Here is a 72,089-nt window from a genome sequence, read left to right as displayed (position 1 = left end):
ATGAGCTCATTAGCTACCATTTATTCCTTAATAGAGTAGTAACTGATTTGTATTCATTGATTTATAATATAACGGAACTTGTATCTGATGAATACATACTTAAATGAAAAATGATAAATAAAATTCATGCACGGTTGAGTAGCAGAATAGCATCTCATCACCCTCTTGCTTGTTCTTAAAATGATGTAGTGGTATTCTAAAGAGTTTGCCTGTTGAATTTAAAATGCTATAGTTAACAAATAAATAAAAGTACGCTGCTATTTCTAGACAAGAAGTAAATGAAGTGATTGTTATCGAAAAATAGGTTGCTGTTTCAAATATCATGGTAGTACCAATTCTCTCGATAAAGAAAAAAAAAAAAGTAAGAAATGTTTATGTACTTTAACTCATTTATTTACTATATAGCATTCTGCTTCTTTGTCTGAGTTTCCATCCACGTCCTTTATCTCGTTATGGCTTGGTTTTAACAGATCTTCATGGAGCCCATCCAATCCCTATATTCAAAAGATTATACCAACAAATATATAAAAAAGGGTATTTTCCTAATTACAAAACTTGAGTTTCTGACTTTAGGATTGCATATGTGCTCTGTAATCAAACCAAAGCCTAAATCGAAAATCAATACTAGAAAAACTCAAAATACCTACAAAAATCACCTATGGAAATATTCCGTCGGAAAACGACGGAATACCGACCGAAAATGATGCCCTAAATTACTGACGAGAATGCGAAGGAATCAATGGCGGACCTTAGTGGTGCCCCAGGGTCTCGGGCCATTGCTCCGACGCCGGCACATAATGTAAAAAAATTTTTATTAATGTTTTTTCTATTGGGTGTACCGGCTTAAAACACGAGTGACACTACTAATATAAATTTATTTGGAAATTTTTTTTAGTGTCACCCTTACGAAAATGTTCTACGTCCGCCACCGGAAGGAATACCGATGGAAGCAGAATCCGTCGAAAATGCTACACAACTAAGATTAATTTATATAATTCCCATCACAAATCCGTAACTAAACATTAGAACTTGAAAATGAAAAACGTTGGGGGAGGGTTCAAACTTGCATCTACCATGTACAATGTCAGTATCTTTACCGTCGGGTATGCCACGTCCAGTTATATAGGATACTTAATACTTTTTATACATTACTTTTCTTTCTTTTATTATTATTATTATTATTATCGTCGTCGTTTATATTATTATTATTATTATTATTTACATTATTATCATTGTTTCCATTATTATTATTATTATTTATTATTATTATTATTATTTCATAGGTAAAAGCTACATAATTAGATGTCCAATCATACGCAAAAGCCACATAATCATGCAAATTGTAACATGAAAGAAACACATATGTAGATTTACACACCACAAATATATCAAGTTCTACCAAGTATCAGGTATAAGTTATGCAAAATATAGATAATCATGTATAATAGAAGTGCGAAAAAAACGAACTGAAAAATCGATGTTCGGTGACCGAAATGTCAAAAGGAAAATCCGTAGGTAATCCATAGGTAATTACCTACGGATTTTCTTTATTTTCGACATTTCGGTCAACAAACGTCATTTATTTTCACTTCATTTTTTTCATACATCTACTATACATGATTATCTATACTTTCATCAAGTTATACATGATATCTATGTGTGTATAGCCATGTGCACCTTTCGATCTATTACTCATTTCGCACCGTTACTACTTTCACATACATTGTACACATACGCACATATACATACATACATATTCTCATACATACATACACATACACATACATTCACACATACCCACAGAGACATACATACATATATACATTCACACATACACATATATTCACACATACACACACATTCACACATATATACATACATACACATACATTCACACAACTCGACCACGCTTCATGCATGCAATATACCCATCCGAGGTCAAAATAAAGGAAAATGAGGGAAAAACTCATGCTTGGAGTCCAAACCACCACCAATCCTCAAACCTAAGACATATGCTAATTAAAAGGTCTAAATGATCTATAAAGTTGCTAATTGTATGTATATGTGTATGTGTTTGTATGTCTATGTATTTATGTGTATGTGTATGAAATGAGTAATTAAAAGGCCTCAATGTTCCATAAGGTTGCTAACTATATGTATGTGTATGTATACGTATGTATGTGTATGTGTATGAAATGAGTAATCGATCTCGAAGGTGCACACAACTTTATGAACGTGGATAGTAGTTATAAGTTGGTGAAAGTATATAGATAATTATGCATAAATGAGTAATCGATCTATCTCTAGAGTGTCAATTCATGTTCATGAACAACATTCACTTCTTAGATGTCAACCATTAATTAGTCATCAATAGATTTCCTAAAATGCCATTTTGTCCAAATATTCAATAAATTTAGATAACATGAATGTATGTGTGTATGTGTGAATGTACATGAAAGGAGTAACAGATCGATAGGTGCACATGGCTATATATATATATATATATATATATATATATATATATATATATATATATATATATATATATATATATATATATATATATATATATATATATAGTAGGTGTTACCTGCGGATTACCGACGGAAGTAGTTATCCGTCGCTATTCTGTCGGTAATTTCTGATTGATTACCTAGGTATTTTCTTTATTTTCGACATTTCGGGCACTGAATGTCGTTTTTTTTCGCTTTGTTTTTTTTTTGTACATCTATTATACATGATTATCTACACTTTTACCAAGTTACACCTAATATATATGTGTATATAGCCATGTATATCTTTCAATCCGTTACTCCTTTCGCACCGTTACTCCTTTCACATACATTCATATATTCACACATACAAATAGACATACATTCACATACATACATATACATACATACACATTCTCATATATACATACACATATACATACATACATGTACATTCACACATACATACATACACAAACATTCACAGATACACACAAATTCACACATACACATACACACACACACACACACACACATATATATATATATATATATATATATATATATATATATATATATAGACACACACATACATACATTCACATAGATCGACCCATCTGAGGTAAAAATAAAGGAAATCAGAGCAAAACTATTGGAGTCCAAACCACTACCAATCCTTGGATATGAGACATATGCTAATTAAAATGCCTCAGTGATCCATAAATGTGCTAACTTTATGTGAATATATGTGTGAAGTTGAAATTAGTGATATTGAAATGTTAGATCATGAAATGAGTAACGGATCTAAAGGTACGCACCACTATACACGGGTACATATTAGGTATATGTTAGTGAAAATGTAGATAATCATTTTTTTCGACATTTCAAGGACCAAATTCATTTTTTGTGCTTCGTTTTTTTCTCACATTTATTATACATGATGATCTACACTTTCACCAACTTATACCTAATATATATGTGTGTACAACCTTGTGCACCTTTCGATCCGTTACTCATTTCATGCTTACCATTACAATCAATACTTTTACCGACACACGTACGCATACATACATATACATACATACACACATAGATATACATACATGCATACACACATACATATATACAAACATATATATATATATATATACACACACACACACACACACACATATATATATATATATATATATATATATATATATATATATATATATATATATAGACGTACATTCATACATACATTCATTAACACATAGACACATATACATATACACACATACACATAATGTCATGTGCACATCTGAGATGCATTACTCATTTCATTGTTTAACATTTGAATGCTTATTAATACATTCACATACTTACATAATCATACATAGGCATACATACATATACATTCAAATACATTTTCACATACACACACATAGACATACATAAATAGGGTGGTTGGTGGTGTTGAAGGATTGTAATGGTGGTTTGAGATAGGTGGTTGGTAGTGCTTAAAGGAATGAATGTCATGGGTAGGATTCGATGACTAAACATTACAACTTTGACAAAATGATTTCATTAATTTAGTATAGATTTGGGAAGATATATATAATCATGTATAGTAGCGGTGCGAAAAAAACGAAGTTTCGTGCCCAAAATCTCAAAAAGAATGGGCACCGAACGTTGTTTTTTTCACTTTGGTTTTTTCACACCTCTATTATACATGATTATGTAGTTTTCCAAACTTATACTTAATATCTAAATGTGTATACATACACATACATACATATTACCCGTATATATAATACCCAAATTACTATATATGTACCAAATTATAGCTAATTGATACATGTCTAAGATGGTATTTCAGACCACCCCCATGGCCTGACCCGTACAAATCTTGAAGCAGAAAACTTGAACATATGTTGCCTTAGGAACACCAAGCGAATTTTCCATTTGTCAGTAAAAGTAGTTTTCTCAAGTTAGGGCTCACCCATGTTTCAATTAAGCATGCATGTTTCCTTATTTCTAGTTAGCAAGTTATTTCCTTTCCTATAAATGTTAATCATCGTTTGCATGAATATTAAGCATCGTTCACTATTTTTCATTACACCCATGATCCATGTTTTCCTTATTATTATCTAGTGGTAGGATTTTCTTTAGTTATTTATATGAATGTATTTTCATTACGAATGGAATGAAAAAAGTTATGTTTTAAGTTTGATTTCTAATCTTGTTCTTAGGGACTAGTCATCCATAATCGGCTCTGTCATGTATCTTCTTCTATTATTCTTAGGAGATTGACCATCTTGAGTTGGCTTCTATCAATGGTGCTTTCATTCTCGTTCATCATGCCTCCCCGCAAAGATTTGTCAACCAATGACATACTGCCAACTATCCACGAGCAACTATCTACACTCATTGCTATTTCCGCTGCTAATATTCACCGTTTTGATGCAATTATCACACAAATGACCACCATCAACACCCTCATGATCGAAATTCAAGATAACATAACAAATTTTCAAGTTAGTGACCACCCACATTTCAATTCAGCATGCATGTTTCCTTATTTCTAGTTAGCAAGTTATTTCCTTTCCTATAAATGGTAATCATCATTGGCATGAATATTAAGCAGAAAAGTTAATGAAATTGTTATATTATTTTAGTCTATCTTTTTCATCTTAATTCTTTTACGGGTCAAGGCATGGGGGTGGTCTAGAATACCATCTTAGACATGTATCACTAATATACACATACGCGCACCCATATACACTGTCACACCCCAAACCAGAATGGCGGAAACGTTCGTGGGCGGAGTACTACATGTAAGTATCACAACACATGCAATATAGTAATCAAAGTACAAGCTACCATTGCATTAATAAGTATAAGTTTTACATGAGTGTTTAAAACATTACATATTCAAACACCAAAGTAGGTACAGTAGAAGACAAGAGTCGCAGTACGATACTAGGTAGTCTTCTCAAAAGCTTCGGGAGTGTACTTGTCTACTGGATTCGTGAGAATACAAGTTATTTGGAAAGATTAGATCAGCATTTAAGCTGGTGAGTTCATAAGTATTTTAGTTCTGTAAAGTATGCCCTAAGTTCTTTGAATAAGTTCACTAGTTTCTCCAGGAAATCCTATATCTCCTGAGGTGATTAACTGATAACCTCAATAGTTCCCCTATGTAATTACCTAGTTTATACTGATTATACATAACACAATATCGAATGGACAGTTAAATGGGTGTATCTGCCCTAAGCCCACAACCAAACAAGGAACATGAAGTAAGGTGGAAGTCACACATTTCACTGTCAATCAGACATTACTTATGTACATCTCTGATGTAATATCTAAGGAATTATAGCATTAACCACTAAAGGTCTTTTATGTTATACTAGTTTACAAATATTGAATGACTAAGTTTCATTTGATAAGTGGTTTAATCCCATAAACTGTTTCATTGGTAAAAGTGTTCTTAGTTATATATGTTCTATAGTAAAAACCTTAGTATTAATCTTGGAGAGAATTGTATTATCCATAATACTGACTTGTGGTTTTAAATGTTCCAAACCAGAAGTACAATACTTGGTTTCATGATATGTACCTTTTACTATAAGTAAAAACAACTGAAGGTATATCTGGTCGGAATGTAATTAACGTTTCTTACTGTTATAAGAGAAGTATATTACTTTGTAATTCACTCATTGTTTTATCCATGTGAGTTCTATTAACCATACTAATATGACTGATATGCCTGCGGCGACGTTATTCAGGCGTCAGAATGGAATGATATTTTACACCCTAGGCCTGCCGACCAACCTGTAGCGAACAGTAGAGGTGTGGGATTGTCAGTCCCTTCTTGTTAATAGGTCAGGACTTAAAGTCGTACTTAGATAAGTACATCGTGAAGGGTCTCACAAATTTATTGTTTCAACGAGATTTACAATGTATTATTACCCCGTGATTGCTAACCCTGGTACTCTGTATCGTACCTTTGTTAATGCAAACCCGGTATAATGTATTATTACCCCGTGATTGCTAATCCTGGTACTCTGTATCGTACCTTTGTTAATGCAAACCCGGTATGATGTATCTTTACTTCTTTAATATGTTATTCGTATATTAAAGGCATTATACATAACCTGGTATAGATAAATGAATTGTTGGTAATTTATTTGAAAAGTATACAATCGTGAATCATACTTGAATATTTAGTTTTGAATCATCAATTATACCAATGATAATTTATATGCTCTAATCTGATTAGCATGATTTTTCATGGATGAACACCTTTGCTCAGCATGATACAAAGGTAATGATACCGAATGGAGTAACCTTTTATATTCATATATGTATAATATATATATATATATATATATATATATATATATATATATATATATAAAATTAAGAAGGAAACGACCTTCGGACAAATAACATCACCTTAATTCCACATCCAGACAAGGAAAAGGAATAAGATAATTCATTAGTCCTAAGCCCTTCAAATCTTATTTATATATTTATACATATATAAACCTGATTTTTGGCAATCATAATTTGAAATAGTTTATTAAAAACCTTTAGCAAGGAATTTAACGGAGTTTACATGACTTTAAAGATTTGACGTGGCTTCAAGTCATTTTGGATGTATTTGGTGATTCTTAAAAGCATACATAAACTCTTTGTGTTATTATTATCACATAGAATTATTAACACAATTTAATATGGTATTATACTTGTATTCCCCCCCCCCCCCCCCCCCCAAAAAAAAAAAATAATAATAATTTAAAAACCATTAAAAGGGTAATTATAAGGGGATTAACTCACTTTGATAAGCGGTGATTCGGACAGCGTTTCGTTTCCCGTAAAGAGTTTATTTAACAAGAAACCGGCTCAAACTGGGCAGAGTTTCGACACGAGAGAGGTTACTTCTTGGGAATCTCGGGGCTTCGCGGCGTGTTTCGGGTGTTAGTAATGATCCCAGGGCTTTGCGGGTTATTTGTGAGGTTATGGGAGTGAGAGAGGTGAAAAGTGGTGAAAAATGGTGTAAAAATGGTCTAAAAACCGAGAAGTCTCGCAGCCATGATATAGGGTGCGAAGGTCGGCTAAGAGGGGAAAGTCAGCAGCTACGTGTTGATAATGCGAAGGGGCTCGGAGTCTGGACGCGTGCAAAGGCGTCTTACGAGCCGTCTTAGACGTCGCCTAGGACGCGAGGCGCGTCGCATGCACAGTGGACCTTGGATTCAGACCAATCAGTGACGTACACGAGGGGACACATTCGGATCTGCGAAATTGCTCGGTATTATCCTTAAAATCTTGGATTATGTGCCAAAAACTTCTGAAAATCATAACTTTCGCATACGAACTCCGTTTTTGACGTTCTTTACATGCACGCGTAGGTAAAATTATACTCTACTACTTTCGTTTAGACTTCGTCGGCTAATTTTGAATTTATTTTTAATATTATTATTTTTAATAGACCGGGACAGGAAAATTCGTTAAAACTTCATAACTTCTTCATCCGATGTCCGTTTTTGTCTGTCTTTTTACCGTTGTGCTACTAATGACGAGAACTTCGATTCTCCTTTAAGTTGCGTCAGCTACATATCGATCGATTTATATTTCGAATTTTTAGTCGTCTACTGCTAAACCGAAACTTCGAAAAATCATAACTTCCTCATATGAAGTCAGATTTTGACGTTCCTTTTATGAACGTTCTCGGTTTAATATATTCTACAATTTTCATTTAGATTGTTAAGGCTAAAAAGCCTTTTATCGAAAATTTGCTTTTTACACTGAATAGTGTTTTGCCGGTTTTATCCCGGATTTTCGATTGGTCATAACTTCTTCGTTATAACTCGGATTTCAGTGTTCTTTATATTTTTGGAAAACTTGTTACAATCTCTATCACTTGGTTCATCCCAATCATGATTATTGATCAATTTATTTTTGACCTAAATTTGACTGGTGTCACACTATCCCCCCGTTAAAGAGAATTTCGTCCCAAAATTAAGTCTAATGTGATACTCATGGACTAGGTCTAATCTTCCCTTTCCCAAGTGAATTCAGGTCCCGGTTTGTAATCCAACGAACCTTCATTAACGGGATAAGACTTTGCGTGGTTCTTTAGAATTCCCCATCCATGGTTTTTATTGGTTCTTCTACAGAGTGTAGACTTTTATTTAACTTGATTTCATCGAGTGAAATAACAAGTGTTTTATCGGATAGACACCTCTTTATATTAGATATGTGAAAGATGGGATGAATGTTATTAAGTTTTTGTGGTAGTCTAAGTTTAAAAGTACAAGACCGATTATGGTAATAACCTCAAATGGTCTTATGTACTTTGAGTTTTGTATTTCACGCTTTATCAAGTGCATCTTATCTTTCCTGAGTGAGACCTTCATATGACAAGGTCATCAATCCTGTAATACCAAGGGTTTTCATTTATCAAAGCTGTAGCTTTTCTAGTTAACTCTGGAAGCTTTATGGCGCTTCCCGATTCATATTTTGTTTTTGGTAGTTTCTCGGATGAATTCCAGATCAGCAAGGGTGCTGTGTGGAAATTGGATCTCTAACTAGTTGCGTATTACCTAATTTAGTCCAGTGCAGATAGGACACTTGTGACCACTGAAGGTTTTGAATGGAGCAACTTGAATGCTAGTGTGATAATGGTCTCAACTAATTGGTAAATGGGTATCCCATTCTTTACCATAATCGATCCCATACAATCATGACTACTTTGGTTCCTAGAGATTTTTGAGTGACGACCTGAACTGGGAGCTGATTCTATTATCTCAGTGGAGATAACAGATATTGGCATACCGTGCACTCACATGTTCAAGTTATTTTCTCTACCTACCACATTTTCAGGTTTCTAGGCTTCTTGTTAAGCCTCCTTACTTTGTGTGGAGAGATTTTAAAGGGTTATCATAGTTCGTGACTGGCACTATGACTTAGGGTATCAGCTACTATATTGGCTTTGTCGAGATGATAACGAATTTCAAATTCGTAGTCATTTAGTAGCTCGACCCATTGTCGTGGTCTCAAGTTGAATTCTACCTGGTAGAATACATGATGCTGGCTTTTGCTCCGAAAGTCATGATTAGACTCATACTTGGCTCATCCATCATCACCTCGTGTATACAAGTCGTATATAATTTAGATTTCACAAAACGTTCGAATGGGTGACTCTACCCCAGGTCCACAACCAAACAAGGAACAGGAGATAGGGTGGAATCACACATCCTTAATCTTATTAGGTCTAACTTATATACCACTCTCGTGTATACACTTAGCAGTGATAGATTAACTTAATGAGTTCTTAGTCTCTATTCTTGAACTTGACCTATGGTTCGAGGATTTACCTATGAGATTTATTGAGGTACTTCGGTAGTTACCGACTTCTAAGACTACTTCGGTGCTTTTCATTTGAAGCTTTCTGTCTACTGAGTAGGTTAGAATGGTGTGGTACTCTTCGCATGGGTACTTCTGAAGTTTTGAAAATAAGAGACAACCAAAGGGTTTTGTGTTATAGATTGAAGGAAATTTATCTTACGTCTGATTAAGGAACAAGTTCTCTTATACAGCATAAAAATGTTCACATGGTAAGAGCCATGCCAAACCATGTCGAACGAGGATGTCGAAATTTTCTCAACGAAATAGATATTAAGTTATTCTAGGAGGAATGATTACTATGATGATATCCTATGTACCTAAGTTTTATGCGCTTCTGGGTTTATTCTGTTATTATCACTACAAACCCCTTTTTGATTCAAAATTGGCGGGTACTACGAATACAAGGGTTCTGATAATTTGAAATTATGAACTTTCATGAAGTGATCCTTACTAGGTCTCTTTATAATCGCTTGGTGTATACAAGTCATGTATAATTAAGATTGGTAAGACTTTTGACTGAGCAACCCTGCCCTAAATCCACAACCAAACAAGGAACAGGAAATGAGGCCGGATTACTCACTCTCAGTCTACAAATCTTAATTATAAATGACCCTTATGTATACACTAAGTCATCATAGCTTACTTGTTAGGGTTTCAAATTTTATATAAGTGTTATGATTTAATTTGAAAGGAAGAGTAATCATAATTATAGATAGCTATCGGGGTTTGGAAGCATACCAAAATATAGTAGGGTTCTTTGATGCTTTCACATGTATTGGGATCAAAATCCTCCTGCTCCCCCGTCGTTCTTCTCTGTTGGACAGTCCCTCTTGTAATGTCCTATTTCACCACAAAGGTGACATATGGGAATGGTTCCAACATCGGTAGTTGAAGTGATGAACTCGACCGGAGTTCTATAGATGCGGGCGGTATACCCCTTCATGTTGCATCTATTGCAATCCAGCTCTTGGCAAACTAAATAATGATGGTAGTTGCACTTGTTGCAGTGTGGGAGGTTTCCTAAGTACGGCTTGGTTGGTGCTAGAAATAGGGCTGATGGGGGTATCGACTGCCCCCGTTCGTTGCCCTCTGTTAGGTTCTTGAGTTGAACAACTCCCTTTCATGTTCTCAAACTTTCGTTTAAGGATATTAGTCTTTAGGTTCGAGGTATCCTTACAAGTAGGTGCTCGTTTCTCTACTTGGCCATCACCATGATCGAGGTTACCGATAGAATTACTACTAACATTTGCATTGTTAGCATTAAGGTGGGCCATGACAGCTGTTACAGTTGCTGTGACCGCAGCTTGAAACGTAGCCGCATCTATATGAAGGATTGGTGTTTCGCTGGTGGGTTGGTTACACTTCTTTGGAGGCATGATTCTGTTACATGATAAGAAAATGAGCTTGTGAGCGATTATCGTGTCTCTAGATGTATTCTAACCATTTGTATCTATGTATAAATCTTTTTTTTTGTTATATTGTTCTCAATGATTCGACCTGCATCCCTATGATGCAGTCCTGGTAAGGAACATAATTAAGTTTCTAGAATGGTTAGGAACCGAGTATAATCCGAACTAAGCTACCTTGGTTTGGTGGATATCGTTTCCCAATTTTCGAAATATTCGAAAACAATTCATAATGGTGTCTACATAAAATAGACTTATGAATTTGAGAAGTAATCACTATCAATTAAGATCTCGTGATCTGATTTATTGTTATTAGCCGTGACAGGAAAAGAGGATAAGCTCCAAACCTAATGTGAGTAATGAAGTCACTAACTCACTAGGTTGAACCGATTTACTAGTTATTACTTAGATGAAAAGGTGCTCGGACACTTCACATGAACCATGCGTGGTTTTCCTTTTTTCTATTATGGGTGGTAATAATTTGTTCTCTCCTAGTATCTATAGGGTGTCCTTCTCCTCTGTAGGTATATTGAATTCCCGGGCTGTCTTACTTCCGATTATGACACTGATTCCCATTACTTTGTAATGAATATTTTGAATCTCGGAAGTTCATGTGAATATCTCATTGGTGTCCTTAATAGGGTAAAGGTACTAAATGATTTCTATCATTTATTTACTTCTCATCTGTTTCTCTCTCAGAATTCTCCCAATGAAATTTTGTTGGATCCTCCTTAACTCTATTATTGATTGCCGGAGTATCTATTTACGGGGTTTATACGAGAATGGGAATGTCTAAAGAATCTATGAGAAAATTTAAATTTTAACAAAGGTGATCCTTTCTGGTCCTTCTATAATCACATGGTGTGTACCGATTATATATAATCCAGATCAAATAGACCTTCGAATAAGTAATCTTACTCTAAAACCACATCCAAACAAGGAAAAGGAAATAGAGTGAAAATCACATATTCTAAATCTATAAAATATCAACTATATATAACCTTAACATATCCACTTAGTAATTATAGACGTACCAGAGAAGATCTTTTTAACATTTCCCAAAAATTTATTTAAAATACTTCCATGGTATGTGATTCTTGGACTTCTAGATATTAGAAGTTCATAAGTTTTCAGTTTTCTTGTTATAGCATCCTAAAATACTCTATAGTATTTTAACCTTTATGTTTGGTTCTAGAATTCATCTGGTACCTATGTAAGTTTTAGACTTGTTACAACACTACAATCACTTCCAAACACATGTTGGTCATATCTCCAATGAATATAGTTGATCAGGCTATATTGACCCCATATATTATTACATAACTGTCCAGGTTTAACTGTAATGTTCAACATCCAAATACTTTTGTTTTGTTCCTCTTGTGATACTCATTCTAGTACATATTTTCTGCATGTACTTATACTTTTATAAAATGTTGTTATATTTTTAAAGTATAACTCTTGGTCAGAGTGTTTTTATCCCAATGGGTTTATAGTTGTATATCCTTTTATGACTGATATATTGAGTTCACTATAAACAATGCTTTGATACCAATCCGTCACACCCCCAAACCAGAACGGCGGAAACGTTTGGGGGCGGAGGACTTCATGTAAGTATCACAACACATGCAATATAGTAATCAAAGTATAAAGAACCATTGCATTAATAAGTATAAGTTTTACATGAGTGTTTAAAACATTACATATTCAAACGCCAAAGTAGGTACAGTAGAAGACAAGAGTTGCAGTACGATACTAGGTAGTTTTCTAAAAAGCTTCGGGAGTGTAACTGTGTACCGGATTCCTGAGAATACAAGTTATTTGGAAAGAGTAGATTAGCATTTAAGCTGGTGAGTTCATAATTATTTTAGTTCTTTTAAGTATACCCTAAGTTCTTTGAATAAGTTCACTGGTTTCTCCAGGAAATCCTATATCTCATGAGGTGATTAACCGATAACCTCAATAGTTTCCATCTGTAATTACCTAGTTTATACTGATTATACATGACACAATATCGAATGGATAGTTAAATGGGTGTATCTGCCCTAAGCCCACAACCAAACAAGGAACAGGAAGTAAGGCGGAAGTCACACATTTCACTGTCAATCGGACATTACTTATGTACAAATCTGATGTAATAACTAAGGAATTATATCATTAACCACTAAAGGTCTATTATGTTATACTAGTTTACAAAGATTGAATGACTAAGTTTCATTTGATAAGTGGTTTAATCCCATAAACCGTTTTCATTGGTAAAAGTGTTCTTAGTTATATTTGTTCTATAGTAAAAACCTTAGTATTAATCCTGGAGAGTATTGTATTATCCATAATATTGCCTTGTGGTTTTAAATGTTCCAAACCAGAAGTACAATACTTGGTTTCATGATATGTAGCTTTTACTATAAGTAAAAACAACTGAAGGTATATCTGGTCGGAATGTAATTAACTTTTCTTACTATTATAAGAGAAGTATATTACTTTGTAATTCACTCGTTGTTTTATCCATGTGAGTTCTATTAACCATACTAATATGACTGATATGTCTGCGACGACGTTCTTCAGGCGTCAAAATGGAATGATATTTGACACCCTAGGCCTGCCGGCCAAACTGTAGCAAACAGTAGAGGTGTGGGATTGTCAGCCCCATATAGATCTATACACGAATTCACGCTCTCCCTACAAGAGATTATGGTTAATAGGTCAGGACTTAAAGTCGTACTTAGATAAGTACACTGTGAAGGGTCTCACAAATTTATTGTTTCAACGAGATTTACGATGTATTATTACCCCGTGATTGCTAACCCTGGTACTCTGTATCATACCTTTGTTAATGCAAACCCGATATGATGTATTATTACCCCGTGATTGCTAACCCTGGTACTCTGTATCGTATCTTTGTTAATGCAAACCCGGTATGATGTGTCTTTACTTCTTTAATATGTTATTCGTATATTAAAGGCATTATACATATCCTGGTATAGATAAATGAATTGTTGGTAATTTCCTTGGATAGTATACAATCGTGAATCATACTTGTATATTTAGTTTTGAATCATAAATTATACCAATTATAATTTATATGCTCTAATCTGATCAGCATGATTTCTCATGGATGAACACCTTTGCTCAGCATGATACAAAGGTAATGATACCGAATGGAGTAACCTTTTATATTCATATATGTATAAAAGAAGGAAACGACCTTCGGACAAATAACATCACCTTAATTCCACATCAAGACAAGGAAAAGGAATAAGATAATTCATTAGTCCTAAGCCCTTCAAATCTTATTTATATATTTATACATATATAAACCTGATTTTTGGCAATCAGAATTTGAAATAGTTTACTAAAAACCTTTAGCAAGGAATTTAACGGAGTTTACATGACTTTAAAGATTTAAAATGGGTTCAAGTCATTTTGGATGTATTTGGTAATTCTTAAAAGCATACGGAAACTCTTTGTGTGATTATTATCGCATACAATTATTAACACAATTTAATATGGTGTTAAACTAGTATTCCACCCCTAAAAAGCATTTATAACCCATTAAAAAGGTAAATTATAAGGGTATGAACTCACTTTGGTAAGCGGTGATTCGGGCAGCGTTTTGTTTCCCGTAAAGAGTTTATTTAATGAGAAACCGGCTCAAACGGGGCAGAGTTTCGACAGGAGAGAGGTTACTTCTCGGGGATCTCAGGGTTCAGGGCGTGTTTCGGGTGTTAGTAATGATCTCGGGGCTTTAGGGGTTATTTATGAGGTTATGGGAGTGAGAGAGGTGAAAAGTGGTGAAAATGGTGTAAAAATGGCCTAAAAACCGAGAAGTGTCGCAGCCATTATATAGGGTGCGAAGGTCGGCTAAGAGGGGGGAGTCAGCAGCCACATGTTGATCATGCGAAGGGGCTCGGAGTCTGGACGCGTGCAATGGAATCTTACGAGCCGTCTTAGACGTCGCCTAGGACGCGAGGCGCGTCGCATGCATAGTGGACCTTCGATTCGGACCAATCAGCAACGTACATGAGGGGACACGCGTCAGATCTGCGAAATTGCTTGGTATTATCCTTAATCTCGGATTTTATGCCAAAAATTTCCGAAAATCATAACTTTCGCATACGAACTCCATTTTTGACGTTACTTATATGCATGCGTAGGTAAAATTATACTCTACGACTTTCGTTTAGACTTCGTCGGCTAATTTTGAATTTATTTTTAATATTATTATTTTTAACAGACCGAGACAGGAAAATCCGTTAAAAATTCATAACTTCTTCTTCCGATGTCCGTTTTTGTCTGTCTTTTTACCGTTGTACTACTAATGACGAGACCTTCAATTCTCCTTTAAGTTGCGTCAGCTAAATATCGATCGATTTATATTTCAAATTTTTAGCTGTCTACTGCTAAACCGAAACTTCGAAAAATCATAACTTCCTCATACAAAGTCAGATTTTGACGTTCTTTTTATGAACGTTCTCAGTTTAACTTATTCTACAACTTTCATTTAGATTGTTAAGGTTAAAAAGTCTTTTATCGAAAATTCGATTTTTACACTGAACAGTGTTTTGCCGGTTTTATCGCGGATTTTCGATTGGTCATAACTTCTTCGTTATAACTTGGATTTCAGTGTTCTTTATATTTTTGGAAACCTTGTTACAATCTCTTCCACTTGGTTCATCCCAATCATGATTATTGATGAATTTATTTTTGACCTAATTTTGACTGGTGTCACATACACCATTAGAACCGACATTTGAATTCTAATTTTCACATTTGCAAGAACCAAAGGTCGATTTTTTCGCTTTATTTTTCTCAAACATTTTTTATACATTAATGAATATATATTGAACAAATTATATCTAATATAACACATACATAAATACTCATACAAATAGATTAAATTTAATTATTTTGGTTTCAAGTTCGGTTCTAACTTACCCCAAAATTTGTTGGTAAAACCATTAATTTTATTTTATGATAGATTGTTGCAAGTTTTTAGGTTAGTTTATTTATTTATTTATTTATTGTAAAATAAATACATAATTACAGATAATAAAATGTATTTTCCTATATATTATATTTACAAAAATAAAAAATAAAAATTTACGACCCAATTTTAATACCCAAAAGAAAAAAAAAACCGAGACAAACCTCACAATTCTTTTGAGTTCCCTCCTCTCTGTCCCTAAAATCTTTTAAGTTTCCCCATCCCTAAATTCTAAGATAGAGAAATTCATTCCCTCATCCCGCTTTCCAAATCAAAACTGGAAATCGACCATGTCGGAACCTTCTTCGTTACCCGAATCAACCACTGCGAACAACATCATCATACTCATGTGCCTTTTTCCACCATCTCATCCTGCTCCTGATTTCTATGATCTCCCTTTACCCGATTTGAACTCCACTACGTTTGTTGGAATCGACAATTTCTATCCCCACCACTGCTGGCGTAGGTAGCTGAGCGACCGGCGAAAATCCTTACATTTGTGTGTGTGTTGTGCTTAAACTGATATAGAAGGTAAGAAGCAGCAGGAATAGATACATAAGCAGTGACTATGGATGTAGGGTGAGTGGTCAGTGGCGACCTGGTAACCGACGGTGGCCCTGCGGAAGTGGTCGTCGGACCATCATAGTTACCTTCAAAGTAAGTAGGATTGGACTGAGTCTTCTTGGTAACGAGAAGATTTTGTTTTGTGTATTCTGTTGAAATATACAACCCCACCTCCTTTGTCATGCTATTATCCAGTTAGTGGTAAACATCTGGTGTTTACTTATGTGGAAGAAACGTTGTTGTTGATTGCAAGCGACATATTCTAGTGCTTTACACTTTTATAGACTTAATTTCTATTGACGTTCTTTTGGATGATTTGGTGTAGTTTAATTTAATTTAACGTGCAAGGTTTTGAAGAATCGTTTGATTGATGGTTAGAGTTGCTTTATAGAGAAACTGTGTTTATCTTGTTGTTGTTAACGATTAGCTCATATTTTTGAATGTGAGAACAAGGATCTGATTGCTCAGGGACAAGGCTTGAAAACTCAAACCTTGAGTTAATGCTTAAAATCAATGTCTGCTACTAACTAAATAGTTCCAGTTAAGTCTGGCAAGACCAGTTAGGACTAAGTATAAGAATCAACAAAGTAATTCAAGTATTAAATATAAGATAATGAATATGATCAAGTAAGTCAATAAATAAACACAAGGAATGTTTGAAAGAATGATTTGAGAGAAAGGTGCAAGTGAAGTAAATGTGAAAAATATCTATATTTGGAGAGGCAATCTATCACTATGATTTGTCATTGAATGCTCCTTAAGTAGGAGAATGTGTCACATCGTACTAACCCAAAAGCATACATAGAACTGGATAATAGAGTTACTCCTGACACTTTGATTATCTAAGTTGACAAAAGATACTATGTTCTATGATACATTACATCAAACAAAATGAAAAAAATAATTAATGTAGACGGACAAACTGATTTCGGAAAATCTTCACCATCTCAAACTTCATTCACTTCGTACCATAAGCTTTTACTTATGACGCGAAATCTTCTCCTCTATCTACTCTGGAACATCTTTTACTTCGGAACTAAGACTGATCTTGAAACATGTTGCGTGATTCCTAGAGGTTCATTTTCAGGTACTAACAATCTCCCCCTAAGTGAACGTAGCAATCAGATCAGCTCAGTTTGCTTCTTCCTTGATAAAGACATATACTCGATACAACCATTCTCTGACTTCAATGTACCATTGAAGCCGACTCACAAACTTTGCCTTAATATGTTCTGGAGCTTCGGACTGGTATGCACGACTGAAGAACTTTTGAAGGAATTTTGTGGGAACTAAGTGTTTGTCGAGGACTTGGAAGAAGTCCATTTTGTTCGACTTTTGTAGCTTGTAAACATACCCTAGTAGCGGTTCATCTATGGCTCCTTCAGCTAACAACTCAGCTTCTGGCAGAACAAAGTCGATTTTGGCTAAGTATTTTTCGGTTCCGAATAGGTATGCCAATTCATAGTCGCATCGCTAATTCCTGAGTTTAAGGAACATATTTTGCAGTCATTGTTACGAGGAAGCTACACTTTGTATTTGTTTTACCATCTTCGTGTAAAGTTGAGTAAATTTTTTATTATGGAGTACATATTTTGTCATATAAAGTAAGAGGTATACAAGTTACATAAAAGAGTATAGAACTGATGTATGTGGTGTGCATTTCAGGTCTTAATGATGTGAGCCTTATAAGTACGTTGCCCAAATTGACAGTGGGAGTAAAGTACGTTGCTATTCTTTATAATTTTCCGTTTTTTCCAAATTCTTTACTCTATAAATAATTGAAGTACTGAATCTGGGATTTTATTACCGGTCATTATCCAAAGGTTTTAGAGCTATAAAATACTAAACTTGCTTATAGATTTTATCATGTAAATGAACATTAGTTTTTCTAATTTTTGAGGTAAATTCAGTACAAGGAATATATCCTACAAAGTTGGATAAGACAATTAAAATGCATTGTATTTTTATGAGTTGTATTGGTAAGTATTTAAGCTACTTTTATGAAATACATTGAATATGAATAGTATTATCAGTTTTATATAGTCATTTTTTTTGCATTACTAGCATAAATAACTGGATTTAAAAAAAAATCATTTTAGTGACGGAATACTTACGGAAAATCTGTCGGTAATTTGGGCCGTTGGTATTCCGTAGGTAATAAAGTCAATGTCGGTCAACTTCGTTGGTAATCCATAGGAAATCTGTAGCTATTAATTTCCGTAGGTATTCCGTCGGTAAATTACCTACGGAAAAGTGTCGTCGGTATTCCGTAGGGATTCCATCACAATTGCTTCCCTAACATTTACCCACGAGCGATTATGCTACGGCTCATTTTCCGTCGCAATTCCGTAGGTAACACGCTATACCTACGGAATACCTATGGATTTTGATGTAGGTATTATCAGATTTTCTAGTAGAGAATTTTCCCTAAATCAAAATGAAAAACAAATCAAAAGTTAAAGTAGAAACCTTACTTGAAAAATATTCAGTCGGTGGTGTTGGTGGTGACGGTTGTACATAGTGGTGTCGTAGAGGTGCTTCGTCTCTACCCACGGTGGCAAAGATGGTGATAAAACAGATGATGGTGGGAAGACGTCTGCGGTGGCAAAGATGGTGGTAAATCCCTTAAATCTTGGAGAATCCCCTTAAATCACGTCTACCTTCATCCCATTAAAACACCGTCGACTTCATCTCAAGTTTCCCGATCACCTGCCTTGTTCACATTCTCTCATGTTTCAATTGGGGACATAAACAGATCACCGCGGAGAGACTCCGGCAATCGGATTTTTGGTTGTTAGCTTTTTTTTTCACCAATTACAAAAGCATGTAAGTATCTACAAATTGATTAATTTTTCGATACTAAAAAAAACTTGAATATAGTTGAATATGGTGTGAAATTATAACGCTTGTTAGGGCTTCTTCTTTTCTCATATCCACGCATATTGAAAATTTCATATAATATGATTGTTTGTAAATTGTACGTAATAGTTGGACTTTAGAGAAATCCATTTTAACTACGTGCGACTAGTTCATATAAGCTAATGGAAGCTTTTCAAAATGTCTTTGATTTCTATTATACTTGCATTTCATTGGCTTGTATGATGGGAATATGTAAGTGATGAAATGAATTCATGAAATGGTGATATATAGTTGTAATGCTTAATGATAGTCGGTGTGATGTCATAATTACCACGGTCTACGTAGCTGTGAGATCGTACTTACCAAAATTTGTCATTTTGTAGGCGTAGGCGTAGGTTGCCACATTTGATATGTTATTTTTTTTAATATACAAAATAAATAATTTAAATATAGCATTTTTTTTTAAAACATAAAATTCATTAAACTTAAAATAAAAATACAACACACCAAAACATAGAAATTCAAATTACAAAACAAGAAATTTAAAAAACATAGAAATACAAAAAAAATAAGACAGTAAAATTAAAAAAACTTAAAATAGATGTTATATTTTTTTTTTTGCAAACTCCTATTTGGCATTTAAAGTCATTTCTCGTTCACGTCCGGATAGCTTGTTTGTGGGTCTCGTTAAAATGGACATGGCACAACTTTTTTCTTTCTCTTGTGCAAAGTTCAAGTAGCGCTCCAAGGAAGACTCCAAACAATCTATTTATGTTGATAGTTTCTCAAAGTCTTCGAAAGTAGTTGCTTTCACTTTTCCCTTTCACTTGGTTTTGTCTCTTCTCATGGGACGAGTGACTCTTGGAACCTCAAAATGCTCCTCTTATTGAAATCAATCCCGATATGTGCATCGGACGATTGACTATATATCGTTTCAGACGTTTTGGTTCTTTTAGATGAATCACCCGTAAAAGTTGCAAAAGTTGCCACATCCCGCCATCTTTTTGAAAATTTTACAATGTTTTAAACATGTAAAAATTTGAATGGCGCCCCTTTTTGTTCCCGGTACATGTGAAGAGATTTTTGCAAAATGATTTTGTCATTTGCACCACTTTTCCGTTGTCGTTTCACACTCGAAAACAATCTGTTGAATCTCGTCACCACTTTGTTAAAGTTTCACCACTTAGAATAAATTTGGTCTCTTTTCCGATAATCAACAAGATTCATCTCGTTCAGAAACCGACGTGTGATTTTCTGAAACATCCACCCAAGCACGCGCTAACATATTTTCTTCGGCGGATGTCCATTTCTTCGGAGGTGCCTTTCCATTTTTTTTGGTTGTCGTGAATTCTCTTCTAACATAGATTTTGTTTTCGAGACGACTTTGGGTTCAACTTCAGTTTGAAATTAGGTTTGGTGGTTCATTGGGGAGTCGGGAAGATCATCAAATAGATTGAACTCATGCATCATTTGGGATGAGAAGTTTATTTGTGTTTGGTTTTGAAACAAAAGTTGTCTTGGAAATTGTAGTTGGTTTTGGAATTGAGGTTGATTTTGATATTGTGCTTGTTTTTGATATTGAGGTTGATTTTGGGCTTGAAATGCGTAGTAAACACCACCAAAATGTAGATTCGGTGGACAATAAATATGTCAATCGCATTGATTTTGAATGAAAGTTGGTGAAGAACGTGAGACGTTTGTGTTTTGAGTGTTTCCTAGAGGAGGAACCCATTTTTTTCAAAAAAAATGAATGGTTTGATTGATAATTTGAAGGTGGTTAATTGGGATAACATATGGAAAATAGTGGTATTTATTTAAGGTAAAAATGAAGGATTAATTTTTTTTTTTTGAAAAAACGTTCATATTGGACCATCTCCAAAGTTCACATTTTTATTCCAATACACTGTCTCTCCTCGGTGAAAGCTAGCCGAGTTACCAAGCCGAGGGGTCGACATGGTGTTTTCCGAATTTGCCGAGGTATCCGAACTCTACACCGTCTAGCCTGATAGGTGTTCAATGAAATGTCTTAGTGAAAATTTGAGTTTATGATTCCTTACCGGTGAACAAGGGAAAATTCCAATCGATTTTTATGAAGAACTAATTCATTATTCATTATGAATTATTGTGTGATGTCTCATGATCCTATTTTCGTAGAAATTAATCTAGTTTATGATAAACTTTGTTTCCTATTTTTACATAATACGTGCGATATCAACATCACTTTATGTTATACTCATATTCTCACAGAAAGAAGAGGTTCATTTTCATTAAGTTTTCTTATTATTCTCAATTATTCTTAATGCTTCTCTTTCTTGTTCCGAAATTATCAAGAATACTATACGTCGCCACCAATACGTCGTCCCTATCGCATCATAGCCATTGCTCAAAAATCGTCACTAATGTCAATGTCGCCTCTATTGGTGTCTCCCCTATTTCTCATTAGTTTTTTAATAAAAATTATTGACTACAAGATTACTCTATGACCAACTTGTTCATCTTTCATGGAGTTCTACATTTTTCTACATGTATTCCTTAAAAAGGTTATCATTTACATCCGTTTTTATATAAAAAAATCCACAAATTATTTACTTTAACATTACAAAAAAAAAGTCTATTACTTTAACTCTCTAAGAGTCTCTTTCTATATAGCTTTCTATCTCTCAATTTCGTAAATGTAAACCCAGTGAAGGCGGTGCTTGAAGGTGGCTAATCTCGGTTGACGGCAGAGATGTTTTTTGATGATGGTTGATAGAGGAGAATGGTGGAAGATGGGTGCAGTTGTAGGTATAAGGTGGTTCAAGAATAAGGTGGTTCTAGTGGTGCTAGATGGTGGCCAAAGGTTGGTGGTGGTGGCGGTTGTAGTTTAGTTTTAAGAGAGAGAGAGAGAGAGAGAGAGAGAGAGAGAGAGAGAGAGAGAGAGAGAGAGAGAGAGAGAGAGAGAGAGAAAGAAGGGGGTATGTATTCTGGTGGATGGTAACCAAGGGTGGCTTATAGATCACCAGAAAATAAGGTGGACCATTTGATTGTCTACAAGATGGAGGGTCTGAATTTCACAAGAAGAGAGCACATAGATGGTGAGCAATAATGGCGACACTATTAGTGATGACGGTATTAAAGGCGACACTTGCAAAACACTAGCGACGATATGAATATGTGGGGGGGAGGGGGGGGGGGGGGTGGGGGGAAATGAATACTGCGATTTTGTTTCGTAGGCATTAGTGACGACACCAATAGGGAAAGTACATGCGTCGTCCCTATTGGTGTCATCACTAATGCTCAGATTTTTTGTAGTGTAATATGCATTTTCTTAGAATTAATATGTAATATTATATGGTTCAAGAATGTAGTTATTTTTGTAGATGTTATTTGTTATTTTTCAAAATGTTAATCCCTTTTAGATTAAGAAAATTAATTATCCCATAAAATCCTTAAATTTCAATTTTTTTTTTAAATCTAGCTTAATAAATTAAAATACCCTTGACAATGACATTTATGCTATTATATGTTATTCTATTTTATTAACATATACCCTAGATCATAGTCTTTTATTCTTTTCATTCATTGCATTAATTGGTCCATAACGGTTGGTACTAGGAAGATGCTAATAAGCGTTATATAAAACAAGAAGATATAAAAATAGGGGAGCTACATCCATGATGCCAATTCAACGAGGCAAATGTGAATCTATGCTTAATCCAATTAAATAAAATAAGTTAAATTTCATCCACCTATCTTCCAAGGGTTAATATCTCACATTCTTGAAAATAAGGTTGTTCTGAGCTTTCCATATGGACCACAACACCAAGGTAAGCCAGAAGCTAAGAAAAGCTTGCATATGGATTTATCCAACTTCATGGACTTAACGGCCAAAAGAAACCCACTTAATCCAGTTGAACGTGTAGTGATTATCAATCAAATCGGCCTCCACCATGTTAAATCAAAATCAAATAGAAAAAAGAATAAAAGCTGCAAAGTGGGGGAAAAAAACTTAAAAAATGGAGCATCATAACAAAAAAATTATGAACCCCACACGGACCACTTTTCTAACATGGTTGACATGAAACGTACTGATCATTAATTGTTAAGTTTTTAACACTTGCTGTATTTTAATAATTTAAAATTAATTTATCACAAGAGCAGTGAGATCACTCACATAAACAAAATGGGATAAAGAATGTTTTGATATCACAGTGGAACAAAATGGGATCAAGGATCAAATAATATAAGAAATTACATCTTGCTACTCTCACTATACAAACGCCGACTTGTTAAGTTCAATATATCTACATGCAGGGAAAAGGATGGGCACACTCAAAGATGATGCCAAAGTAGCCCAAGCGTGGACACCACACGCCTTTGTTAACTTGTATTCGAGTAACCAATGGGAAGTTTACTTAGAGCTTTCAAGTAGCACGGGCTCCACGAGAAGCCATCCTCCCAAAAAACAATTTGTTTGCTTATAGCTAGTTTCAGTATTTTCTTTAATATATTCTAACTAGAATATTGATTTATTCGTGTGAACGCATTAGCTACAAGTTATTCCCTAATAGATTCACAATTGATTTTTTATTCGTTGATCTATAGTTTGGATAAACTTGTATTTGAAGTAAAAAGAATATATGTATAAATATACCAACTCATTATCTTAACTTTCCCATTAAATTTATCTGCAAAAAATCATGCCCACTAGTAGAAGAGAAGGAAAAGAAAAGATGCTAGCATTAACCCCTTTATTCTCAACTACCTATGGATGGCCCTCAGAGGATCTCATCCAGAAAAATGTTGAACTGGACTGCAATAATATTTCTTTGGAAGTTGAAACAAATACATATGATCCTTTTCTTGATTTTCATAGATATGATGACATCCAGCATGACCTTTTACCTGTCGAAAATTCCATATCTGCTGGAGGGCTTGTAAATGGCGATTCCACTGATCCTTTCATGGTGGTGAAGAAGCTCAATCATAATGCCAGTGAAAGACATCGTCGTAAGAGGGTGAACGACTTATATGGTTTCCTTCGTTCACTGCTTCCCATTTCCAGTGATCAAAAGGTGCTTCAACATCTAATATGTTGTGATGTGAATGTGAGAATTTCAATAGTTAATATAATTTTCGTTGTCAATCTTGATGATCTTAGCTATATACATATGTAAAAAGACCAAAACAATCTACAGTTTCTACATGTGTTAACATATGACTGACATTTGAGTTGCATGTAGCTTAATTCTTGTAGCGACTTATTTTATTCAGTGGGCTTAGACTCATGACTCTCTTTAATTTGCCACAGAAAAAAGTAAGTATCCCAGGGACAGTATCTCGTGCAGTTAAGTACATACCGGAACTAAAGAAGGAAGTAGAGACATTAATACATAAAAAAGAAAAGATTTTGGCATATTCGTCATCTGAAGCTAATTTGAGGCAAGAACATGTAGCAACGAAGAATAAAAGTGGTAAAGATGCAACTATCGAAACAAAATCATGGGTCGTTTCTTGTGTAAGAATTTTAGGAGTGAAAGAAGCTGTTATACAATTAATTTCTGCAACTGATGATATGAGCAAGGGTGGGGATATTGGCCTATTGTCTGACGTTTTGGAATACTTAGAGCAAGATGAAAATGGGTTTGTTTTACTGAATGCAACTTCATTCAGATGTTCAGGAGACGGGATGTCATTAAGCACTCTGCATCTTCAGGTACATAAATGGTCTTCCCTCCCACAAATTTCAAATAATTTTAGCGATTATTTAACTTCATCCTGAATATATGGCTATTCTTTTCATGGAAAAAATCATACACATTATAATTACATGTATATATTGTAACTAATACTTTATGGAAGTAGCTATATAATACATCATTGTGTTAAACAGGTGCAAGGTGATAATCGCATAGACTTTGAAAGACTGAAGGAGAAGCTTAGCTCTTTCCACCATCAATCAGATCGAGATTTACGCTAATTAGGAATAACTATAAATATTATGTCTAGTAATTAGCAAGCTTTAGTTTTGACATACTAATGTTGCGGTGTTAAACTCTTAAAACTCGCTTTTATTTAAACAGAATAGAAATACATTTGAAACCTCGTTACAAGATTTGCTCACATTTAATCAAACAAAGTTCAATATAACAATCATGCAAAACTGTAAAGAAAGACGACTGAACTCTATGAACAAACCCTAATCATATGAACAAACCCTAACTATAGAGAGAAGTGGTAACAAGTCTGTGAAGTGTGTGAAGAGATAATGAGAATAATGAACGAGTTCTCTCTTCGGTCTAGTTACTATATACACAGGTCATATAAAAGAGTGAAAGATGGTGTAAACCCAAACCAAACCCTAGTATCTGACACAGCACTAGTAGCTAGAGAATCACGATTTTCTGATGGAAGAATCCGTGGGTAATAGCCTTTACCAACGGATTTCCAACAAAATTCAAGCTGTCACATTTTTACTCATGGTAAACATTACCGACGACATTGATGATCAGTTACCAACGGAAGCGACATATTTCTAACGGAATGCAATTTAACCTAGTTTGACCATTTTATTAACAGATTTCCTAACAGGGTCCAATATATTAAACCTAACAATAAAATTACTATTCAACCAGAAATTAAACTGATAAACATTACAATAAACTTTGTCGGTTATAAATATTTACTTTGCATTTACTCCTATTTCATAAAAATAACTTAAATACAAGCCAATACATTTCATACATTTACAATGTCATGTTTGTCAACATTCGCTATTATCTAGTTCATTTGTTCAGATACGAAAGTTACCAAGCAGTATGTACTTCTATAAACAATAACATGAGAAGTTTTAGTATTCAAAATCCCTTACAACTAATCACCAAGCATGTACAATAGCCCTATAATATGACCAAGTTACATAGTTGTAACATAGAAGCAAACCAAATAAAAGTAATATCAACACTCTCGGCCTTGTTTTGCACCCATAATAAATGGATTTAATTCGTATATTCATATCAAAAATTTAGGTTTTACCTTCTTCAAAGAAAGTAGAAAAATCAGAGTAGATGGAGGCGGTAGTAGAGGCGGAGAAAGTGGAGAATGGCAGTGGGAGAAAGGCGAAGATGATGTCATATTGGGGTGACATTAACCGTCTTCGATGCAATGTGTATTGGCGACAAGGTAGATAGAAGAGGGTTTCCAAGGAAGCAAAGCTTTGGTGGAGCAGTGGTAGGCCAGGTCAACCGGTGGTGGATACTAAATCGATGATGGTAATGGCGATGACATATAAGAATGAATATGGTATGCACCCTTATTTTGAACCCTGGTGTAACACCGGTGTTCACTGTAATTTCAGTAATGGCCCAATTTCCTTAAAATATGCAAAATTAGTCCCTACCTTAGGCATACGGGTTGGGTATGGCGGGCGTAGGACCTTAAATGATGATCGAGGACCTCCCTCACGTACGATGGGCATACGTGTGTGTATGCTGGGCGTACGCAAGCATAGGGAAAACCCTAATTTATGGGGTTTGGATAACCCTTTCCTACCTTCATCCTCCATCTCTGTTAGCCTCCATTTTGAAACCCTAATTGTGTGTTTGTGTGTGTGTGTTTGTGTGTTTTGAAGCCTTAGAAGGTCATTTTGGTGTTCTTGGTGGTGAAGGAAGACTCTTGGAGTTGTAGTGTTTCACTTAAGCCTTTCAGATGCAACAATTACTCATCCTTCTATATCTTCTGGAGGTATAAAGCTTCAACCTTGACGCATATTCCTATAGATATTATTCAAGCTTAGATTTATACCCTTTTGTCCCAAAATCTTGATCCTTGTGAATATGGAATACTACATGGCCTTTCAGTTGTCCTTTCAGTTGTTTTGGGGTGCTTGGTGTCATAAAAATGCATGCTTGCACTATTAGAAAAACAGCATTTTACGACGCGCAATGCGTGTCGTAAAACGCTCAGACGACGCACAAATGCGTGTCAAGGAAAGCCCTGTCATAACGACAGACGACACGCATTTGTGCGTCGTTTATAGACGACGCGCATTTACGACGCGCATTTATGACACACATTTACGACGCGTAGTTATGACACGCAATGCGTATCAAGGAAGACCCTGTCATAAATGAAGACGACACGCATTTGTGTGTCATACCCTTACGACGCGCGTGTTTATGACACGCAATGCATATCAAAGGAAGCCCCTGTCATAAATAAATATGAAACGCATTTTCGTGTCATAAACTTCAGTAACCATTTACATTATGCATTTACGACGCGTCTTTACGATACTCATTTACGCATAATACAAAAATATGTAAACAAATATATACCAAAACTATCAATTTCATCCAATAACACCATGTCAAAAAATTGTAATACATTGATATTAAGGGGATCTAATTGTACATTGTTATTAAGAGGTTTTCGCTAACTATATAACCTAATACTACATTATGTATCAAGGGACACATTCTGCAAAGTAATGCTATACATACTACAAAGATATACACAAAGATGATAAACATCAAATTCCAACTAAGTAGAGTTGCATCTTGCCTTTCATAATTCTTTAAGACTAATGAACCCCTGCTCCGATAATTCTTGTTACCTGATCAAATAAAAGTCAAAAAATTAATATGCTAATATAATTAATAGAAGAATCAAACAAGGTATGTTGCATTTGTTTAAAAAATAAGAGCAATAAAGAGAAGGTATTTAAATAATATATTATTAAACATTTAAAAGTTAGTGACAAGAAAATTGAGTTCTCACCTTTGTGCAACATATGTTAACAACTGAATAAGGCGACGCCGAAGTGCTGGAAAAACATATGCAGGGTTTTTTCAGATAATCTACCAGCCACTAATATTGCATACTTCCGAACTTGAAGATCCTACCACATATACATATATTTAAAAAAATTAATGGTAAATGAGAAAGAATTTACAACTAATTTACAACAGCAAAGAGCTGCCACTGGATCTACTAGGCTCCATCATCTCTTGCAGCAACAAAGAGCAACATCTTTCCTTGTGGCTCCATCATCTCTTGCAAATTCAAGAAGATCATGGCCCTACATGCATGAAATTGTAATGATAAATAATAGTAAATTGAATAAACTACACTTTTTGTCCCTATGCATAGCTGACTTTTGCAATTTTTACAACTAATTTGTGAATTATACAAATCTTGAATGCACCTTGAAATTAAACCATGCAAGTGTTTGTAATGCAAGCTGCTCCAAAGCAGATCCAGTAAGTTCTGATATTTGTTGCATGTTGTTAGCCATGTTTTCTCGACTTGGAGTTGCAGATGACCCTGTGTGGTCAAGAAGTGCTAAAGGTAGCTCTGGATCAGGCTCTACAAATAGCTCTGGCTTCGACATTATCTCATTATGTAGCATAAAATTAATTATAATATTAATACTATTCAAGGCTTAAATTAATTATAAATTTACCTATAGTTGACCTTCAACATGAGCCCTAAAGAAGGCCTTACCAACAGCCTGAAGCAAACGAAAAAATTCATACACCGATGAAAATCAACATACAAAATAAAGTATTTTATTAGAAAAAAGCGTTGTTCTTTCCTTCTAAAGCCCTTCATAATCAAGTACGCCAAGATCCGGTGAAATAATCCCTTCATCTAATCTATCAACCATCTGAAATACAATATCAATGGATCAAATTAGTTTTATTTATCTAAAACTGGAAAGATGTCACATATCTGATGGTGGGAATAATGAATTTATATATTAAAAAAAAACAAAAACATAACGACTACCTACTTGCACATGAGAAACTCACACCGACTTTCATTCCGCAGGTCCACCAGTTCCCTCCCATACATCTCACTTTCATAATCACACAGTTAACAACCAAATGATTCAAAACATAAAAAGTAAAAGTAATTATCTATGACAAGTCCTCTTCATAATATTAAGCTTAAAGGCCATACCTTACAGCTTTGGTGGATAGCAGTTTTGTGCCATGCATAGCCCGTTTCACATAACCAAATCATTCGGCCTTCACCAAGTTGCCCTTCTCTTTATCTATGACAAGTCCTCTTATAGCCTATTACAAAATAAATCATCACTAGTAGTAGTTGTAGCATGATAAACTTAGCTTGCAGAGTGAAAAAAAAATATTAGTGGTGTTATATATTACGTTGATTTTACATCTAATATATTGTTATGATATTAATTAAGATATATTTTTTTATAAGACATGTAGTCATATATATAAATATTCATTTTTGTATATTCGTTATACTCATCTATAGTTAAAAAAACACCTGATTTTAAAAAAAAGAAGAAAACTGATATTAAAAATAAAATTAAAAAGATAGTAAAAAAATGATATTTAAAGTAAAAAGATAATAAGAAAAAATGAATAATAGAAGTAAAATGAAGAAAAACACTATTTTAGTAAATCAAGTGGTTGAGCTTGGAACTTACAAGATGTCCAATATGAGCACTGACATTTCCACCTTCATGGTCACTACAATAAATCAAGATTTCATAATCCTTAAACATAAATTCAAAATATATACAAACAAGTAAATAATCATAAATCAAATTCTTACGTATGGATAGTGACATAAAGCCTCAAGCTCTTGCATGGCTGGACTATCAAATCCAAGCATATGCGCAAAATTTGCACCATAATCTAACAAGTCATCCGCTGATACAATTTCTCCATTTTTGTATATCCTTTTAAAAAAACAGAAAATAAAATCAACTATAAACAACAGTCAAAACTCTCATTTTTCAATATGAAATTATGTAGAAATGGCATTTCTTTGGATATACATATAGACATACCTACGGTATGTATATGCAGCTACAACTGGTGGTTGAGCAATCAATGAAAGAGAGTCCTCAAATGTCGGCTCCCAGTATCTTGAATAATAATAACAAGTATATAAATCATCTTTTGCATTAAAAATAAGTGTGTTGAAAAATATAAAGTTAGAAGAAACCTACTTGGATTTATGGATTCCATTCTCATAAGCTTTTGCAAATTCACTTTGTACTTGTGAAAAAAGGAGTGTAGTTAAATTGTGGAGTATATTTATTGCTTAATATCTTATAATATTAGTTTAACTTAACAACATGATTTTATATAAATATAACGAGTGCAAAGTATGTTCCTATTTGGTATTTCCTGCAAAATTGACCTCTTTTGTAAAGAAACAATTACATGAAAAAGCTAACCTGAAGAGCCAGGACACCAGTTGTAAACTGAGTCATTGGATGAGTTGTTATAGGTAATACATTGATGGCTTTATACACATGATCTACAACAATAAACAGAATACACCAATAAACAAAAAGTTCAACTTTTTATATATTTAAATTAAAAGGAAATGAATTTACATGGCCTAGGATAATGGCACGACCGTGTAATTCTTTGGACAAAGCATTCACTTGTTCTGTTGTTGGTACCTTTATTGATGGAGAATATAGAAACAAAAAAAATGTCAATAAAGACAATAAAAATAAACAAATGGCATATTAACATTTAACAGTTTACCTTTCTAGTGAAAAGAAGCCAGTGAAAAAAAATAATTTTGTATTCAGTAATAATAAGACCTACACGCTACTATCCTACTGTCCTGTAGTGATCCACATTACTATTGCATTGTCCTCCTCAAAGATTAAAAAAAACAAAAGTGGTGATGGAAATCAAGATAGACAAAACATCTGAAGCTAAACACATTTTTATAATGCAAACAGGTCACATTTTATTATACAAAAGAAAAACCCTAATGAAGTAAAAGATAATAAACCCAAATTTAGCCTTTTCTTAACTGAATTGATAATAGAAAAAGCAAAAACAGTAGAAATATTTATAATGTATCTGCTACATTTTCTTCAAGATATGAATCTGGTTCCATCTAGCTGTTTGTATTTGTGGTTCACCATCTTCATCATAAACAATTTCACATCCAATCCTCAAAATCAAACATTGACTGCATCTTCAAGATATACAACATCTTCCAGCTCCTAAACATCTTCTCTTCCCTGATTACATGTCTAACCTAATACAACTCCTAAACATCAGTATGTATATATACAAACAAATGAATCGCATATCCACACTTCAGGTATGAACCGGTAATCCAAACAGAAGAATCACAAAACCTAACAATAATGAAAATATCATATTGTTAATTTCTTTTCAGGTGTAAACCAAAATGGAACTCCAGAGAGAAAATATAATTAGCAATTTGGGTAGCATGTTTTATCCATGTATCTAATTAATATCTAAAAATTTGATGAAGCTATTTTTCAATTGTTGTTTTACACTTCTTCTCAAGCTCAACCACTTGATTAACATGCTTTAAAATGCAACATTCATTCCACTCCTATTCATATTAATTAGATATTTGACTAATATTAAAATACTTCCTCTATAAAGGAAAGAAGCAATAATGCATATTAATTAGATATATTTTTCTAACCTTGCCAAATCAACAAGATTAAGTTTCCTGTAAAGTTTCCCAAAAGTTGGACGAGTTTTCCCTTGATGAGGATTTGGGGTTGAAAAAAAAATATGAAACTACAATATTATTTTTCCACTCGCTTTTAAAGCAGCTCCGGAGTATCCTTCAGATTATCTAAAATTATAATTAAAGTTGTTAGGATATTTCATAATCTGGGACAAATTGGTCCCAGGGGCATTTTAGGAAAAACTTTCCTATTTTTAGTATTTGAGTTAGATTAGGATTTTGTTTTATCTAGTATAAATGGGGTAAACATTTTTGATGTTTTAATCATGTTTTTATTCATGTTTCTTAATAAATTTTAGTAATCAAGCGATTTTGTAGAGAAGTTTCATTTTCCCCTGTTCTTCCTCTTTCCAGTTTCTCCATGTTTCTTTTACTCCTGCACATTTTTCTTAATAGAACCAGGTTAATACCTTACAAAAGTAATCAAACAAACAAACCAGTTTGAGTCCACAAATGCATGGCAGAAAAAAAAATCCAATAAAAACTAGAGTTATGTTGCAGACTACACCTTCAGGCCAAACAACCTGGAATGCCAAATCCAATCCCATTCAAAATCACATGTCTTTTTAATTACTAAATATGGATACAGGGATTTGAAATTATTGAATCGTTAAAAAAAGTTGGAAAAAGAGACATACATATTGTAACGTTGATAGAAAGAAATTGATGTTGAGTGTCTTTGACAAGAGAGTCAAGAACCCGTTCTATGTTTCTCGCTTTTTTCCGTTCATATTTTTAGAATCCATACAGATACAAGTTTTCCTTTTCTGTTATCCAATAAAAAACAAAGTGATAAAATCATAAACAGAATATACACTTATCATTATGAGTTGTTTCATGTAAGATGTAACATGTTTAGTATAACCCTAAAAATACCTCGGGAAGCACAAATCCATCTTTGTTCAACACAATGGTGTCTGATATTTTGTTACAATCGAAGACTTCTAAAGTTGAATTTTCATTGAAAGAAGAGAATAGTAGATATAGTAAATATTATTGTTATATCCTCCTAAAATTCCACTTCCCTTGTTAATTGAGACTCGGGAATAGGGTGTAATCCATAAAAATAACCTCTAATTTATGGAATCAATGGAAGTTTTTTCAACATAGAAACATCATTCAACAGAAAAGGGAGAACAGAGAAGAAAATTCGAGAAAAAAGAGGGCGAGAATAGAGATAGTCAAGAATGAGTAGCTGAGAATGTCCAACAACTTACCTGATGGAAGAGACCGCGGGAGAAACAATGAAGACATCTTCAGACAATGATGGAAGATGGAAAAGAGGTGATCATGGGAGATGGAAGTGATGTTAAAGCAAAGGCTGTAAAAACTAAATAGAAAACTAGGGTTAAAGGAGGACGAATTATAAGTAACAAATAACTAGTACTAGGGCTTACTGTGGAGGTTTAGTTATCGTAATCCAAGTGTATGGCGGCTCCATCATCGAAGGATTTGGGTAGAAGAAGCAAACATGAAAGACTTCCTGAAGCTAATATCAACCATACGAGTTCTCGATGCTTTTGAAAACGTGAATTCAAGGAGAGGAGGAAACCTTGCTACGCTTAGAATCCCTAGTTCTTCGTCATAGGGCCCTCAATCGCAATGATTTTATAAGGTCTATTTTTGGGAGCAAAAAACCCTCAATCTCAACAGTCTTGTTCTGCCTTAAGATTTGACGAATGTGAAAGCTAAACTCCATCATCTCCAAACGATTGCATATGATTTCAACCCTTTGTAATAGCCACTTTAGTTGTTCTATTATGTCTCGTACCCGTCGATCACCAACAAAAACCCGAGCACGTACTAAGTCGATAGAAAAATGAGAGAATCGGGATTTTAGAAAAAAATAAAAGACCTCCAGCTACCTACTAAGAAGAAAGAAGCGCGTTAGGGTTCTTTGTCTGTGTGTTGTTTTGATTTATCTGTGGGAAATCAGAGACAAGCAAGAATCATGCTTTGCATTCCATACTTCATAGCGATAACTCATGGAATTCACAGAGCTTCATTAAGCCAAACCATTGAAAAGAGAAAAGTAGAAACGAAGGAAGATGAGAACAAAGCGGGGTTTTCTAATTTTTAGGGATTTTATTTCCCGCTGAGCTATTAAAGGTTGGAACGCTCGTTCCATTAAAATTTATAAAGCGACATCCTTAGACGACACACAATTTATTATAGGTGCTCTCCATGTTTTTTTTTTTGTTTAGACACTAATTTAAGGGCGCGCAACAATGCGCGACATAAATCCTTAAATTTTTTGAAGAGATGACACTTTTTTAATGTCACACGCTTTTGCGTAACACAAATCAAGGAGTGTCATGGTTTGCGCGTCGTAAAAGGGTATTTTTCTTGTAGTGTTGGGCCTTGGTTTTCATCCATGCAAGTGCTAGGCAAGTTTAGTTGATAATTTAAGTTAGGGTTGTGTTCTTATCTTCCTTGTTCCATGAAAAGACATAAAGGTTAAAACTTTATTAATTTAGACAATTATTAGATGCTAGATCTGAAGTTTGGACGTTGGGTCTTAATGCATTAAGACATTAATAGAGTTTGTGGAATCTGAAAAGTACATTGGGCGTCATCCACGGTACGCTGCGCGTACCTAGTTGTAACCCTGTAAGCCTTCTGAGGACAAGCTATACGTTGAGCGTAGCACAATGTACGTCATACGTACGCTCATGAAGCCTTTTGGGCCGTTTTGGGACTTTGGGTCACTAGGGAGTTTTTGGGCTTGGTTGGTTGGGCCAGGCATGGAAGGGCAAAATGGTCTTTTCCCCTTGGTAAGATAAAATTATGTATGGACCAATATTTGTGGGTTAAACCTCGATTAATTAATTAAGGTTATTATTGGGTTATTATTAGTGTGAGGAGCCCTATTAGTAGCAGCCCGAGTGTGCGATATAGTTTTCTTCTATTAGAGGTGAGTCTTCTCATTGTATCCGTAGGTCGAAGGCACCAATGTCGACCCATTATTTGGTTATGTAGAATGATAGTTGTCATGTGACTTTTATATGTTTGCATGATTGGGTACAAATAAACCCAGGGTTGGGCCCATATTTGTTGATCGGGTTGAAATAACCCCAAGGCTGTGCCCATTATTATATGACCAGGTTGAAATAAACCCCAGGGTTGGGCCCATATTTGTTTGATCGGGTTGAAATAAACCACAAGGTTGCGCCTATTATTATAGGACCGAGTTGAAATAAACCCCAGGGTTAGGCTCATATTTTTTTCATCGGGTTGAAATAAACCCCATTGCTAGGCCCCAGGGTTGGGCCCATATTTGTTTGATCAGGATGAAATAAACCCCAGGGTTGGGCTCATATTTGTATATTGGGTTGGAATACACCTCAGGGCTAGGCCCAATTGTACGTTTGGTATGTGTTACTTTAGGGATCTCACTAAGCTTTGTGCTTAAAATTTATGTTTATGGTGCCGGGTACTTCCAGTACAAAATGGAAAGGCCCGACATGATGATACAACATCCTCCCCTCACGATTTCCGTACTTTTTGGATACTTATACCCTGAAGTTTTGAATATTGTACATTATGATTGTCTTGGAACAATTGGATGATTGAAACTACTGAATTTAAATGGAAAATTTTATCATTGTTTTAGTGATGTTACAGGTTGGTATCAAAGCCTTGGTTTGATGGATTCAAGCACACTTTTGGGTGTGTCAGAACTCAAATTGTGGAAATGATAATCTTTAAAAAAGAAAAAGAAATTGAGTTTGTAAAATGATTTTTACTAAGTAAGAAGGGGTGCGATGCGTGCAATCAACTGAGATCAAGTAAGTGGTTCCCAAATTACCATACCTATGTATTATGATTAGTATGCTTGATATGTGAATTTCATGTTAGATTAGGGATAAGGATACCTTTATGAATCATATGATACAATTACCTTATTTCTGTGATGCCTTATAGACTTGGAGGATTGGTTGCTATGTATTACTTGGAATTGATATCGGCTCAGTTAATTGCTAAGTGTATGCTTTTAAAGTTGTATACGAATAGGATCATATAGCCCTAGAATGATCTACTTAGCCTAATTTCTTATTCCTTGTTTAGTTGTGGACTTAAGGTAGATTCATCTTTTGGCAATCTATGTGATTCTATTTTGTGTATAACTTGCATGCATAAGGCAACCAACGGTGTTGATTGAGCTTCTCGGTATTGATTATGATATGTACTCTTTAGTTTTCTTAGGAATTTTTTGTATAATGATGGGTTTTGACATGAGCAACCTCATAGATAAGGACGTCTTAACATTGGTTTGATAAACTTTGATTTTGATGCTCATACAAATCCCTTCATGCATTAGAATCCATTTAATAATAACATTCAACCAATATTCCACAGACACCGATAAAGTTCATCATATATTACCTTTATTAGAATTTAACGTCCCAAAAATCATGACCAAAAATTTCTTTTTAAAACATTAACAAAACCATACGTATTAAGTCATTTCAACCATAACTAAAGGATTATATAACACAACATAGTATCATTTAAAAATACTTGTTTGTTTTATCAGAGTAAACATCCCAGGCTAAAACTCCTTTGGTGTGTGTACCATGCGATCACCCCGAGCTCTTCCCTCTACTACCGGAAGTACCAGAAACCAAAACTGAAAACCATAAACACGAAGATTAGTGAGTTCCCCAACCTACCACATACCACACTGATAACCAAGAACACATAACCACGTACTGGCCCCCCACCAGCTACATCGGGCCCTGCCCGGCATCAGGCCCCGCTTGACATCAAGTCCCACCTGGCATCGAGCCCCGCTCGGTATACAGATATGTCTCCTTAAGGCCTCGCCCGCTACACACATGCATTCAATCAAATAGCATACTAATAAATAGACACTCTCTAACAGCTCCCTAATCTAAGGCCTCGCCTAACTTGGGCCTCGCCCCTGTCCTGCTACTAAAGTTGTGGAACTCCATCCATACTCCTATTAGTAGTGAGATACGGGCCCCCACCCAGAGTCACTCCCTTCCTATCACGGGCCTCGCCCTTACTCTGATAATGTTGAGATATGGAACCCCATCCATACTCAGCTAGTGACGAGATACGGGACCTCGCCCACACTCACCTCCCTACCAGGCACATACAAATATCACAGAGATAACATGTATGATATAACATACACCATAAGAATCTTCCTCGGGATTGCCCCAGCATTGGACCCTGACCCGGAGACATGCTATCATCTAACATACTACGGGCTTACCCCGACATCGGACCCGCAGTCCTGAATCTATCATACCTACTCATGCAAGAATCACAAAGACCTCTAGCATTCTAACCTACCTCAGGCCTCGCCAGACATCAGGTCGAAACCCAGAACACATATAATAAGTTCCTAAGGCTAACCCCTGGGTCTTCCTACTATACATAAACATGAGCATAATGGGCTGGCATTGGTGCCTTAGACCCATACGGATAGTGGGGAGACTCACCTTGCACTGCTGAAGACTAGCTGAACACTTCTGACTGCTATCAGGCGACTCCTGAATTGCTGATCTTTCGGCTCCCTGAACTATTAATACCCAAAATAACACTTAGACCATAATACCCTCAAAAGTCAAACCAGATTAAGCTTGGTCAAAGTCAACAGTCAAAGTCAACGCTCCAAGTTGACTCATCAACTCGTCGAGTCCCACAATTCACAGGTTACTTCTGGACTTCGATCCTACTCGTCGAGTACGCCTTCAACACTTTGGGGCCCTTCTTCATCTGACTTGCCGAGTTCTCCTTTGAACTCGTCGAGTCCACCTTCGTAAATTAGGCAGATTGTCTTGGATTCAACGAGTTCCTCCTTGAACTCGTCGAGTACGATGATCTTCAGGTCCACTATGAACTCAGACTAACTAAGTCACTTACTAACCCAACTCATACCTGCTAGCAGAAGAGTTTTTGGCAAGGAAACGGTCTGACTCGCCGAGTCCTATGAGTGACTCGCCGAGTCACTCTATGTCCACATCTATTCAGATGATTTCAGTCAAGCATAAAGCATCCAAGACCCAGATCTAACCTTCTAGGGTCGGAATAACACGTAAAGCTACTGCCTTTACATCCATGCATGACCCTTTTTGCTTAAAAGGCCATAACAACCTCTTAAACTTTGCATAGGGAGTTCTAATGGCATATAGCTTCCACCTTTATGCCTTAACTATCCACAATACTCTCAGATCTGAAAGGATCATGCTTGGGGACGTCCAAATCCCTCAAGCACCCATTCATGGACCAAAATCTTCATAAAAGGGACAACAAAGAGATCTATTAAATCAAAAGTCAAGATGAAGACTTGATTACCAAGAAATGCAACCACTAGAGTGTATCTTCTGGATCTACTTCCTCCTTCTTGAACCTCCAACTTCCTTCTTCTCCTTCTTCTTCTTCAAGAGTGCACAAATCACACAAAGGTAGCTTAAACACTCACGAGGTGCACTAGGGTTTCGTGGCTGAGGATTTGGGGACTGGAGGCTGAAGATGAGGCTGAGAGAATGAGAATATGATGCTTAAATAGGGCACCAAGTCCCGAAATTAAGGTTTCCCAACCTAGGCCAGACTCGTCGAGTCAGTTCCCCGACTTGTCGAGTCGGTAACATAATCCGCAACACGGAACCCGCTCTTACTCGTCGAGTTCCTCCCTGACTCGACGAGTAGACTTCTTGGACTTGGGGTTTTTTCCTTTCCTTTCTTGACCTTCTAAATTCGGGGTGTGACATAGAATGAGGTTTTATGTATTAGAATAAAACCTATTTAATCGTTTTCAAATGATAACCGTCATGAAAATCATTGATTTTACTATAAATATCTGACATGGAACAACATAAACTTAATGTAAATGTCTATAGTTTGCGTTCAATAAATTCATAGTTTCTAAAAAGTGAAATTCCCATAAGACTTTATACTCTTAGACACATGTTGACTGGGGGAGGCTTTCTCTAGCATTTAAAGACTTGCTATAAAGAAAATGTGGACTCCAGGAGCTAGTATTGTAGCATCATAATCAAATTGGTGAATGTCACCTACATCATAAACAAATTACCATCTAAAGTTCTAAAGAACAAGCCACCATATGAACTCTTATTTGATCGCAATTTGCATTTGGGATCATATAATACTATTCATGTGCTTGGTATACGTAAAAGAAAAAAAAGCATCGATCAAATAATAAGTTTAAAGAAAGGAGGAGACCTTGTGTTTTTCTTGGGTTCCCACCAATATAAAAAACGATATTATGTCTACGATTTAAAAGAAAAAAGATGGACATTTCAAGAGTTGTACAGTTTATGGAATGCCAATACCCTTTTTCATGACACACATGAACAACCTCAATCACTTGCACTCTGGAATTGTTTTTCTAGCCCAATTATTTGGCCAACACTAGTTAGTTGCGAGCAGCCATCTACCCCAAAAACAAATAGTATACTGCCGGAGCCTAGTGTCGATGAAACACCACTTATAGAAAATGAAAACCAAGAAGATTTGTCTAATCAGACTATAATCGAGAACAGTGAGAAACATAATCCACATTCAAACCCCATTCCAATGCAACACCATCGACCAGAACATTACCTCAAAGTTTTGGCGATTATGAAGTAAAGCTACCACCTTCCATAGACCATTCTCTCCCCAACACCATGTCAGCATCTTCGACGTTACATCCTTTATCTTATTTTATTTCCTATAAAAATTTCTCTAAAACTCACAAATATTTCTTAACTACCATCTAACCTCACGATGAGCCCAAACACTTCTATCATGCAGCTAAAGACATAACGGCGAGAATCTATGAAAAACAAGATCCAAGCACTTGAAACCAACAATACTTGAATCATGATAGATCTTCCCTGAGAAAGAAAGAAATTGACTCCAAATGGGTTTGAAAAATAAATACAAACCTAACGGAGATGTTGAATGTTATAAATCAAGTTTGGTAGCTAAAGGTTTCACCCAGATCAAAGGTGTGGATTTTCACGAAACATTTGTACCAATCACTAAACTTGTAACAATTCGAACAATATTGGCAATTGCTGTTCATTGAAAATGGAGCATTCACTAACTTGACTTTAACAATGCCATTTTGCATGGTAATTTACAAGAAGAAGTTTACATGAAAGTTCCACAAGGCTTTGCTATAACTGGTGACAAACGTGTCTACAAACGTCAAAAAATTCTTGTATAGATTACGAAAAGCATCTCGTAACTGGTATATAAATTTCACTGACGCCTTATTAAGTATTGGTTTTCAACATTCTAAAGTTGACCACTGGCTCCTCATATTTACAAAACAAACTGTTTTTTATGTGTTTGCCCTTATCTATGTCGACGATGTCCATCTTTTTGGCAATGGTATCGATTGTGGTACTAAAATCAAGTCATTTTTGGACGAAAGATTTAGCATAAAGGACTTGGTACCCTTAAAGTTTTTCTTGGCGTTGAAGCAACAAGAACACTGGATGCGTGGTACTTATCCAACTCAAGTACACTTTGGATATACTAGTAGGTTGTGGTCTTCAAGGCATTCGACCTAGCGTTATTCCAATGGAACAAAATCTTTGTCTTAATAAAGCAGATGATATAACCCTTGTATATGCAAGTCAATTTTGGTGACCTATAAGGGGGTACTATATTTACAAGTTACACGTTCTGACATCACTATTGTCGTCAACACTTTAAGCCAATTTATTGCGGTTCCATGATATATGCATTTTGACGTAGCCATTCACATTTTTCATTACCTCAAGTCCACACCAGGTTAAGGTTAATTGCGACTCCGATTGGCTTGGGTGTTCCTTGACTAGACAATCCAAAGCCGGATATTTTATCACATTAGAAGGTGCTCCTATCTCCTGGAAAACAAAAAAATAGTCACTTGTCTGTGGGTTATCGACTGAATTTGAATATCATGACATGGCTTCTTTTGTTAGTGAGATATTATGGATATGTTAGTTATTAGAAGAACTTGATCCATCCCAAATAGGTCCCAATTCTCTCTATTCTGACAACCAAGTTGCTTGACACAATAAAAATAATCTTGTTTATCAAGAACACACAAAACACGTAAAAATTGATTGTTATTTCGTACGTGAACATATTGAATCTCAAGAAATTCAGACATGTTCTGTCAGCACCATTGAACATGTTACTTCCATTTTTACTAAACCACTTGGGGCAAAAGAATTTTGTCATGTTTTGGGTGAATTGGGCATTCACAATCCTCTTGTTCCAACTTGAGGGGGAGTAAAGGGAAATCGATATTTCCTTATGCCAACTTATGTTAGGTATCTGATTACTACATCAACTCTTAATAGTTATATAGTTTTCTTCATACCATTAGTTTCTCATTTTGTCTAGGTTTCTTTTACATCTTGTATAAATATCATGTAACATCGCAAGTTCGGAAGCAAGAAGTTGAAGGGTGATAAGTGTACATTAAGGAAGCTACTTGACGAGTAGGTATGCTACTCGTCGAGTCGGAGCGAGACTTGAACGCGGGTTAAGTGGCCAACTCGCCAAGTCGGAGGATGTACTCGACGAGTTGGTGCTGGAATGAGTAAACCCTAATCCCGAGAGTTGCACTCTATTTAAAGGACTTTATGTCCTTCTCCCAGCCTCCTAATCCCCCAGAGAGTTCCAGAAAACCCTAGATTCTAGCGAGCCTCCATTAATAGAGAGAATAGAGCTTTGGAGGAGAAAATCTTGGAAAGGGGCATGAAGATCAAGGGACATGATGCAAAGGAGTGGTGTAGATCCAGGATCTACTTCAGTTGGAACATATATTGGAGATAATAATCTGTTGCTTGGGCTCTTTTATATCTAGATCTATTATCATTTGAGATTTGGGGCATTTTTGGTATGATTGAGAGCTATTTCGAGTTAGAGGCTTAGATCTGAGGTTGCTACTTCAGATCTAGGCTTGTGATGGTCTAAAATGTCATAAAGCTCCTGTCTAAGAGTTATTGGTGAAGCCCATTTGTCATAAACCCTAGCCCTAGAGTGTTTTGGGCTTATACCTCCTTGGTTTCACGTAAAGTTTGCAGCTTTATGTGAGGGTTAGACTGTAGAAGAATGGATCTATGGATTGGAGCCCCTGCATGGCTCGAAAAGCCACTGTATGGATTGAGAGCTGGAGAGACTCGGCGAGTCACATGGGTGTACTCGACGAGTTGTATGAAAATGTGCATGGACTCGACGAGTTGGAAGAACAACTTGGCGAGTTTGTTGAAGATTGCTTCGGACATGGTGAGTCTGTTCTTGGACTCGGCGAGTCTGGTCGCATAACTCAACCTCTTTTGGTTAAAGCTTTGGATTAGTGAGTCGGTTGGCGACTCAGTGAGTTGGACAGGATGAAATTCCGAGATCGTTGAACTCGACGAGTCTTGGGGCGACTCGGCGAGTTGAGTCCTGTTATGGGAGTTTTTTTAGTATAAGAACTCGACGAGTCGACGGGTTGACTCGGTGAGTAGACTCAACCAGGAAGGTTGACTTTGACTGAGGACTTTGACTTTGACCAAGAGTTGACTAGTTTGACTTCCAAGGGTATTTTGGTAATTTTGGTATTTTTGGAATTGGTTCTTTGGTAGTGTTTTTTGGTGAAGTTCGTGTCGGTGGTCAGAGCAGCTTGGTCTTATCTCTTCAGTCGGCAATTGCAAGTGAGTTGTCGTCACTATATCGACAGGGTCTAAGGCACCAAGGCCGACCCTTTAGATTGTTATTCTGGTTATAGTATGTTTGTATGCTATTATGATATGTTAGATTTCATCCTGGTTTAGGATGGTTGCTATGTTATTGCTATGCTAGATTTCATCCTGGTTTCGGATGGTTGCTATGTTATTGCTATGTTAGATTTCATCCTGGTTTAGGATGGTTGCTATGTTAGATTTCATCCTGATTTAGGATGGTTGCTATGTTATTGCTATGCTAGATTTCATCCTGGTTTAGGATGGTTGCTATGTTATTGTTATGTTATATTACATCCTGGTTTAGGATGGTTGCTATGTTATTGATATGCTAGATTTCATCCTGGTTTAGGATGGTTGTTATGTTATTGTTATGTTAGATTTAATCCTGGTTTAGGATGGTTGCTATGTTTTTGCTATTCTAGATTTCATCGTGGTTTAGGATGGTTGCTATGTTAGATTACATCCTAGTTTAGGATAGTTGCTATGTTATTGCTATGCTAGATTTCATCCTGGTTTAGGATGATTTCTATGTTATTGCTATGTTAGATTACATCCTAGTTTAGGATGTTTGCTATGTTATTGCTATGCTAGATTTCATCCTGGTTTAGGATGGTTTCTATGCTAGAGATCGGTTAGATCGGTATCTTGGTTATAGGATGGTTGCCATGTTAATGATCTGTTAGATCTGCATGCTTATTTGTTTATACGTATGTGCATGTTTGTTAGTTTGGGGAAAGGGTTGAGGCAGGTCCTGCTATGCGCAGTAGGCCAAGACACCCTGGGCGGACCGGGTAGACTGTAGGCCCGAGCCGGGCAAAATCTAGTCAGGTCGAAGGCCCAGCGAGCGGTCCGGATAGGCTGAAGGCCCCGAGGAGGGCAGTCTAGACACGCCGAAGGCTCGGAGAGCGGTCCAGATAGACTGAGGACCGGGATTCGGTCCAGTCAGACTGATGGCTCATTATGCATGTTGTTTGCTTATATGTTTATATGATGGTTATATATGTACGCGTTGGTATTTTGGGGGTAACTCACTAAGCATTCGTGCTTACAGTTCAGTGTATTGTTTTAGGTACTTCAAGAGATCGTGGCAAGGCGAAGACGTGATCGTACCACTCCTCATGATTTATGATTTATGTGATATGGTTTTGGGGGATACTCTGATGTTTAAACTATTTTGAATACAAGATGTATGAACTTAATGGTCTTTGAAGGAATTAAAATATTTTAAATTGGCTTAATTTTTATTGGTGTTACATATCGTATGTGGTATTAGTCTTTTTCCAATCAATCAATATTAAAAATCTCTAAAACTCTTTCTGATTTCTATAACGTCTTGATGATGGAATCTCCACATTTCGCAGCCATTTGCATTTTTTATTACCTCAAGGCCACACCAAGTTAAGGTATTTTTCTACCCTCTACTTGTAATCTAACTGTTAAGGTTCTTTGCAACTTTGATTGTCTTGGGTTTTCTTTAACTAGACATTTCGAAACTGGATATTTTATCACATTAGGACGTGCTCCTATCTCCCGAAAAAAATAGCTAGCTGTCTCTAAGTCATCGACTGAATTTGAATATCACCCCATGGCTTCTTTTGTTAGTTTGATGTTATGGATACAATGGTTATTACAAGAACTTAATACATCCCAGATAGGTCTCACTCCTCTTTATTGCGACAACCAAGCTGTTCATCACATTACAAATAATCATGTTATTATACACACACAAAAAACGTAAAAATTGATTGTTATTTCATACACGAACATATTGAATTTCAAGAAATTTAGGCATGTTTCAATCAGCACCACCGAACATGTTGCTGACATTTTTACTAAATCACTTGGTGCAAAACAATTTCTCCATCTGCTGGGCGAATTGGGCGTTCGTGATCTTCACATTTCAACTTGAGGGTGAGTAAAGGAATTAAATATTTCCTTATGCCAGCTATCCGATTTCTACATCAACTTTTAATAGTTATCTACTTTTATTCAAAGCTTTAGTGTCTTATTTTGTCTAGGTTTCGTTTACATCTTGTATAAATATGGTACATGGTATCAGTCTTTTTCCAATCAATCAATAATAAAAAAATCTCTCAAACTCTTTCGGATTTCTATAATGTCTTGATGATGGAGTCTCCACATTTCTCGCTATAAGATATATGACTTTCTATGTTTTATATCAAGTCATGGTTAATTTATTTGATGGAACCTACCTGCTTGGTCTCGAAATGTAAAATATATTAGACTCCATGAATTAGGGTAAAATATAGTGTCTCTAAGCAACAAGTCGGTGTTCAAAACAAAGTTACTCAATAACGATGTATCAAACTAAATTTTATTATTTGTTTTTGTTTTTTTACTTATGAAGTTAAGGTCATGGGTGGATCATTTCAAGGGCTAGCGGGGCTGTGGCCCCCCATGATTTTTTTGGCATAAATAGTCCATATGCTTTAATTTTATATATATTTAGTCCAAAAATATAAAATTTTCACTATGGGCCCCCTGTTCACCAATTTTTATACAAATTATATTTTCGGTCCCCCAAATGAAATATTGAAGCTCCACCACTGGTTAAAGGTTGTTTATAACTATCATATAGTTATACAACTTTATTACCTCTTTTAACACCACTTTATTACCTATTTAGTCCCTCCTTAGCGTACGCTCCCAATCTTCTATGTAATTCGGTTGTATGTAGATGGAGACTCTCTAGCGCGCCTCTAGTTTTATTTCTCTATAGTTCTTGCCGTTAAAAATAAGTTGCAAAATTATAATAAATAAAGATTCGTATATTAGAGTAGTTACATCATAGTTGAACAAAACAGGAAGCTCAAATAATAAATTACATCTAATCCCAATAAACAAGTGCTGATTTAACAAGTACAACATTTCTTAATGACAGGTGATGGGCGCACGTATACCACATGCCATGCTTAACTTGTATTGTTCTAAATGATGGAAAGCTAACTTAGAGCTTTCGGGAGGCACGAGCTCCACGTGAATCCATCATCCAAGTATTTTATTTGTTTAATTGAAATTATAATAATTTTATTCTATCTATTCTAACTGGATAGAATACTGATTGAATCGTGTGAACTCATTATTTAGCAGATATATTCCTTAATTAATTAAATATTTGATATATTTATTCACTGATATTAAATTTGAAGAAATTTGTTTTTGAACTGGAATATATTATTGTAAGTTGTAACAAAAATGCGTCTGCGATCTAATCTGGCGACCATTTAACTTCTTAGAAGATGTAAGTCTCACTTTAATAATGCAAGAGGATATACGTTTACCATTGTATAAATATACCAAACTCATCATCCTAACTTCCCCAAAAAAATTTCCTGCAAAAACATCCCCTACAATACAAAAGAAAGAAAGAAAAATATGTTGTCATTATCCCCTCTGTTCTCAACTACCTACGGATGGCCCTCAGAGGATCCTATCAAGAATAATGTTCAACCGGATTGCAACAATATTTCTATAGAAGCTGAACCAAATTCATGTAAATCTTTACTTGATTTTGATACATATGAAGATATCCAGCATGATTTTTCAACTGAAAATTCTAATTCTTCTGGTGGGTTTGTAAATGGCTATTTGGCTAATCCTATGGTGAAGAAGCTCAATCATAATGCCAGTGAAAGACATCGTCGTAAGAGGGTGAACGACTTATATGGTTTCCTTCGTTCACTGCTACCCATTTCCAGTGATCAAAAGGTGCTTCAATATCTAACTTGTTGTGACATGTGAAAGTGAGAATTTCAATAGTTAATATAATCAGAATCCCTTCCTCAATCTTGATGAACTTACTTATATAACACATGACTGACATTTTAGTTGCATATAGCATAATTCTTGTGGGTATTTAGTTATTCAGTGGGCTTAGACTAATAATTCTCTTTTGCCACAGAAAAAAGTAAGTATCCCAGGGACAGTATCTCGTGCACTTAAGTACATACCGGAACTACAAAAGGAAGTAGAGAAATTAAAACATAAAAAGAAAAAGCTTTCATCGTACTCATCATCAAAAGTTCATTTGAGTCAAGAAGTGGTAAAGATGCAAAAATCATCCTTGGTTTCATCCGTAAGTGTGTTAGGAGCCACAGAAGCTGTCATACAACTTATTTCCTCAAATGATCATATGAGCAAGAGGAAAGAGATTGTCTTCTTGTCTAAGGTTTTGGAATACTTAGAACAGGAAGAAGATGGGCTTGTTTTGCTCAATGCAACGAATTTCAAATGTTCGGGGGAAGAGATGGCATTATGCACTCTTCATATTCAGGTACATATATGGTCTTCTGTCAAACAAACTTCAAATAAAGCGTTTAATTCACTTCAGTTCATCCTTAATATATGGCTATTCTTTTCATAAATTTTTTTTATCTATATTATAATTACATGTATCTTCAGACCTTAAAATATATGAGTGTATTTTGCTAAAACATATTATATAAACTATGGCATCATAATTCATAAAAAGCAACTCAATTTACCCTAATATTCATTTTCTTGTGTTATGAAACAATCATAATTACAGTGATTTCTTCAATTTTACACTCGAGTGAAAGGTCTTCGCTTAAGGCCACCTTCGATTTGAAATCAAAGTTCTATGGGTATCTTTTCCAGATACAATTAGTATATTAAAAATAAAAAAATAATAAAAAAAATCTAAGGGCAATCTATCTATCTATATAAAAAAAGGTTCTATAATCTATTAAATTTTCTAGAGTTGAATGGATGCACCAATCTATCTATTTTTTTCATATAATTATCAAAATTTTCTAAGATACATTGAATTTTATATAGTTTTACTAATGAAGTATACGTTAAAAAAAATTAGAACTTTCTTTTTTCCATGAAGAGTTCATTGACAAATAAGTTCTCAATCCATTGATCTTCAATGCATACTACAATGGTAAAGTTTAATTCATTTAATGTCACTTAGACATGTGACGTCATTTAAGTATTTCATTTAATTATGCATTGCGATGTCCGTAGGTCATTGGTTGTAGGAAAATTTCTCACCCGGGTTGATGTATATATTTTTCTGTAAGCATGATTTTAGTTTTATCTGCAAACAATGTGAATAAGTCAGTTTACGACCATAACTGCTCAACTCAAATGAACATGTCAAACCTTAAGATTATTTATATAATTGTGGCCATGCTATTTGGATCAAGCATACTTATGTCATAGGTTTGTTGTTTGGCCGCAATGCCAATCATTTGTTTTAATAATATTATAACTAATATTTTATAGAAATAGTTAATAACACAACATCCTGTCCTGTTGAACAGGTGCAAGGTGATAATGACATTGACGCTGAAAGGCTGAAGGAGAAGCTTAGCTCGTTCCACCAGCCATAAGATCGAAATTTACTCTAATTAGCATAGGATATAAAAAGTATATATATCTAGTAATCCTGATAAGCAAGCATTAGTGTTTCTCATAGTTATGTAACGATACAAATAGATCATCATGACTGTAGCCTGTCATTTTGTAGATTAGTGTAGAGCAATAGAATTAACTGCGAATGATAGAAAAAAAATCGTAACTAATCCATCATGCATGCTTTACATTGTTACTTCAATCTCTACGTTCTAACTTGGTAATGTATGACTCATATTTTGTATTTATCGTTGATCAAAATGTTATAACTACTAAGGGCATCCACAATCCATTGACAATAGATTGCCACATAAACATTTCACTTTTTATTCAATTATATTTTTTAACATCCACACTCCATTAAACCCTTCAAAGTTTAAAGGAGTTCTGTATTTGGTTTGAAATTTAATTGGAAAAAAAAAAAAGACTAAATTCATTGAACCAATCAATGATCACACTACAAGGAAAAATGCCATTACCGGCGACTCCCAAAATTTGCCGGTAATACTAATAGCGGCGACGTGTCGTCGGTACTGAGTCATCGCTACTGCCTCGTCGCTATTGATCAGTTTGTCGCCGCTAATGATAAAAGTCGCCGCTAATGAGTATTGTCGCCGCTAATAAGCTAGTCGCCGGTAATGACTTCTGTCACCGGTAAAAGTGTTGCCGGTAATTTTTTTTTCAACTTTTTAATTTTTTTTTAATTAATGATTTTGGTTGCTGGTGATAATATCGCAGGTAAAGGCGTCACCGGTAATAACAATATTCGATTAAATATCAAAACCAATAGTGTTGACGCTAATTACAAAACAAACATCCTATTAAATATCAAACATAATAGTGTCAATGCAAATTACAAACAAACATCCAAATACAATTAAATATCAAAAGTCATAATATCCGAGTAGCAAAACAACAAAATTTTTACAATCTATCAAGTAGCAAAACGTGACAACATATGCAAATAAAACTCATCCTTACATACCATCATCGTCGTTCCCATTGTTTCCTTGATTATTTTGGGTTTGAAAAAACGAATAAAGCTCATCCCTACATGCCGGGTCAGCGAGCATTGCACGAAAATTTTCCAACTACATAATTAATAACAATATATATAAACTTATAAGTTAGATTGTCAAACATAAACAAAAACTATCAAAATACATTGTTATTTTTAAACTAAGATAGAAAACTAAAGTACATTGCTATTTCTTGCACTTGGGACAAAAACCAAATTACCAAACTTTTTAGCAAATAATCACCACAAAACCAAAACTACCAAATCAACATGCATTTTAAGATGCTAAAGTAGATTGCTATTTTTAAACAAAGATAGAAAACCAAAGTACAATGCTATTTCTTGCATTTGGGACAAAAACTCAATTACCAAACTTTTTAGCAAATAATCACCACAAAACCAAAACTACCAATTCAACATGCATTTTACAATGCTAAAATAGATTGCTATTGTTAAAGGGAAAATGACAAAAATGCCCTACGAACTTTCTAGGGTTTACCCGTTGAGTCCTTAAAGTTTTTGTCGGGCTTTATGGGTCCCTAAACTAGGATATGACCTGCTCTTTTAGTCCCTGTCAACTTGTAATAGCCGGCTTAGTGACCTTTTAGACCAAAAGAACTCACATTGTGCCCCTATAAAGCCAAAAAATAAGTTCAGGGACCAATTCGAACAAAAAAAATCTCTTTTTCTTCTAAATCCTCAATTCGAAGAAAAAAAAAGATTAACTCTCGTTTTCTCTATGAACCTCATCAAACCCACACATCCTTCTTAACATTGCATCCATCAAACCTGGAACTCGGAGGGAGAAGGAGAGGTAGCTTGTGCGATTTTGAACAGAGAATAATGAAAGAGGGGGTCAATTCCTTGAAGAGCTGAAATCGACTCAAAGAAAATAGTGGAAGGGGGTTGTGATCGAGAATCGATTAGAAGGGGAAGAGGGTTGTGATCTTCGGTGAGGGTGTGTGACAATCAAGGGTGAAGACGGAAAGAAGAACAGCGATCGATTTCTTGGGAGGGTACGAATTGAGTTTTTTTTGGTCTAAAAGGTCATCCAACTTATTTTTTTGGCTTTATAAGGGCACAATGTGAGTTTTTTTTGGTCTAAAAGATCACTGAACCATCTATTATAGGTTGATAGGGACTAAAAGAGCAGGTCATATCCTAGTTTAAGGACCCATAAAATCCGACAAAAAGTTTAGGGACTTAACGGGTAAACCCTAGAAAGTTCGTAGGGCATTTTTGTTATTTTTCCCATTTTTAAACTAAGATAGAAAACCAAAGTACATTGCTATATTTTGCACTTGGGACAAAAACCAAATTACCAAACTTTTTAGCAAATAATCACCACAAAACCAAAACTACCAAATCAACATGCATTTTACGATGCTAAAGTAGATTGCTATTTTACCTGTGATGGTTGTGATGGTTGCGAAGGCTGTGGAATCGTCGGGAGACCAGAAGGTTTGCGGCCAATGCCTCTGATGTGGCCACGTCGCTATCCTAATACTTTCTCGAACGTATCTCTTTCTTGAGCGGGCGTTAACTCACTTTCACCTTGAGTTTGTTCTAACAGCTCTTCAACTAACCGATTCTGTAACTCCCAAGAGTGAGTAACTATTAAGTATAAATAAACATTTAAATATATGATAAAATTATAATTAAGTACTTACATATTGTTGTTCCGATTCAGCAGTAACAAATACACCATTCTTATCGGTATGAGCTTTGCGAAATGTTTCCACTCTCTTAAGGTTCTGTTTAAGTTTAAAAATTAGATTATATTTTAAATAAATAATTACATGTATCGTACGGTACCTTCTTATAGCAAGTACTGCTATACGAACTCGAACCCCTACGATTCACATTTGTTTGCTTTTCACGGATTTTTTTGTTCCTTTCTGAAGCAATTATGTGTTCGTCAGTTTGAAAATACTCAACTGTCTTCGCCCAGTTATCAACAAGCATACCATCCGGAGGATTGGCCAATGCTCTCGGGATATCTTCATACCCTTTGACCATCTTGAAATATTCTTTTGCGTCGGCTTTACGCCTCTCGATAACCTTTTAACAAGGCTGCTTGAAAACTCTCTGTCAATAGATTAGCTTGTGCATCCTGGTACATTTGATTGAGATCAAACTTTGTCTACAAAAAAAAGTTAACCAAGTAAAAAACAATTATAGTTAAACCTATAAAATATGTTTAAACAAATAATTACCGCTAAATGTTGTAATACATTGTCCTTTATATAAGGGGAAACTCTTTTCCAATTCCATTTGTCAAAAGGGACCATCTGCCACATTGTTTTTCCAACTTCTTGGGAAAACATGTCTCCCGCCTCTCCTATGGGATTAAATGTGATATCCATATCATATTGCATGCCAATTGGTTTCCCCTGGTTCTGTAAGTTTGCTTTTTCAAGCTTTATATTTTTAGCTTTTCCTCGAACTTACCTTCGGGCACGTTCCTCAACTACAAATGTAATTAAAAATTATTAGAAACGATATTTAATTTATGATAATTGAACAAAAATAGTAAATAAAAATTCATGATAAGACTTACCGTCCTGCTCGTGCTGGCCTGGACCTCTACCACCTGGGAAAGGTGGGTCCTCAGCTCCATCTCCCCCATGTCCACGACCCATGACAGCAGCCATGGTAAACATAAACAAAAGCCACACTCTCATCATTTCCTGAAAAATTATAAGATATACAAATACAATTTTTATTATAGATACACATTACATAGAAATAAACATTTAGATAGGAATAAACATTTCTATTTAAACTAGAAATCCAAATAAAGTTCATATTACAAACACATATTACAAATACACATTACATAAGAACTATTCTAATCAGAATCTTCCTCATATCCTTCAGTGTCTTCTTCGGTATCATAATCAGAATCGGTGTCATCGTAATAAGTCTCGCAATCAGAAACATCATTGACTCTACCAGTTGGCGGAGGAGCTTTAGATGCACTTTCTACATCAACAATGACTCTAGGAATGTTTTGAAAGTACATGCTACAATCGATAAAAAGTGGAGCATCGGATAAAGACATATTTTGAAGTACATCGAAATCGTCTACATTTTCGTGTGAGACATTGTCAACATTTTGAACAAGGTCATCGTTCGATGGTAGATCCCAAATACTTTGATGATTAACATGCTCGACAACACACCAATGGTTATTGTTTGGCTCTCTGATGTAGAACACTTGTTTGGATTGTGACACATATATGAGTTGATCATCTTTGTATGCTTCGCGTCGTGTGTCGATACTAGTGAAACTATCACTAGAAATAACTCCTATTCGAGTATCAAACCACTTGCAACGAAATAGTACAGTTGAATAATCATGTGTATACCTCAACTCTATAATCTCTTCTAACATGCCATAATATTTCTCGCCTTTCTCACCCACCGCTAAAACCCCAGAGTTTTGTGTTGTACGTTGTGTGTCACAACTAAGTACCATAAACCTAACACCATTGACTATGCATGTGGTGTAAGAATAGGCATTCATTTGCGGGCCCATTGCAAGAGCCAACAACTCTTTGTGGAATTCTGGAGATTTTTCTATTTTCATTTGATGAACCTAACAATTATAAACTAATATGTATTATGTATTCGTTAGATCAATGAAACAAATTTGTTTATTAATTTATATTACCTTTTCACAAAACCAATTACGAAATTCTCTATTTTCATCACTTTGGGGATGCTCATATTTGAATTTCCTATGTTGATGACCAAAAGATATAGATTTAAAAAGATAAAATAAAAAATTAAGAATGAAAGTTAGAGATAAGATTAATTACTTGATATATTGTCTAACTTCTTCACAACTATTCAATACATCAATTCTAACTTGCACAAGATTGCAATAATGTCTACTTTTGCTTTCCTCATATTCTCCACCTTCATTGTTCTGGAACAAAGTTGCTTGAAAAACGTACAAAGGTCTACAATAGGTGTATAAGTATCTTTGTCTAACAACCCTCCTACTCTAATCGGTATCAAACGTTGCATAAGAATGTGGTGGTCATGCGATTTCAACCCAATAATGTTAGTATTGGTATCGTTCACTTTCTTACTGATGTTAGAACCAAACCCATCCGGCAGTTTAACCTCTTTTATAAATTGAAAAAAGAGTTTTTGACTAGATTTCGTGAAAGAGTATCTTGCCTGGGGTCTATGAAACTTGTCACCATTTTTTTGCAACCATTCATTTCTCCGAATGTTTAGAATTCTCAAGTCCTCTCGTGAATTTGATGTGTCTTTGCTTTTATCGTTCATTAGGAGAGTACCTAACAAACTCCCGTCCACATTTTTCTGGACATGCATGACATCTATGTTGTGTTTCAACTGTAGAGAAGACCAATACTCAAGTTCGAAGAAAATGCTTCGTTTCGACCAGTTCAACTCGTAATCTTGCCGCTTTGGCTCCCCGCCTCCATGCTCAGGATGTTTACCCGGTTTACGAGTTAGTAGATGACCTAGTTGCTCTTGTATGTAATCATTACTAAAGTGTCTCGGAGCGGGTTTTGTCTCTTCCATCTCGTTAAAGTCCAACCTCTTTCTTAACGGATCATTAGCATCTAGGAAACGACGATGACCGATATATACGCCTTTGTTTGTTGCATGGTACGAAGGAGTGTCTTCATTGTAAGTAGCACATGCTCTATACCCTTGCCCACTCCAACATGATAGACTACTACGAGCTGGCCAATCGTTTATTGTCCACAACAACATAGCTCTCATCGTGAAGAATGTGTTTCTCGCCGCATCTTTAATACGTACGCCTGAGTTCCACAAATGTTTAAGCTCTTCCACCAACGGTCTAAGGAAAACATCTATATCCTTACCTGGAGCTTTCGGGCCTGGAATCAACAAAGTCAACATGAATGATGACTCTTTCATACAAATCTAGGGTGGCAGATTGTATGTGGTGAGTATGACCGGCCATGTGCTATGTGGATTACACATGTTTCCAAATGGATTGGAACCGTCAGCTGAAAGACCTAGGCGTACGTTACGGGGTTCACTCGAGACGTCGGGGTATTTTTTTATCAAAATCTTGCCAATGTTCCCCATCAACAGGATGAATCATCACACCATCTTCTGAACGTCTGGTACTATACCAAATCATATTTTTGGCAGTGTGCCTCGAACAATATAAACGTCGTAGTCTAGGGATCACAGGAAAGTACCGTAACACCTTATGAGGTACTTTCTTACCCTTGGTGTTTTTATCGATCCATCGGATCTCTTTACAAACGGCACAAACTTGCAATGAATCGTGTTCTTTCCAAAAGAGACAACAATCGTTTTTGCACACATGTATCGACTCATACCCCAGGCCAATAGACTTTCGTTTCTTTTTGGCTAGATAATGTGAAAGGGGAACCTTGTTGCCTTTGGGAAATGCTAATTGCAAGAGCTCAAGGAGTTGATCAAATGAACTATCAGTCCATTTGTTGTTCACCTTGATATGCATTAACTTTGCTAGAAATTCAAGGGAAGAAAAGATGCAACTAGTATACAATTGAGTTTCGATTTCTTCCATCAACTATGCAAAATCATCATCCACACCGCTACCCCTTGTATTCGAGGTTCCTTCATCGAGGTTGGTATCATTTTCTCTCGACTCCCACATCACATCGTCGATTAAATTGGACATTTCGTTACTTGGCAAGACGAATGGAGGAATAAAAGATTCACCATGATAGATCCAAATTTTGTACGCCTTACTGAAACCATTTATAAATAAATGGCGTTCAACTACAGTCGGGTACTTGAAGTAACGGTTATCACATTTTTCACACGCACATCTGATTTTACCATTACTATCAAGGTGTGACTTGGACTTCTCGATAAAAGCTTTGAGTCCTACTTGGAACTCGGGATGGTTTCGATATGGATTAGTAGTCCAGCTTTTATCAATAGACATGATGTTGCTGAAACATAATTTTGGGTTTAGAGTTTAGTATACAAAATTAACATTGTTTTTTATCCAATCCACATTTTTTTTACATCTAAAATAATAAAAAAATAAAAAAAATAAATTAAAATTTTTTATGTATGCATTTTTTTAATTAATTTTAATTAAAATTACTTGTAAGTTTTTAAACAATTTTATAATAGACATTATGTTGTTGTGTTGTTCTTTTTTATCGTCGAGATTAAAATATATATAAGTTTTTAAACAATTTTATAATTTTTTTTTTGTGTTTTTTTTCCAATTATAACAATAATTTATTTATTTATTTATTTTTCAATTATAGCATCCTTTAACCTATTTTTATGGTAACCGATTATTATTGGTTTTAGAAATATAATCTTATAAATTAATTTGAAGATTATAAGCTAACTATATAACTTATTGGTTAATTAATTTGGAGTTAGCTTGGGTAAAAACTAGAAACTTTTTAGTTTTTGTATATAAGTTTTTAAACAATTTTATAATTTTTTTTTGTTTTTTTTTTCAAATTATAAAAATAATTTTTTTTTCAATTATAGCATCCTACTTATACCAAAACCACATAATTTTAAATAATACATAAGAGGATGAAATTCACATGCTTTTACATACATATACCACATATACACCAAATACAAATACATACACATACACACAAAATAACATCCTACTTAAACCAAATACATATAATTTCAGATATAGATAATAACATCCTTTTTATACCAAATACAAAAGTTTCACAATCATATACCACATTTACAAAAAACATACATACATTCATATACACACAATAACATCCTACTTATAACAAATACATATCGTTTTTACCAAATACTCATATACCACATATACATCAAATACACATACATTGGCATATATACAACAAATTCACATATATTCAAATTAAAAGTGAAATTAGCAAATGAACTTACCTTTGTTGAAGAAATGGAGTTAGAAATTGGTCTCAAAAGCTTTAATCACACCTAATCCAAAACAACACCACCAAAAACAAATATATGAACAATTTATTACCATTCAATCACTAGATGAAACTAAAAATTGAAATTAACATACAAATTGAAAAGGAAATTACAAAATCCACTTACCTTTGTTGAAGAAATGGAGTTAGAAATTGGTCCCAAAACTTTAACCACACCTAGATTCTTAATAGGACACAATGTGGGAAGAAATTTGCTTGGAACAAGCAAATAGAGGCTGAAAATCGGATGAAGCTGGAAATGGGGAAGGAAAGAAGCGCATCAAACAGAAAGCCAATGGAGAAATGAGGGTTCGTCGTGCGTTTTTTTTTATCTGCGAGAGGCAATAGAGGCGACAAGTAGACCTTTACCGGCGACTTTTAGCAATAGCGGCGACAAACTGGAGGGAAGGGTACCACATGTTTTTTCATTAACTATTAGCGGCGACTATTTTAACTCTTTAGCGGCGACAAATATGTCGCCGGTATTAGGTTAGATACGATAAGACACCCCACCTGTTGGATTAGATATCTCATCGAACGGTTCAGATGTAACAGTGGGGGAAAGTGCAGATCCGGGTGCCAACCCTTTACCGGCGACACTATTACCAGCGACAAAGGGCTTTAGCGGCGACAATATCTAGAGTCACCGCTAAAGCCCCTTGTCGCCGATAATAGTGTCTCCGGTAAAGGGTATATTTCTTGTAGTGTCATGCAACTCTCTCGTTCAACTCTCATCCATGTCATCACTCACAATCCATTAAACTTCTATTCAATCCTAGTCATCATCTATTCAACTCTTATTAACCCTCCATTGTGGATGCTCTAGGAGTATGTACGTTCTTTCATCAACTCATCAACACAACCACCCAAAAACCTCCGCGGAGTGACCACCTATAAAAACATTCACCCAAAACCCCCCAATCCTCGGGGAGCAACCGATTAAGGTTTCTCAAGGAGCATATATATTATTAACATTACACAATATTGAAATGCAACACCAATAAATACTAACTGTTCTTAATTTTGACACTAGAAATTATATAACCAAGATATAGAGCATGCATGTACAAATCGTTATAAACGTTTCAAAGGCTCACAACATATTGACCATTTATATTCCATGGTAATGCTAGACCCCACAAACACAATTAAAGACAACTAAACTCGTGTGTAGATTTGTGTCGTTTTAATACATGGAACTGTTATGATCCACAATCAATATGCACACAACTAATATGCAAAGAAAATTTTAAAAAACACAAGAAATTATGTTGGGGTGCAAAGTTATTCATTCATGACTTTGTAAATGTTTGACTTTTGTAAAACCCACTTCCATGTGGTGCTTTAGCCTTTAGACCCATTTGTTTGTTAGAGTGAGAGAGAGACATGTAAACACCTCTATCAATAGTGGGTTTGTCCACTTGTAGAGGTGTGCTTGAGAGATGTAGAAGTGAGTGTGTAAGTGTGTGTTATTTATGTAGTCTAGATCTAGATCATTTTTTTGTAACACTATATACATTCAATATATCTCTTAAACACCAAAATCACCATGTTCAATTGTGCAAGCTTTAATTCCGCATGCCAAACCATGTTCTTTGTCACTACAATTGGTATCAGAGCTTGGTTTTCACGATCAACGTGACTTTCTAAGAACGATTCTCGGTTTGGCAACTTTTGTCACAATTTGAGCAATTTTGGTGAGTCTCTCTCTATGATCTATCTTAATCTCGTTTAAATCGTGCGTAATGTTTTTGATTTTTGATTATTTTGATTCATTGGATTAAATTCGTTTCAAACCCCATTGATGATCCAATAATTTTTTTTAATTGATCCTTGTCCAAAATCAAAATTGTGATAGTTACTGTTCATTAGATCCTTGAGCCCAAATTCAACTTTGTTCAAGTCAAATCTAAATCTCGATTTTTAATGTTCATCTAATTCAAGCCCAAAATTTCGATCAAATACTGTTCATGATCTATACTTGTATTTGATTGTTGAGCCTAAAACGAATATGGATATTGTTCATCAGCTGAGTCCGATTCAACATCTGTTATCTATTATTCCTTTGGCATAAGATACATCGGTCAATAGACGGAAGTCAAACGAAAAATTGATATTGAAATCGGAACGAAGAACAGTCGAATGTTCAAAGAAAATCAAAGCGAAACTCAAAATACGGTTCTTATGAATCTAGAATCGAAGTCAAACGAATTTCTGGGATTCGAAATCGATTAGAGTCAATCTCGATTTAGCTTGATTTGAATCGAGACGACTTTAATTTGATGTTCGTTCGATCTTGTTGTACTTTAATTTCGCTATGGATTTTGGTGTTTGGAATCAAAAGGTTTGGAGTTAAAATTTTGTGTCGACTGTTTTTGGTGCTTGGGTATCAAGATCGATAATTGACTGGAACCAAAAAGGATTTGGATTCGATGGCTAATCGTTGATGTTGATTTGATAATTGTTGAATGTTCGACTGAGGGCTCTGTTGTTTCACTTTTCGTTGATTTTGATTTTGTTAAAGACGAAGGGCTGATTGAATGTGTTTTTGGAGTTGATGTCGATGATTGATTATTTGGAAACACGAAGCCATGGTTTACAGTTGATTTGTTGATGCGAAGCCAAACCGGATTCGCATTTGTGTGAATCAGTTTAAAGATCAAAACATGTGTTCGCATCTGGAAATGTAAAGTCTTGTTGAATGAAATGCCAATAACGGACAATTTTGTTGTTGATGGTCTCAATTTTGAGTTCGCATTTGGTTACAGAGATCACTTGGGTTCGCATATAAAATCAAATTCGCATCTGGGTTTCAAACATGAGTTCGCATTTTGTTCAATTTTGGAGTTAAGATGTGAAGTATTTTCTTATCCATGGTTCGCATATCTGGAAGTTGTTCATTCGCATTTGGTTCATTTGATTAATTGGGTGAAAGATGCGAAGGGTGTGGGAATGAAAATGCGAACAATTCCCTGTTAATCGTTCAATGAAGAAGAAAACAAATATGTTCGCATTTGGTCCCTGATCTTTTCACGAAATTACACAATTGGTCCAACTTCGCAAATGGGGTCATAAAATGATGAAATTGCAGAATTTTCAAATCTGGTCCCTGCAGTTTTTGTTAATTTACACATTCTACCTGGTTTCGCAAGTGAGCTAGAGTTTCGCATATTAAGCTGTTTCGGGCGCAACGGGTCACTGCAGAATTTTGAAATTGACAATATCTACCCATTTTTGAGAAATTTTGTCAAAGGCGATCCATGAACGATGATAAAAATTGAATATTTTTTGGATTTTCCGGATTGAAGCACAAAGTTTATGCCACATGTTAAGGGGGAGTTTTGACACGAAAAATTCCAAATACAGCACGTTCTTTTTCCTTGGAGTTTTATAACCAAATTTCGATTATAAAAAGGGGGAGAAGTTTTATATGGAAATTCGAACTTGAATTTTTCATATTACGCGGATTTGAAGACCGAAGTGATCTTGAAGTTTTGAAGCTACGAGATGATGCAATTGGAAGTTCGGAAGTGATGTATTCGAAATGGGTTTGGTTTATTGAAGATTTTTGGGGTGTGTTTTTATGCGCAACTTTGGGGTGATTATTTGAAGTTAATCATTCGTTGCTGCTCGGATTGTATGGTCTCACATCCTAGAGCCCAAATTGAAGAATCGTGGAAGAATTGAAGATTGAAGTTCGTTTCGAAATGTGTCACCTTTGAGGCTTGAACCGCATAGTGTTTGATTTTGGAAGATTTGAAGTGGTTCATTAATTCCTAACTTTAAGGGGGAGAATGTTGGGGTACAAAGTTATGCATTCATGACTTTGTAAATGTTTGACTTTTGTAAAACCCACTTGCATCTGGTGCTTTAGCCTTTAGACCCATTTGTTTGTTAGAGTGAGAGAGAGACATGTAAATACCTCAATAAATAGTGGGTTTGTCCACTTGTAGAGGTGTGCTTGAGAGATGTAGAAGTGAGTTTGTAAGTGTGTTATTTATGTAGTCTAGATCTAGATCATTTTTTTTGTAACACCATATACATTCAATATATCTCTTAAACACCAAAATCACCATGTTCAATTGTGCAAGCTTTAATTCCGCATGCCAAACCATGTTCTTTGTCACTACAATTGGTATCAGAGCTTGGTTTTCACGATCAACGTGACTTTCGAAGAACGATTCTCGGTTTGGCAACTTTTGTCACAATTTGAGCAATTTTGGTGAGTCTCTCTCTATGATCTCTCTTAATCTCGTTTAAATCGTGCGTAATGTTTTTGATTTTTGATCATTTTGATTCATTGGATTAAATTCGTTTCAAACCCCATTGATGATCCAATATTTTTTTTAATTGATCCTTGTCCAAAATCAAAATTGTGATAGTTACTGTTCATTAGATCCTTGAGCCCAAATTCAACTTTGTTCAAGTCAAATCTAAATCTCGATTTTTAATGTTCATCTAATTCAAGCCCAAAATTTCGATCAAATACTGTTCATGATCTATACTTGTATTTGATTGTTGAGCCCAAAACGAATATGGATATTGTTCATCAGCTGAGTCCGATTCAACATCTATTATCTATTATTCCTTTGGCATAAGATACATCGGTCAATAGATGGAAGTCAAACGAAAAATTGATATTGAAATCGGAACGAAGAACAGTCGAATGTTCAAAGAAAATCAAAGCGAAACTCAGAATACGGTTCTTATGAATCTAGAATTGAAGTTGAACGAATTTCTGGGATTCGAAATCGATTAGAGTCAATCTCGATTTAGCTTGATTTGAATCAAGACGACTTTAATTTGATGTTCGTTCGATCTTGTTGTACTTTAATTTCGCTATGGATTTTGGTGTTTGGAATCAAAAGGTTTGGAGTTAAAATTTTGTGTCGACTGTTTTTAGTGCTTGGGTATCAAGATCGATAATTGACTGGAACCAAAAAGGATTTGGATTCGATGGCTAATCGTTGATGTTGATTTGATAATTGTTGAATGTTCGACTGAGGGCTCTGTTGTTTCACTTTTCGTTGATTTTGATTTTGTTAAAGATGAAGGGCTGATTGAATGTGTTTTTGGAGTTGATGTCGATGATTGATTATTTGGAAACGCGAAGCCATGGTTTACAGTTGACTTGTTGATGCGAAGCCAAACCGGATTCGCATTTGTGTGAATCAGTTTAAAGATCAAAACATGTGTTCGCATCTGTAAATGTAAAGTCTTGGTGAATGAAATGCCAATAACGGACAATTTTGTGGTTGATGGTCTCAATTTTGAGTTCGCATTTGGTTACAGAGATCACTTGGGTTCGCATATAAAATCAAATTCGCATCTGGGTTTCAAACATGAGTTCGCATTTTGTTCAATTTTGGAGTTAAGATGCGAAGTATTTTCTTATCCATGGTTCGCATATCTGGAAGTTGTTCATTCGCATTTGATTAATTGGGTGAAAGATGCGAAGGGTGTAGGAATGAAAATGCGAAGCATTCCCTGTTAATCGTTCAATGAAGAAGAAAACAAATATGTTCACATTTGGTCCCTGATCTTTTCACGAAATTACACAATTGGTCCAACTTCGCAAATGGGGTCATAAAATGATGAAATTGCAGAAGTTTCAAATCTGGTCCCTGCAGTTTTTGCGAATTTACACACTCTACCCGGTTTCGCTTGTGAGCTAGAGTTTCGCATATTAAGCTGTTTTCGGCGCAACAGGTCACTACAGAATTTTGAAATTGAGAATTTCTACCTATTTTTGAGAAATTTTGTCAAAGGCGATCCGTGAACGATGATAAAAATTGAATATTTTTTGGATTTTCCGGATTGAAGCACAAAGTTTATGCGACATGTTAAGGGGGAGTTTTGACACGAAAAATTCCAAATAGAGCACGTTCTTTTTCCTTGGAGTTTTATAACCAAATTTCGATTATAAAAAGGGGGCGAAGTTTTATATGGAAATTCGAACTTGAATTTTTCATATTACGCGGATTTGAAGACCGAAGTAATCTTGAAGTTTTGAAGCTACGAGATGATGCAATTGGAAGTTCGGAAGTGATGTATTCGAAATGGGTTTGGTTTATTGAAGATTTTTGGGGTGTGTTTTTATGTGCAACTTTGGGGTGATTATTTGAAGTTAATCATTCGTTGCTGCTCGGATTGTATGGTCTCACATCCTAGAGTCCAAATTGAAGAATCGTGGAAGAATTAAAGATTGAAGTTCGTTTCGAAATGTGTCACCTTTGAGGCTTGAACCGCGTAGTGTTTGATTTTGGAAGATTTGAAGTGGGTCATTCATTCCTAACTTTGAGGGGGAGAATGTTGGGGTGCAAAGTTATTCATTCATGACTTTGTAAATATTTGACTTTTGTAAAACCCACTTGCATGTGGTGCTTTAGCCTTTAGACCCATTTGTTTGTTAGAGTGAGAGAGAGACATGTAAACACCTCTATAAATAGTGGGTTTGTCCACTTGTAGAGGTTTGTTTGAGAGATGTAGAAGTGAGTGTGTAAGTGTGTTATTTATGTAGTCTAGATCTAGATCATTTTTTTATAACACCATATACATTCAATATATCTCTTAAACACCAAAATCACCATGTTCAATTGTGCAAGCTTTAATTCCGCATGCCAAACCATGTTCTTTGTCACTACAATTGGTATCAGAGCTTGGTTTTCACGATCAACGTGACTTTCTAAGAACGATTCTCGGTTTGGCAACTTTTGTCACAATTTGAGCAATTTTGGTGAGTCTCTCTCTATGATCTATCTTAATCTCGTTTAAATCGTGCGTAATGTTTTTGATTTTTGATTATTTTGATTCATTGGATTAAATTCGTTTCAAACCCCATTGATGATCCAATAATTTTTTTTAATTGATCCTTGTCCAAAATCAAAATTGTGATAGTTACTGTTCATTAGATCCTTGAGCCCAAATTCAACTTTGTTCAAGTCAAATCTAAATCTCGATTTTTAATGTTCATCTAATTCAAGCCCAAAATTTCGATCAAATACTGTTCATGATCTATACTTGTATTTGATTGTTGAGCCTAAAACGAATATGGATATTGTTCATCAGCTGAGTCCGATTCAACATCTGTTATCTATTATTCCTTTGGCATAAGATACATCGGTCAATAGACGGAAGTCAAACGAAAAATTGATATTGAAATCGGAACGAAGAACAGTCGAATGTTCAAAGAAAATCAAAGCGAAACTCAGAATACGGTTCTTATGAATAGAAAATATTCTATTGAGAATGAGTTGTCATATGATAAGTATGGAAAGGTTTCCATATTGGGAATTGGATATTGAGAATCAATGTCTAGATTAGAAATTTTATGCAAAATGATGTTCAAAGGAATGTATTTTGAGTTAGAGACATCACATCTATGGAATTGTCTTGTAACAATCTCCGATAGAGGACTTTGTAATTTCATTGGCAATAGTCATTGTGACTTTAGTGCAGTGACATTACAAAAGAATCATTGCATAAAATGTTAGAATCTAACATATTCTATAAGTGGCAAGAATTTAATATTCTTTCACTTATGAAAATGGATTAGGAGTTGTGAAATGAGTATGATTGGAAATGTGTTCATTTGATCTATTTCACAAAGTAAAAATTGTAGGTAAACATTGTGTGCATGCTAAGAGCATGGGACAAGTGTTGTAATTCAAGTAAGAAGTTGATTACCCAAAACAACAAATAATGAGTAATCGATATGGTGATAAATTAAAGGTGTTTTATTTATACTCAAAGGTTTGAGGCCATATGGGATTAGTATTATTGTGTTTCACTTTGCATGTTTTGACTTCCTGAATAATTTAATTGGTTGAGAACAGTCAAATTATTCAAACGGGCCACAGTCGTTCATATGTTGGAAGTAGATATGAATGAAGACTGTCATGAATTGGTGTGTGGATTGTCTAAATAGCATTAGACATAAGCAAATGTTTCCTGCAACGTTCATGAGTGCTTACGAATATGATTTGAGCATTGGATTAAACCCACGCTCACTTGGATCACTTCATGGATAGTTATCATAAGTGATTAGTGAGACGATAACATCTTATATTCTTGAAACCAAGATGTGTGAGTTGTATCTTGCGAGTCGGTTACACATTGATAATATGTAAACGCACCAGTAACTTGATGTTATAAAACATATTGTTGTGTGTGATTCAGTGAGTGAGTGCAAGCGAGCATTGAGTCAAAGTTTATCCATTCCTTTTATTCAAAGTAGGATAAAAGAGATATTTGTGGGCCCCTCGATGATTTAGTGATGGCACCTAAGTGCTTGGCCAAGCCGGGACTAATTTGATGTGTTCAAATTGTAGTTTGTTGTCAATCGTGATAAATCTGAAATCGGGAAACAGCACATTGACAAGAGAGAATGATTTAGATCCATGTCTCAGTCTATACGATATCTAGAATGGAGGAATATATATATATATATATATATATATATATATATATATATATATATATATATATATAATCCCTTATCTTAAGGACACGCGTATCTGATAAGATCAGAGTTGACAACGGCTTTGGAAAGCTACGATTGCAGATCAGGATCTGAAATCATACGCAGAATAGTTATTAGATTTATCCAAGTGGGAGACAGTTGGATTAGTGTCTAAGTCCATAACTATTTTGGTATGTACTTGACCCGATGGTGCATGGTCCTTTTGGGTTGCCTTCACCAAAGAAACTTGATAGGATGAATTATGGAGAGAAAGGATTAAATATGATTTATTAATATATTATGAGAACAATATATTAAAGGAGAAATCATATTGTTTAATTAATATTAGTCAAGAATTAATAAGAATTAAGTTTGTGGCTAAAAGACATTAATTAAACTTGAGGGACTAGAACTGTCAATTGTAGTTGAATATTGAGCTAATGGACTCCATATTAAAGGAGTGGACGAATTCTATGGGGAAACCCATTAGAAATAGTCCTAAGGCCTTTAAGAAAGGAGCCCATGGGTTGCTTGGGGCTTAAGCATCCAAATTAGGGTTTCCTTGTTAGATAACCCTAATAGCCTCACTATTTAAGGAACCCTTATGCCCCAAAAACGTGGACAAGACTTCTTCTAGGGTTTCCACACGTTTTGGGCAGCCTCCTTCTCTTCTCCTCTTCATCCTTTTGCTCTTGGTGTTTGTGAGCCATTAGAGGAGTGACATTTGTGACTCTAAGCTTTCTAAAGTCAATACAAGGAGGATTTGGGATTGTTATTGCTACATAACAATCAAGTTAATAACTTAAACCCATTCTTATGTTAATATGATTACTTGTATGCTAGAACTAGGGTTTATAGTCTTGGATAACTTGCATGTATAATAGAGAAACCTAGATCCAAGAATTAGGGTTTGTATGAGCACATAGGATGTTCTTATGGCCAAAACCCATCAGTTGTTGCACCTGTTTAGTTTTTCTTTCCTGCAAAACCCTTTTAAAGGCTTCAAACTTCCTTAGCCAAGACTTTGTTGTTGGACGATACTGAGACCAAGAATCGTCGGATGCGTAACTGAAGGGTTTTGAGCATTCTAACACTTCCTAAGTGTACATGCAACCCTAATAACCTTGGATCTATGTTTGTCTAATTATCATGCAAAGTTGAATTCCAAGGTTATATTCCTATCTAGCATACATGGGGAACAATTTCTAACTTGAATGAAAGATAGAATAACTTACCTTGTTTTTGCTTATGTTCCTTGAAACCTTGTGAGCCTAGCACCCCAAGTGTGATGCCTCAAATGCTTCACACAACACCAAATGCTCTTGGAAAGACTTTTGAGAGAATACACACTTCTTAAAATCGGCCTAGCCCTCTAGTTTCTTATGTGTAGCAGATTTTGGTGGAGAATGGGATCCTTATATAATGTTGACACATCTACGGTTACACCATGTAAACCCTAATGTGTCATGACTCTTCATTTCCATGACCCATGGGTTTGTAACTCCCATGGAGCATCCATGGAGCATCCTATGGGTAGAACCCAACTTGATAATCCATGGAGCCTCTTAGCCCACTATACACGATATGAATGATTTACATAGTCAACCCATATATTTAATTAGTTATCTTTTGATCACTTAATTAATTCTAAATTAATTCTTGATCAAACTAATAAAATAATATTATTAATATATTAGAACTTATAATAAATTAATAATCTCCAAGTGTTATTCCTCTCATTTAGTCTATCCACTTGCATGGTGCCATGCAACCCAAATGGACCATGCCAGGTCGGGTCAAGTACTGACCAGAAATAGTTATGGACTTAGACACCTTATCTAACAGTCTCCCACTTGGATAAGTCTAATAACTATAACTGCAGTACTTCAGGAACCGACCGGTAATCGTAGCTCTTTCAAGGTCTCTCGGAACTGAGAAGATGTTGATACGCCATTTAAGATAAGTGATCATATAATCCTCTATTCTAGATATCATCCAGACAAATACATGGAACAATGTCTTACTTATTGTCCAGCAGTTTGTTTCCCGATTTCCGATTTGTTTGACAAAGAACTTAATTGAACACATCAACTTAGTTCTAACCGGACCCGGTACATAGGTCAAAACAAAATCATCGAGGGGCCCAAATATCAGCTTCTAATCCAAGAAGGAATAGATAAACTTCGACTCATATGTTTGTTCTACCACTCATTGAATTATACACAAAAGCACGTTTTATAACATCGAGTTACCAATGCGTTTTCGTACAATCAATGCATAACCAACTTGTAAGTAACAAATCATATCTCTAGGTTTGAAGACTTATATGATATTACCGTCTCACAATCACTCGAGATAGAATTTCATGAAGTGATTCCAGTGAGCGTGGGTTGTGTCCAATGCTTAGAACTTATGAGCACTCATGATTGTTGTAGCCTTGTCCAACACCTTAGACCTCTGCAACCAATCATGACAATCTTGATTCATACCTACTTCCGACATATGACCGACTGTGGAGGTTTGAATAATATGTTATACCAAACAAAATTATTCTGGAAGTCAAAACATGCAAAAGAAATATAGTAAACGTTCGACAAGAGATAGCAACACTTTACTCATAAATAAAACACCTTTTATTCATCATCTAATGTCAATTACACTTTACAAATTTCGAGGTTATCTAACTACTAAATCTAATATCATCCTTCAGCCCTATGCTCCGAGCATGCTGAAGATGCTTAACCCGAGTCAGTCCCTTCATGAGGGGATCTGATGGGTTCTCATCCGATGATACCCTCTTTGCCACGAGGAGTCCTTCTTCTATCCGATGTATGATAAAATGGTATCTTCTGTCGATATGTCTGGATCTCCCGTGATCCCTTGGTTCCTTGGCTAAGGCAACATCACTTTCACTATCACAGAAAATTTCCATTGGCTCTTTAATAGCTGGTACAACTCCAAGGTCTCCAATGAAGTTCTTCAGCCATATCGCCTCCTTTTCCGCCTCGCTAGCTGCAATATACTCTGATTCACAAGTTGAATCAGCCACTGTCTCTTGCTTCGAACTCTTCCAAGAAATTGCTTCTCCATTTAGGGTAAAGACCCAACTCGACTGAGAGCGGTAATTATCCCTATCAGTCTGGAAGCTAGCATCACTATACCCTACAACTCTCAAGTCATCACTCCCACCGAGGGTAAGGACCCAGTCCTTAGTCCTCCGTAGGTACTTGAGGATATTCTTTACTGCAGTCCAGTGTGCCTTGCCAGGGTTCGCCTGATACCTGCTAACCATGCTCAGGGCAAAGGCTACATCAGGTCGAGTACACGTCATAACATACATGATCGATCCTACTGCCGAAGCATAAGGTATTCGACTCACTTATGTTATCTCAGCCTCAGTGCTAGGGCTTTGTGTCTTACTCAATCTGGCGTTACTCTGGATGGGTAACTCTCCTTTCTTGGAGTCCTGCATGCTAAATCTCTTCATCACCTTATCCAAGTAGGTACTCTGACTAAGTCCAATTAGTCTTTTACTCCGATCTCTCAAGATCCTTATCTCTAGAATATAGGCAGCTTCTCCTACGTCCTTCATAGAGAAACACTTCCCAAGCCAGGACTTAACTTCCTGCAGAGTTGGGAAGTCATTTCCTATGAGTAGTATGTCATCCACATACAACACCAAAAAGCTAACTATACTCCCACTAGCGTTGACATACACGCAAGACTCATCTTCACTCCTAGAAAAGCCAAATTCCTTGACCTTTTCATCAAAGCAAAGATTCCATCTGCGAGGTGCTTGCTTCAATCCATAAATGGATTTCTCAAGCTTACACACTCTATTAGGGTACTCGTTGTTGACAAAACCCTCTGGCTGACTCATGTAAACATTTTCAGCCAACTTTCCATTAAGGAAAGAGGTTTTGACATCCATTTGCCATATTTCATAGTCATGAAATGCAGTTATGGCCAACAGAACCCGAATAGACTTAATCTTTGCTACTGGAGAAAAGGTCTCATCATAGTCCACTCTAGGAATTTAAGAGAAGCCCTTTGCAACCAGTCTAGCCTTATAAGTGTGTACTTTACCATCCATGTCGGTCTTCTTCTTGAAGACCCATTTGCACCCTACTGTCTTACGACCTGGTACATTCTCAACCAAGTTCCAAACTTGATTGTCATACATGGACTGTATTTCGCTGTCCATTGCCTCTTTCCACTTGGCTGACTCAGGGCCTGCCATGGCTTCCGCGTAACTGTTAGGTTCATCCAGACCTATCAGTGTCTGATCACTGATAAGTGTATCTCCTTCTGCAGTAATATGGAATCCATAGTAAGGCTCAGGAGCATTCCTAACCCTTGTGGAATGCCTCAGAGGTACAGACTTGTCAATTGGCTCAACAGGAGTTTCCTCCTCAAGTTGAGTGCTAGGGTTTGAAGTTCCTTCACCGCTTGACTCTTGAATTTCTTCAAGATCAACTTGCCTCCCACTGTTTCCTTGGCTTATGAACTCTATCTCTCTCTAAAGAAAGCCCTCCTGGCTACAAAGACCACATTTTCACTAGGTCTGTAGAAGAGGTAACCAAAGGATTGTTGTGGGTAGCCGATGAAAATACACCTCTCGCTTCGAGGTTCGATCTTATCATGAGTCTCGCGTCTCACGAAAGCCTCGCAACCCCAAATCTTGATGTGGTCTAGTTTGGGTACTTTACCAGTCCACATCTCGTGAGGAGTTTTGACAACTTTCTTTGTAGGGACTAGATTAAGGATATGGGCGGCAATCTCTAAGGCATACCCCCAAAATGAGATTGGTAGCGAAGCTCGACTCATCATGGAATGAACCATATCCAACAAGGTTCGATTACGCCTCTCAGCCACACCATTCAACTGTGGTGTCCTGGGAGGTGTTAATTGTGAGACTATCCCACATTCCCTTAGATAGTCAAGGAACTCTGAACTAAGATACTCACCACCACGATCGGATCAAAGCATGTTAATGTTCCTGCCCAATTGATTCTCAACTTCCTGTTTAAATTCCTTAAACCTTTCGAAAGTCTCTGACTTATGCTTGATCAAGTAGACATATCCATATCTACTGTAATCATCAGTAAAAGTCAAATAATAACGATTAGCATCCCTTGTGGCATGTTTTAATGGTCCACACACATCCGTGTGTACAAGGTCCAACAAACCTTCACCCCTCTCACACGAGCCTGTGAAGGGTGACTTTGTCATTTTTCCAAGTAAGCATGATTCGCAACTATCATCTGACTTTAGGTCAAATGACTCCAAGACTCCCTCCTTTTGGAATCGGCCTATGCATTTCTTGCTTATATGTCCAAGACGACAATGCCATAGTGACGCTTTATCCAAGTTATTATTATTAACAGAATCAATACACAATACATTATTTCCTAAGTTATCAGCCATAGATACTGTTTCATACACGCCATCACAAGGTAATGCTTTGAAATAAAGAACATTATTAAAGAAAGCATTAATCGAACCAACTTCATTATCAAACGAAAAGGTGAAACGTTGTTTATACAATGCATGAAAGGAATTAACATTTCTCGCCATTTCTGGCGAATAACAACACTTATTCAAATCTAAACTAAACCCACTACTTAGCAATAAAGTATAAACTCCAATCTTGGTGACAGGTAGAGCTTTCCTATTCTCCATGATTAAGTTTATTCTTCCTTGCTCCACATTCTCACTTCTTCTTAGTCCCTGCAAGTCACAGCAAATATGAATACCACAACCGGTATCAAGGACCCAAGATTTAGAATGGGGTGAGTTATTAGAAATGATAGTGTAAATACCTGCATGGTTAGGTTTAACTTTCCCATCCTTCACATCTTGCTGGTATTTTGGGCAGTTCCGCTTCCAATGTGATTTTTCATGGCAATAGAAGCATTCATCCTCTTTTGGGTCAGAAGAAGGAGTGACGAAACCTTTCTTGGTTCCACTTGAAGAAGAGCCATCAAGGGTCCGAGTCTTGGTACCCTTAGAAGAGCTCTTTCTCTTCTTCCCTCGACTTTTCCCGGTTGCCAAAACTGGAGTAGAATTTGGAGTAGGAGTGTTAACAACCGACTTCCCCTTAAGACTTGTTTTTGCGGTCTTGAGAAGTCCCTGAAGTTTGCTGAGGGTGACCTCTTCCTTATTCATGTGATATGTCATGCGGAATTGATCATAGCACGATGGTAAGGAGTGCAAAATGATATCTATTGCAAGCTCCTCTGGGAAGTTCACATTAAGTTTCAGCAATCGATCCGCATACCTTTGCATTTTCTGCATGTGGCTCGTGATGGATTCCCCGTCCTTCATCATGCTTGTTATCATGGAGCAGATGATTTCATACCTCTCTTGTCGTGCACTTTGATGGTATCTTTCCATCAGATCTTGGTGCATTTCATAAGGGTAGAAATCCTCAAAAGACTTTTGGAGTTCCGCTGTCATCGTGGCCATCATGATGCATGCCACTTTCGTAGCATCCCTTTCATGTGCCTGAAAGTCAGCGATCTCCTGAGGAGTTGCAGTGGTCTCATCAATCTCCTTAAGCTCCTTGTCAAGGACATATTCTTTATCCTCGTAGCAGGTAATCATCCTGATGTTTCTTATCCACTCATTGAAGTTGGATCCATCAAAAGTGACTTTCCCACACAAGTTCATAAGGGTAAAGGAGCCATTAGGATTAGAGCCAGAAGCAGCATTGTTTGAAGACATCTGAAGGAAGAGGACAAGATTAGTTTAGATATTAAGAGAGTCCTTAATAAAACACCCAAATGTAATATTAAGGCTATGATCCAATCACAATATATTATAACTTAGAAGAGGTATGCCGTAATCCAAGCTATAACATATTTGAAAGGTAGGTGAATGACGATTCACCAATTTCCACCACGAAAACCGAAATATTAAATATTAGGTTTTTGATTGGTTCTTAGAAATTCCTAGATTCTTTGAGATTCAATGAACTTTTTAAAGGCATGTTTCAATCTCGAGTGTGCCCTCCAAGTTTTGTGACTGGGATACCGAGGATCACAAAACGAGGTGTGAAGTAACCATGCAAATCACTTGGTACCCTTAAAGTTTATCACTCAATCGATGTGTCGGTAAACCACACACGCTCCACCGATACTATAATAAATTTTAAGTCACCCTTTACCTACCTTGTTAAGTCCAAGTTAGTGTGCCGGTTAACCACACACGCTCCACCAACGACTTAAACAAAGTGTAAAGTGTAATTTCATGGATTAGCACCTTATTCACATTTTTCCTAAAGTAACTAAGATTGGGAATTTAATAAAACATTTAGTTACTTTATAATATTCATCATAA

The 72,089-nt window shown here is 35.6% G+C and overlaps 3 protein-coding genes across 3 annotated transcripts; 2 read left to right on the top strand and 1 right to left on the bottom strand.

Moving 5' to 3' along the window:
- Window positions 1-24,339: 24,339 nt before the first annotated feature.
- On the top strand, window positions 24,340-25,813 carry LOC111878327 (transcription factor ORG2). Its single transcript, XM_023874839.2, has 3 exons — window positions 24,340-24,754; window positions 24,991-25,395; window positions 25,573-25,813. The coding sequence occupies exons 1-3, from the start codon at window positions 24,380-24,382 to the stop codon at window positions 25,657-25,659; spliced, it is 867 nt and encodes a 288-aa protein (XP_023730607.2). The 5' UTR covers window positions 24,340-24,379; the 3' UTR covers window positions 25,660-25,813.
- Window positions 25,814-29,277: 3,464 nt separating this feature from the next.
- Window positions 29,278-33,452, bottom strand: LOC128126132 (citrate synthase, mitochondrial-like). The gene is made up of 6 exons (XM_052763869.1): window positions 33,416-33,452; window positions 30,887-30,983; window positions 30,508-30,585; window positions 30,270-30,396; window positions 30,142-30,210; window positions 29,278-29,346 (listed from the first exon to the last, which is right to left on the bottom strand). Exons 1-6 carry the CDS (start codon window positions 33,450-33,452, stop codon window positions 29,278-29,280), a joined length of 477 nt encoding a protein of 158 aa, XP_052619829.1.
- A 12,697-nt stretch (window positions 33,453-46,149) lies between these two features.
- Window positions 46,150-48,506, top strand: LOC111878326 (transcription factor ORG2). The gene is made up of 3 exons (XM_023874838.3): window positions 46,150-46,633; window positions 46,827-47,198; window positions 48,214-48,506. The coding sequence occupies exons 1-3, from the start codon at window positions 46,301-46,303 to the stop codon at window positions 48,280-48,282; spliced, it is 774 nt and encodes a 257-aa protein (XP_023730606.1). The 5' UTR covers window positions 46,150-46,300; the 3' UTR covers window positions 48,283-48,506.
- Window positions 48,507-72,089: the final 23,583 nt, after the last annotated feature.

Source organism: Lactuca sativa, chromosome 5, assembly GCF_002870075.4.
Source record: "Lactuca sativa cultivar Salinas chromosome 5, Lsat_Salinas_v11, whole genome shotgun sequence".
In the NCBI taxonomy this organism is placed as follows: domain Eukaryota; kingdom Viridiplantae; phylum Streptophyta; class Magnoliopsida; order Asterales; family Asteraceae; genus Lactuca; species Lactuca sativa.
Note: the sequence above shows the minus strand (reverse complement) of the source record. Positions and strands in the feature narration are given on the sequence as shown.

Coding starts and splice junctions, on each gene's coding strand:
- LOC128126132 (XM_052763869.1), bottom strand. CDS start 33,452: ATGTCTTCATTGTTTCTCCCGCGGTCTCTTCCATCAG. Junction 30,984..33,415: donor CCCGCGGTCTCTTCCATCAG/GTAAGTTGTTGG, acceptor TTATTGTTGTAG/ATCATGTGTATAAAGCCATC. Junction 29,347..30,141: donor GTGCTCATATTGGACATCTT/GTAAGTTCCAAG, acceptor ATTGTATTTCAG/ATGGTTGATAGATTAGATGA.
- LOC111878326 (XM_023874838.3), top strand. CDS start 46,301: ATGTTGTCATTATCCCCTCTGTTCTCAACTACCTACGGATGGCCCTCA. Junction 46,634..46,826: donor CCATTTCCAGTGATCAAAAG/GTGCTTCAATAT, acceptor CTTTTGCCACAG/AAAAAAGTAAGTATCCCAGG. Junction 47,199..48,213: donor TATGCACTCTTCATATTCAG/GTACATATATGG, acceptor CCTGTTGAACAG/GTGCAAGGTGATAATGACAT.
- LOC111878327 (XM_023874839.2), top strand. CDS start 24,380: ATGCCCACTAGTAGAAGAGAAGGAAAAGAAAAGATGCTAGCATTAACC. Junction 24,755..24,990: donor CCATTTCCAGTGATCAAAAG/GTGCTTCAACAT, acceptor AATTTGCCACAG/AAAAAAGTAAGTATCCCAGG. Junction 25,396..25,572: donor TAAGCACTCTGCATCTTCAG/GTACATAAATGG, acceptor TGTGTTAAACAG/GTGCAAGGTGATAATCGCAT.